At 44.7% G+C, this 72,089-nt stretch overlaps 3 protein-coding genes across 8 annotated transcripts in view; 1 reads left to right on the forward strand and 2 right to left on the reverse strand.

Moving 5' to 3' along the window:
* Window positions 1–2,241: 2,241 nt before the first annotated feature.
* Window positions 2,242–27,402, reverse strand: YAF2 (YY1 associated factor 2). Of its 3 annotated transcripts, none has more exons than XM_040343872.1 (5): window positions 26,997–27,402; window positions 26,723–26,848; window positions 23,205–23,243; window positions 7,593–7,745; window positions 2,242–7,223 (listed from the first exon to the last, which is right to left on the reverse strand). In XM_040343872.1, the coding sequence occupies exons 1-5, from the start codon at window positions 27,020–27,022 to the stop codon at window positions 6,986–6,988; spliced, it is 582 nt and encodes a 193-aa protein (XP_040199806.1). In that variant the 5' UTR covers window positions 27,023–27,402; the 3' UTR covers window positions 2,242–6,985. The 3 variants fall into 3 exon arrangements, with proteins under 3 accessions (XP_040199806.1, XP_040199805.1, XP_040199807.1); XM_040343871.1 differs by having other exon boundaries at window positions 23,205–23,246; window positions 26,997–27,401; XM_040343873.1 differs by lacking the exon at window positions 23,205–23,243 and having other exon boundaries at window positions 26,997–27,400.
* A 17,094-nt stretch (window positions 27,403–44,496) lies between these two features.
* On the reverse strand, window positions 44,497–52,578 carry ZCRB1 (zinc finger CCHC-type and RNA binding motif containing 1). Its single transcript, XM_040343874.1, has 8 exons — window positions 52,446–52,578; window positions 50,536–50,624; window positions 50,423–50,451; window positions 48,238–48,349; window positions 48,047–48,154; window positions 47,821–47,933; window positions 47,657–47,732; window positions 44,497–44,980 (listed from the first exon to the last, which is right to left on the reverse strand). Exons 2-8 carry the CDS (start codon window positions 50,617–50,619, stop codon window positions 44,849–44,851), a joined length of 654 nt encoding a protein of 217 aa, XP_040199808.1. The 5' UTR covers window positions 50,620–50,624; window positions 52,446–52,578; the 3' UTR covers window positions 44,497–44,848.
* Window positions 52,579–56,467: 3,889 nt separating this feature from the next.
* The window catches only part of PPHLN1 (periphilin 1), a 119,866-nt gene continuing 104,244 nt past the window's right edge, over window positions 56,468–72,089 (forward strand). The window contains exons 1-5 of one of the 4 annotated variants that reach the window (XM_040343875.1): window positions 56,469–56,592; window positions 62,589–62,641; window positions 65,464–65,558; window positions 66,212–66,352; window positions 67,515–67,576. In XM_040343875.1, the coding sequence (XP_040199809.1) occupies window position 62,641; window positions 65,464–65,558; window positions 66,212–66,352; window positions 67,515–67,576 (299 nt within the window). In that variant the 5' untranslated portion in view covers window positions 56,469–56,592; window positions 62,589–62,640. Of the gene's footprint in view, window positions 56,593–62,588; window positions 62,642–65,463; window positions 65,559–66,211; window positions 66,353–67,514; window positions 67,577–72,089 lie in introns of all 4 variants that reach the window. The other 3 variants (XM_040343876.1, XM_040343877.1, XM_040343878.1) reach the window with 3 other exon arrangements.

The raw sequence follows: 72,089 nt of genomic DNA on the forward strand, positions 1-72,089 counted from the left end.
TTATGCAGTTACATCAGTGGTTCTCAACCTCAGTCCTCTCAAATAACCCCCAACAGGCCATGTTTTGGGAATTTCTTATCTTAGATAAAATCACTGTCCAAAATACCAAGCTATTGACTCTAAATTTAAGGGGTTGTAAAGGTAAAAAAAATGTTTTCCTAAATGGCTTCCTTTACATTAGTGCAGTCCTCCTTCACTTACCTAAACCTTCCATTTTGCTTTTAAATGTCCCTATTTCTTCTGAGAAATCAGTAATGCAAGGCTTTCTCCCTGGTGTGGAGTGTCGTGCTCGCCCCCTCTCTTGGACTACAGGAGAGTCAGGACGCCCACTAACACACAGCTCCTTTATTGGCAACGTAGAGAGCGTCCTGACTCTCCAGTAGTCCAAGGCAGTGGAGTTACAGACAGAAGAACAGGAAGTGAGGATTTCTCAGAAGAAATAAGGACATTTAAAAACAAAAATCTAAAGAATGAGGCAAGTGAAGGAGGCCTGCACTAAGGTAAAGGAAGCTATTTAGGAAAAAATTGTACCTTTACAACCTCTTTAAAGCACCTGTGCAAGATAAAGGAAAATCGGCCAACATGGCCTGTTGGGGGTACTTAAGGACTGGGGTGGAGAACAACTGGGTTACGCAACCAAACAGCTCAAGCTTCTCTATATTAATGTGTGCTTCCTACAGGTGGCGGAAAGGAACTCAAGTCCTGGAGAAGTGGACAGCAGTGACATCATTGCTTTAGGTGACTGAACGTTTTGGTCAGCATTCCACATAAAGCCGACTATACAACTAGTAGATTTACTAGGTTCAAATGAACATTCGTACAAATATTCTTTGTACATTGGATACTTTCAAATAACATTTGGCCAGTTTTTTTTTATTTGCTTTTAACATCTGATTTTGAAATTAATGCAATTTCCTAAAAGAAAACCACATACACTGTTAGAAATTTGTTTGAGAAACATTTTTCATCCTGCTCCTTTAAATTTTCTCATCACGGTGGTCGAAAACAAATCAAAATTAGAAAAGTGAACAAACTTTGCCAAAATGAGTAACAAAATTCTACTAGTAGCCAGATTAAAGCAGAGATCCACCCAAAAGTGGAACTTCTCAGGGCAGGGAGCAGGCACCAGTTTTTGGCAGGTACCCGTCCCCGCTTCCTAGAGATCTTGGCACAACAAGATCACTCGGAAGTTCAGCCCCCCTCCTCCTCCCGCCGAGCCATTCAGAAAGAGCGGTGCGCATTCGCAGTAGGGAACCAGCTTTGACGCCGAAAAGCTTCATTGCCAGGCTCCCTTACCACAAATGGCGGCGGCAGCACCCGAGAGCCAATGGAAACATCGGCTGGGGTGCCGACATCGCTGGATTCCATGAGGGCAGAACTACTCTTTGACTTGCTAAAATGTATGCAGAGCAATGGGGAGGCAACATTTTAATGTAGGTTTATTGTTTAGCCTGGCCTACTTAAGATTTTAAGAAGGGCTGATTGAGTGGTACTGCTACTTGCTGGAATAGTCAATAGGTAGCATCTGGAAAATATTGATTTATCCTGGAGAACCTTGTTATGTTGAACAAAATCAGAAGTGAATGCACTTTTATAGCACCATTAAATTTCAGAACCGCTATAATAGCCTAAATTATTACTCTTTAATATCGCAATGTTTACTGGCCCCTAAAATGAACTGGGGAGATGTTCTTTACATATTGTGGTATCCTGTATAAACTAAAGTAAGAAAAAGCTGGACCAAAATATATATTAAACTATTAGACCTGTTACTAAAAATTTAAAGAACCAGGCTATGATGCCATAAGTTCATTTCACAGACATGTCTGTGCCCTGCTTCTAGTATGTCAGATAGTAAATGGCAGTATAAAAGCAAAACAAAATATATATATAAAAATTCAGTTCCTTTTCCCTGATGTGTAAAGTTTCATAGCGTTAAAGTTATGAAGTAAAAACAGAACATATACAAACTACACAGATTTGGGGGAAAAAAAAAAAAAAAGTCAAACTAAATGATTCAAAATTATTACTCAGCTAAAGACAGATACTAACTTGAAATGCATAACTTTGATTTGACCATAACACAAAAAAAAAAAAACGAAAAAAAAAAAAAAAAACAACAGCAAAGCAAACAAAAACAAACCAGCCAGCATTGTAATACACGGCAACTTGTTACAGCCATCCACAAAATCCAAAGTAACAGTTGCCCAAAATACACTTATAAAAAGAAAATAAAATGGCAACATTTCATACAAAGGCTTTATTTATATTTTTCCTATTTAAATCACACCAAGTACCAGCAGGTGCATTTAAAATAGTTACTTTGAGATTCCTGTAGCAGTAAAAGTTAACTAAATTCATTTGTTGAGCTGTATACGTAAAACTATGCATCACAATTTTCCAACCAAATAATACATATTTATGCAGCTTGAACTATATTTTTTTTTTTCAAAACATGCCTGTAAAATTCTATTCAAGAAGTGTTAGTACTGACTAACCTAAAAGTGAAGATGGAATTACTAATAACACTGCATAACAAAATGATCAACCACATCTCCATGGCACTTCAACATTAATTTGTAACATTTAAGACTACAAATGTGTGCTCAAACCTTTTGTGCCTGAAAATATTTAGTACACAGAGGGCTCTAGTGTATATCACCAATAATAGGGACTCATGTAAACAGTCATAATCAAGGAAAATACATCGTTCCCCTTCACCTTAACATTGAATACCGTTTTTGAAACTTATGTATGTGCAAGAAATATTCCTTAATTTGGTGCGTTATTTGATCCCCTTTTCCATTTCTTGTGTGTTTAGGACAGTCAGGTAGAAGTTCATTTGCATCATCAGCTAAATGCATAAAACAAACCACACAAATTATGGGGAAACCATTTTAGTGCTTATATTTTTTTTCACCATCTCAGCCTTTTCACAAGCTTAGTTCATTTGTAAATTATGCAAAAATCATATTTACAGTGTGATGTGACAATACTTCACGTTGATATTGAATACATTTGAAATCATGGGGTTGGGGTATCCCTCTCACCTATGCCCTTTAATTCAGGAAGAGATACTGGTTTCACCAACATCAGCTGACCTTAAAGTGGAGCTGCAGTTCTGCACAGGAAACTTGTTCTCCTGATCACACAGATGTCTAAACCTTAAAGTGGTTGTAAACCTCAGACAAGAAATATGAACAAAGCATAGAATTCTATAGTGTGTACTTGTCTCAGTTAAGAGCACCGAGTGTCATTGCTGTCTGCTGCGTCATTTCTCTGCTATCCGAGTCACTTCTGAGAGATTTTCCTGACACCAAGAGAAAAATGGTGTCAGAGCCGATTGACAGCCTCAGCTCTGTGCCTATGTGCTGCGCAAAGAGGTTCTGTTTCTTCCCTCCAATCAGCCGTCATGCCTCTCAGACCTCACTGAGCTCTCCAAAGTGTAAGGCAGGCCATACATTATACAATTTTGCTTCAGATTTACCAAAACCATATAATATGAGGACAAACCCAAATAACTTCAATTTGTATGCAATCAGGCAGGTCCTCACACTACATAGAAGAAAATAAATATAAAGAAAATTGTATGATATATGGCCAGCCCAACGTCAGCTCTGCACCCGTTTACTGGCCTGTCAGACAAGCGGATGAATTCAGCACTGTGAAAGGAAGACGAGAAGACTACAGATAAACAGGTACAACTTATGTAGGAGGATTTGTTCTATTTCTGTGTATTACCTGAAGATAGTCTCTTCACTAGGTATATGTAAGGGTTTACAATCACTTTACATCTGTAATACCAGGAGGCCAAGGGTATGTAGAGTATGTGTTTTGCATGTAACTGTATTTTCATTGTTCATAATCTCCAATTTAGCGGTTGGCATCTTCAAAAAAAACCTGCATTGACGGAAATTCATAGGCTGCTATATTACTTTCCAGCTCCTATGGCTTTGTTACTCCTCCAGTGGCTTACATGAAACAAGTGCACAGATCAAGTATCCCGACTTCACCAGCTGCATACTTTTTGACTCGCAGCATTAAAGTGAGGGAAAGCCCAGCAAACAGCAGTTTCATACGAAAGTCACAATGGCAGTCTAATTTCTTTCCAATGCACAAGTTTCTCTTAAACTGCAACTCAACTAATAAATGTCTATAAGACAGCAGACGTAATTCTCATCTCAGAACTTTCTAAACCCCAATATGACGGTTAGTGAAATCACTAGGTTTTCGATTACAACCAAACTCCAGCCATTTTTCTTTCTCCATTATAAAAAAAAAAAAAAGAGTGAGGGAGGTGGTTTAGATTTCTTACTGAGACCCACTGGGGAAATTTCCTCTCTTCCCATCCCAGAAAACGAGAGGGACTGGGACAGGAAGGCACCAAGGACAGTAATAAAAACAAACATTATCAAGAGTTACAACCCTTCCCCACTCTATTTAAAAATGGGATGTTGTTGTCTGTGTCCCTATTGGACAGATTCCCCATCAAAAAGGAAGGGAGGATGAATCTCCTCAATGAGGACACACAACACGCACACAGCAATAAAAACCTGGCACAGGCTTTAACCCTTCACAGGTCCATCTAAAACTAAATAAAATAAAAAAAAACTTGGCTGGGGTTGGGCTCTAAGCAATTGTCAGGGTCCCACCCAGAATATTAGTGGTGTATTTTTTTTTTATTATGTATTACAAGCACATAATGTAAGAAAGAATGGTTGGAAAGTACTCTAAACATTTATATATACGCACAGTAGTATTCCATCTTAAAGGGTTAGCAACACCTAAAAATGGAAGGGCTTCTATAACTTGATTCTCAGTTTCAGGTAGAAACATGCCAAGCTTTTCACAAGATAAAAACATTTGTATTGGGGCTTCTTTATGCTGGATGTGTGGTCATGCATTTTAGTAACATTTTCCATCTTAGGCAAAATGCTAGCAACAATCTATTGTTTTTAGTGGGACATGTTCACACCAACACATTCAGGGTTGTCAACTGTCAGTAAATTCACAGTTTCTAAAATTCATGATTTTTACATGTGTCTGTAAATGTCCATTATGGACATGCAGTCTGCATGTTTGTAATGGACATTCACAGACACATCTAAAAATCATGGATTCCACATATTGTCTGAATTTACCGACAGTTGGCAACCCTGAAATCACAGTTTGTTGGACAAAAAAACCCACATGCTACATTTTGCCTTTCAAGACAAAAAAAAATTCAAAAACACAGCACAGCTCAATGTCTCTAGGGTTCATCAACACTCATTAGCACATGTGTTACCGTGAACAAGTCTTTACTGACTTAGGCCATAATATATACATATAATCATCCATGTGAGGTCATATAATATAACCAACCTTCTGCAGCAGCAATAAGAACTGAAAAATGGATCGAATTTGTGAATTACACAAGTATTTACTCTTGTTTAGTCAGGAACTTTCCCACTTGCAGATCTATTTTTTTCTTGCAAGAGACCATTTACTCAGGTGATGTGTGCAACTTACATCGATAATCTCTATTCAAGTAGTGACTAAATTTCTTAAACATCTGTCTGTGAGAACCAGCATTAAAGGCAAAGTTCACCTTTCAAAAAAATGAAATAAAAACAAAAACATTTTTTGCAGGGAAAAAAAAAAAAAAAAAATGTGCATTTAATTTTTATTTTTTTACTGAAGCCTGCACAGCATTCCTGCAGTCTTCCTCTAGCTTTGTGCCCGCATCCCCGTACAAGCTTCCAGTCACAAAGCTAGAGGAAGACTGAATGCTGAGCAGCACGCTCACAGCCCATTCAAAATACGCCATGGTGGCAAATGGTAGTAGTTTTTGTTTTTACTAACAGGAACTTGTGAATGAATGATGCGTCTGTGTGGGTGGAGTTCTACACAGCCACGTCATTTACAAAAAGTGGAAGCGGGTGGGGAGTGAGAATCCCCCACCCACTGTCAAAGAGAGGGAAGCGCTGGTGGTGGGTGCATGGGAGCAGATTACACCCTTAATATGGGTGTAACCTGCTCCGAAAAGTGAACTTTAAAAGGTGGCCATACATTGTAGTATTAGGTAGTCTGAAAACAAATAGCTGGGACATTGAATGTTTGTTTTCCGGTCTACTATCTAAAGAAACAATTTAAAGTGATATAAGCAAAACTCATTACATGCTTTAACCGACAATGATGTTGTGCAAACAACTATGCTCCCAGATGTAAAGTGAAAATTGAGGTTAAAAGGAAGTCGAGGTTATTTATGAATGTAAACTTTTTATATAAAGACAAACTGGCAACATATATATATGCACCCTTTTGATAACACTTCAATCTTTACAATTTTTAGACTTTTCCAATGGCAAAACAGCTAAAACACCCTTAAAAAGACAGATTACCCAACAACGTGACAGAATTATTTGACATTCCTTTTATGTGTATGGCCACCTTTAGGAGTCTAGAGCAGACCTTGTGTTAAGGAGTCACAGACATTAACAGGTTTACATAAATTTGACCACCAACAAAACTGCTGTTGTGCAAAATGGTATATACAGAAAGCAATATATTCTAAGAATCAAAGATTATTCAAGAGTGTAAAGCATACACATCCAGTGATGGTGACCCTGAAGATCATCAGCTCTTTAGTAAGCCTGTATTGCTATTGCTTGGCTCTAGGCTACAGCATCCAGTAAACAAGTTATACATATTGAACAATTTTTGTAAATTTAAACAAGTCAAAATCTTGCCAAGATCAGATCAGGGGTACGCAAGCTTTTATTTTATAGGAACCCGTCTCATGATTTGGTGTCACTTACCTGAAAGCTGCATTTTCCAATGTGCACTTACAAATGTAGACTAAAAAAATAAGTGCATACCTAACCATTTTTTCTTCAGAAAAATATAAGATTAGCATTAGATTTTCCCTATGTAACTGTGGTGACTATTGGCAGAAGATGGTTGTCACAATATCAGTTAATGACTAGAAAAGGTGAAGAGAACTTTAATGCGATTCCCCATTTATTGATGATGTTTCTCCTCTGGGTGAAGATGACCTGGATATTCCTCTCTCTGTGTTTTCAGAGCCAGATCCACTTTGACTGTGCTGATCCACTAATGTGGCACTGGATGCAGGTGGGGATTTTGTTTTTTCCTTAAAGTCTGTAATAATCACAGTTAGGTCCCCCACAGTGACCTCCAAATGCTGTGCACTACTTCTATCCACATTTTTCAACCGGGGCCTAGAGTAGACAAGAAATGTAGCATATTCATTAATAGACAGAAGGCAGTCGGAAAGGTTGGTTTGATTCAAATATTTCTCCAAATCTTTACATAGCAAAAATATTACAAAATGGCCCTTGGTTCAGGAAAAAAACAGCTAAATAATGCCCCCAGGCTAGTCTTGGTTGTGCCAGTTCATGCACATCAAAGTATACTTACATTAACACGGCACAAGTGAAATTTGTAAGTACACTCTCTCCCTATACGAATCCAGCAATGCTTCAGAATAACGTAGGAGTTCTGGGAGTTGTTTAATAGCAATTACAGAATCCTCCTACTCAGAACAAAAATACATATTTTCCACTCATTTTAAGAAGAGTAAATCATACCTTGTTTTCTTATTACTGATCTTTTTAATGGGCGCTTCTTTTTCACTCTTTTCCTTCTCAATTTTATCTTTCTTTTCTTTCTTGGTCTGCATGGGTGGTACAAACTGCTGTGTTACTTGCTGTGACACCAGCTGGGAAACAGGTCGAGGTTTTCTGCATAAAGAAAAATACTAAACATGAATACACAGTAATTTTTTTATATAGAACCTAGGTTGTATTCCTAGTATTCTGGTGAAAACAAGTACCAGGGGTCTCCAAACAAAAAAAAAAAAAAAAAAAAAAAAAAAAAAAGGGACAGTTTACTGTCCTTCAGGGAGTAAAACTGTAGCCAGTATGGGTAGAAAATGTCCTGGCATCAGTGGGAGTAAACACTGCCCCACCATCATTGGTTTTAACAGGAAAAATAGTGCCCTATGGTGGGTATCGATGGAAGTAATAGTGCCCCACCATTGGTCTTAGCAGAAGGAGAAGTGCCCAATCGATGGTGTCAGTGGGAGGAATGGTGCCTTGTCATTGGAGTTAGTTAGAGGAATAGTGTCCCACGGGCTGAAGAGAGGCAAGCAAAGGGCTGCATCTGGCCCCCAGGCCTCAGTTTGGAGGTCACTGGCATAGATTTGATTTTCTCTCTTTATCATGGGTGGAAGGAAAGAAAAATTGATTCCCTTAACACAAATGAGTTGATGGGGGGGGGGGGGGGGGGGGGGGGGCTTGCCTCCCGCATTGCTGTGGTCTGCTAGCAGGGGGAGTCACGATGGCAGAACACAATGATTACCCATAGCGACTATAGCTTCTGGCAGTATATCGAATGTGACAGGCTGGTTGTACCAAAGTCGATTGATGGATCAATTTGGGTACGATCCGTCTGCCCATACATAGATCAAAAATCAAAAACGGCAAATTTCTTGAGCGCTAAAAGCTGCAAGTCATGTGTTGAGGTGTCATTAACCAACAAGGTTAATGGACTGGAACCCAGTGCAGCTGCCAACCACTGACACAATAGATATATAGCTAATAAAAACTTGAAAGCAGCGCTCTATGGGTTAACTTGAAAAATTGCACTATTCGCCAAACCAAGATAAATTGGACTGCAAAAAAAAAAAAAAAACAGTACCACTGGAAAACATTCGGGTGAGGAGGTGTTAAAACCATCCAAATGGCTTGCTAGTCTGGCATGGAAAAAGGGTGACAACATCTCACGGCGGTTGTTACATCTTACCGCCCGCAGCACAGTCTGGCCCCTCGATGCCACCAGCCCAGGATTTAAAATATTTTTTGCAGTCCAATTTATCTCAGTTTGGCCAATAGTTCCTTCATTTATCCAACGTTTTTTTATATGCATTTTTTGGAGGTAACCTATAGAGCGCTGCTTTAAAGTTTATATTTCCTACAGATCAAAAGTCCCTGGTGAAACAGCTGAATTTCGATCCAAGCATGGCTGGCTTTAGACCTGTAGAAATCAAAATACAATGTGGTGGTTTCCTATACTTAACTTTAAAGATCAAAATCTGCTGACAAGTGTTACGGCATCTTAATTTATTCTTTATATTCTGTCACTTCTCCAGTCAGTTCCACCATTTGCCCATACATAAAATCATACATCATTTGATAATAAAAACAACTCTACCTAATCTACCTAAAGCTGAATCCTATGTATGAATTTCTTTGCATAGTTACATTGGCTTAACTTGGACCAATGTTAAGTATACATGGAACATACCTGTGGGATCCCCATCAAAAGTTGAGAATCACTGTCTTCCAGGTCCCATGCTGAGAGGCTTGGCAAGGGTGACAATTCCAGAACTCCTTGCATTTTTCTCAGCGACTGCAAAAAGTTCTGACTGCATGAGGTGGAGATGCTGATGTCACCGTTCTGCACAACATCTAATGAATGTATGTCTTGCATAAATTGAGGGAAAAAAAAAAAAAAAAGCAGGACGTTCTGTGAATCGCCCCCGTGCTGAGCATGTGATCCCGTATTCACTATGCAGCAAGTAATCCTTTGATATTGGACCTGAGAGACAGTGGCGATCACTGTAGTAGCAAGCAGTGACTGCTAACAGTGATTTTCTGGTGCCACAGGTATGGCATATGAATACTGCTGGGCTGGCTATACATTAGTAGGATTTTGTTTGAAAGTAAGTTTGATTTTCTAATCAATGGTGGGGTCAAACTGGCATTCGTTTTCAGTCACATTGATTAGAAAGGGGGCAGGATGAAAAAAAAATCTTGATCAAACAAATTTATAACAGTGGATGTTTTTGGAAATTACATTAATTTGAACTGAATGTAAAAATTCTTACAGTCTTCAAAATGTACAAATTTTTTATATAAAATGTGCGTTTGAAAATCTACTAGTGCATAACCAGAATGTGCTAGTAATCCATACCTGGAATTCATGTTGAAGGCATATACAATATCTCACAAAAGTGAGTACACCCCACACATTTTTGGAAATATTTTATTATATCTTTATATGTGACAAAACTGAAGAAATTACACTTTGCTACAATGTAAAGTAGTGATTGTACAGCTTGTATAACAGTGTAAATTTGCTGTCCCCTCAAAATAACTCAACACACAGCCAACAAAAGTGAGTACACCCCTAAGTGAAAATGTCCAAATTGGGCCCAAAGTGTCAATATTTTGTGTGGCCACCATTATTTTCCAGCACTGTCTTAACCCTCTTGGGAATGGAGTTCACCAGAGCTTCACAGGTTGCCACTGGAGTCCTCTTTCACTCCTCCATGAGGACATCACTGACTTGGTGGATGTTAGAGACCTTGCGCTCCTCCACCTTCTGCTTGAAAATGCCCCACGGATGCTTAATAGGGTTTGGGTCTGGAGACATTCTTGGCCAGTCCATCACCTTTACCCTCTGCTCCTTTAGCAAGGCAGTGGTCTTCTTGGAAGTGTGTTTGGGGTCGTTATGTTGGAAAACTGCCATGTGGCTCAGAGGGGATCATGCTCTGCTTCAGTATGTCACAGTACATGTTGGCATTCATGGCACTATAGTTCCCCAGTGCCGGCAGCACTCATGCAGCCCCTGACCATAACACTCCCACCACCATGCTTGACTGTAGGCAAGACACATTTGTCTTTGTACTCCTCAACTGGTTGCCGCCACACACGCTTGACACCATCTGAACCAAATACGTTTATCTCGGTCTCATCAGACCACAGTACATGGTTCCAGTAATCCATGACCTAAGTCTGCTTGTCTTCAGCAAACTGTTTTCGGTCTTACTTGTGCATCATGTTTAGAAGAGGCTAATTAGGCCCAATTTGGACATTTTCACCCAGGGGTATACTCACTTTTGTTAACAGCAGTTTAGACATTAATGGCTGTGTGGTTTTTTTTTTTTTGTTTAATTTCTCTTTATTAAGTATTCCAATTCCATATAACATTTAACATTTAAGATTTCATTGACAATTACAAACACCTCCTTAACCACTTTCTTTACTAAATTGTGGTTTCTTCAATTCCTCAAAATAAAAAAATAAAAAAAGGGGGGGGGGTAAAAAGGAACAGGAAAAACAAGGGAAAAAAGGAAGTGGAGGTGGCAACTGAGGAGAGGGGAGTAAGGGGGTGTTGTGCTTGTAAAGGATATATTCATATATCTATATTTAGTGCTTTGTTGCTGTGATTTTATTGTGTTTTCTATGTGTCTTCTGCTTATTATGTGTCTTCTTCTACTTGTTTATCTGTGATTCCAAATTTACCTCCCTTAATTTAGGGGGGGGGGGGGGGGGGGGGAGTGTTTCCTTTATTTCTATACACACACACACACACACACACACTCTATATGTCCCCCTTAGAAGCAGCCATGTCCCCTATATATGCAGCCACGTCCCCTTAGAAGCAGCCATGTCCCCCCCCCCCCCCCAATACCTGGATGCTGCCGCGCCGCCTGGTTAATACGTGCGGGGAACATTACAGCTTTCATTTGAATAGCTGTAGTGATCCGCGCCGTGCTGCGTATAGACACTCCCCTATGCTCGGCGAGTACTTGAAAAAAAGTATTGGTACTCGTACTCGGTCCTAAAAAAGTGGTATCGGGACAACCCTTTGTGTGTGTGTATATATATATATATATATATATATATATATATATATATATATATATATATATATATATATATATATATATATATATATATATATATACACACACATACACACACACACGTGTCTTCTTATTATCGTGTTCTTATCCCCCCTCCCCCGAAAGAAAGAAAAAAGGGAAAACACTATTTGAATTAAATGAAGAGGATCGTCAACCACCTTCCTTTCTTCTTCTAGTGTCATATATTCTACTAATCTTTAACATGTTTACAACACAAAACATACATACATACACATAAAAAAAAAAAAAAAAAAAAAAGCTGTAGATTGTTCCCCTTCTTTCTTTCTATAGTTCCTATATCCTTTTCAGAGCTTCCTAAGGCTTTTAGATCTTCCATTATCCATCTATTTCTTGGTTATGTTTTTCCCAACTTTCCCAGATTATTTTTAATTTCTCTTGTTCATGCCTGGTATCATATATCCATTTTTCTGCTGCCTTTATTATGATCATTTCCCTTTTCCCTTCTTGGAGGATGGGAAATGTTTGCTTCCAGTGCGTTGGTATTAATCTTTTGGCCGCATTTAATAAATGCGGGACAATACTGTTTTTATATCTCTTGTGGTTCCATGGAACAGGAACCCCAATGGAGTAAACTCCATTGTCTCCTCTGACATTTTCCTGATCCATGGAGCCACTTCCTCCCAAAAGACTTTTATCCCCAGACATTCCTACCAGATATGAAGGTAGGTACCCCTCTCCCCACACCCCCTCCAGCATCGATCGTCTATTGTTGGATATATTTGTGCTAGTCGCACCGGGGTGCGATACCATCTGGCTGGGAACTTATATGCCATTTCCTGAATGGCTGAACTTGTGGATGTGGCATGTGTATTTATAATTAATTTCTTTAATTGTAATGGAGAGAATTTGCATCCTAGTTCTTTTTCCCATTCTCTGATAAAGTAAGGGGTTATTTTATTCTGTTCATTATGTATTTATTTATACATCTGTGACAGCAAGTGGTCCGGTTTTAATACCTTTCTACATGTTTTTTCAAATATCGTTAGGGAGTTAAGAGTTCTTACTTGAGGGTCTAATCGTCAAAAAAGCTTTGCATCTGGCTGTATCTGCCATTGCCATATTTCCTTGTGATGATATTAAATCTGCTTGAGGCATCAAAACCCCCAGTGGTGCATACCTCAAGCACATGTGTTACCTTCCAATTCCCATGGACCCAGTGCTCCTTTTTCCTCTCCTGAGAGGAACCATGGGTAACCCCCCAGTGGTGCTAGTGGGGATATTTTGGGGGCATATTGGCCTAGTTGATTTATCCTATCCCATACTGCCAGTGTGTTCCGATTTAATGGGGATGTCTTGAGTTATTTTGAGGGGACAGAAAATTTACACTGTTATACAAGCTGTACACTCACTACTTTACATTGTAGCAAAGTGTCATTTCTTCAGTGTTGTCACATGAAAAGATATAATAAAATATTTACAAAAATGTGAGGTGTGTACTCACTTTTGTGAGATACTGTATAGAAGTACTTCATTATTTTTTCGTGAAATGTATCTTAATTCATCCTTCTTGCAGCTTCATGTACAACGTGGGCCAAAACACAGGAGGAAATCACTAGGACCCAGTCAAGGTTTTCCAGCAGTCAGTCTACTAAAGAGAATCGAGCTATGCGTTATAGCAAGCTGTTCTGCTATTGCACTAGTTAGCCAATCTTGTTATCCAGACACTCCCACCCAATGAATCCCATTGGCTGCTATGTGATACTTTCACTTGGCAAACAGTCACTCACTGCATGCTATCTCATTAACAAAGCTCAAATGTGTCTGAACGTCCATTCAACTATATCAAGCCAGCTGACAGAATAGCACATTAGCAAACTATCACTGTATCCTGACATCCAAGCTTATTTGCAGCTTTAGATCTAATCAGCAGGCACCTTGCCTAGTAGAAAAAGCCAGAAAATAAATAAATATGCAAACCTGTACTACACATATGCTGGGCAGCCACAAGTGTGATGTTATAACCACAAATGTTTCCTAGGACTGCACACCAATGTAGTGACTCGCGATGCTACGATTAAAGTGGTAGTAATGTTACTTTGTTTTGTCAGTTAATTCTCGACATGTAGGGTATGACAGATCCTATCTCCCATTTGCAAAATAGCTCAAGCTCTGTCAGATTGGATAGAGAGTGTCTGTGTCTCGCTAAGATTATCAATTGAACTTTGACAGGGCCATTCTAACAAATGTATATGCTTTAATCTAACTCATTCCATTGTAGCCCTGGCTGTATGTTTAGGGCCTGCTGGAAGGTGAACCTCTACCCAGTCTCAAGTCTTTTGCAGACTAAAGGGCCAGTTCACACCAGACGCAGTTCCGTACAGTTTTGTGTGCATTTTTTCTGCACTAAAATTCAAGTTAGACTTACCGGTAACTTGTTTTCCAGAAGTCTTTCAGGACAGCACCTTAAGAGATAGTGGGTGTTATTTACAAAAGGAAAATCCACTTTGCACTTTAAGTGCACTTGCATGTGCAGTTGCTGTATATCTGAGGGGGACATGCAAGGAAAATAAAAAACAGCATTTTAGCTTGGACATGATAGGATGATAAAATCAGCAGAGCTTCCCCTCATTTCAGATCTACCCCTCAGATTTACAGCGACTGCACTTCCAAGTGCACTTGCAGTGCAAAGTGGATTTGCCTTTCGTAAATAACCCCCAGTGACTCTACCCACAACCATAGGAAACACCTTCTTCCTCTGGATCTTTAAAGGGAGGCACCTCCCTAGCATACCTCAGAGAACCTCCGGCCCCGACTGGAACACAAACACATACGTTAGTCACAGCATAGCATATTAAAACACTAGGGCGGGTCGTTGCTGTCCTGAAAGACTTCTGGAAAACGAATTACCGATAAGTCGAACTTGAATTTTTCCAAGGCGGCTTTCAGGACAGCACCTTGAGAGGAAAACAGAGACTTACCCCCTTAGGGTGGGACAACAGCTTGTAGGACCTTTCTGCTGAATGCCTGGTCACTGGCAGATGTGAGGTCCAATCTGTAATGCCGCATGAACGTACGGTAGCTTGACCACGTCGCCACTTTGCAAATTTGCTCAGGGGTGGCACCAGCTCTCTGCCCATGTGGTCGCAAGTGCTCTTGTTGAATGAGCACAGATTCCTACTGGTGGCAATGTTTGCGTGAGAGTAGGCTTCCACAATGGATAACTTTAACCATCTAGCCAAGGTAACTTTTGAAGCTTGGCAACCTTTTTTGTTGCCTCCAAAAAGAACAAATAATGACTCTGTGCGTCTGAAGCTCTTTATTTCTAGGTAGCATAACAAGGTCCTTCTTACATCCAACATATGAAAAAAAGTTTTTCTCCCCTGAGGGGTTTGCACAGATAGTAGGTAGCACAATATTCTGGGAATGATTAATTGTTGAAGCTACCTTATGCAAAAATGTTGGATCTGTTCTCAGAACAATTCTATCCGAAAATAAAGATAAATAAGGTTCCCTTATTGACAGGGCATGTAATTCACTGATCCTGCGCGCTGAAGTAATAGCAACCAGGAACAGAGTTTTTAAGGTAAGATCTCAGAGATATGTCTTCTAAAGGTTAAAACAGCTTTCCTGCCAGGGATTGCAGAACTACTGAGAGATTCCATTCGGGAAACCTTTGATCTGAGCCGGTCTAGACCTTGTAAGGGCTATGAAGAACCTAGCTACTAGAGGTTCTGAGGCCACAGATATTTCCATAAATACTGTTAGAGCAGATACTTGTACCTTTAAAGTACTGATTGCCAGACCCTTATCTGCTCCCTCTTGCAAAAACTCCAAAATGGACTTAAGATCGTTCGGGTCTTGACCAGATAAGTTACACCAGGAGCTTCACACTTTCCACACCTTGGTGTATATGGCCCTCGTCACATTCTTCCTGCTTTCTAGCAGTGTTGAAACTAAACGGTCTGAAAAACCTTTCTTCTTTAAGAGTTGCCTTTCAGATACCAGGCTGCAAGGGAGAGATTGGACACATCTGGGTGATTTACAGGACCCTGTATTAACAGATCCTGCCTGAGAGGCAGATGTCAACAGGGCTTGGTCACCATTCCTAGGACCGTCGAGAAATAAGCTCTCTTGGGACAGAACGGGGTGATCAAGATGACCGGTATCTTTTCCCTCTGAATTTTTCTCAGCACTAAAAGGGATTAACTGGAACAGGGGGTAAAGCAAAGCACAGGCGAAACCTAGGTAATTGAAGTGAGAAATAATACCGCTCTAAAAACTGCTGATCCCTTGGCTTTGCTTCCGTCCCACTGAACCAAAAGGGTGCTGGCTATGCACAGGTACATTGGATAGAAGAAGGTCCTGGACTGCCGCACTCCTTAAAACGATGTCTTTATTTGTACAAATAAAATCCAAAAACCAAAGCAATACAGTCAAAACGTGGTGAACAACAAGAAAAAGGTGGCTGACATGTTTCACATGATGTGATGCTTACTCATAGCTATGTGAAACATGTCAGCCACCTTTCTCTTGTTGTTCACCACGTTTTGACTGTATTGCTTTGGTTGTTTTTGGATTTTATTTGTACAAATAAAGACATCGTTTTAAGGAGTGCGGCAGTCCAGGACCTTCTATCCACAGGCGAAACCTCCAAGGATGCACCAGAGCATCTATTCCTAGAGACCCGTCCAGTCTGTTTAGGGAAAAGAATTGAGGTACTTGAGAATTTTCCCTTGAGGCAAACAAGTCCACTTCTGGTTGACCCCACTTGTTGGAAATTTCCACAAAGACCTCAGTGTTCAGAGACCACTCTGACTCCCATACTGGATGTCTGCTCAGGTAATCCGCCACCCTGTTCAGGGACCCCTTTAAATGGATAGCTGAAAGGGACCGCAAGTTCTTTTCTGCCCACAGAAGAATTTTTGCAGCAAGAATTTGCAGAGGTCTGCTTCTTGTGCCCCCTTGCCTGTTTAGGTATGCCACCACCGTGGCATTGTCCGTTAACACCTGAACATGGTGATTCTGGAGGTCCGGAGTAAACTTTGTTAGAGCCAATGCGATTGCCTTTGGCTCTCTCCAGTTTGAGGATCTTTTTGTCTCTTCTTTTATCCATTTTTTCCTAAGTGGGCTCCCCATCCCCACGCACTGGTGTCTGCAGTCAGTCTCTTTTCTACTGGAAAGGACCACTCCAGACCTCTTGAAAAGGACCTCCTGATACTTTCACCAATAAAGTGACCTCTTCACTCAAGATAGGATTTTTATCTGAGTGTCCAGGGATCTGGGATTGTAGTCTTGCCCATTGAAGAGACAGCATTGTTGAAGTCGGAACTCCCGATGCCGGCATTACCTGCCTTATTGTTATAGGCTGGTTGGACTGTAGCCACAACACGGCGTCCTGTACTCTGACCTTTTTCTCTTGGGGGAGAAACATTTTTTGGTTCACCTAATCGACTTTGTAACCCAAGAAATGGATCTCCTGAGATGGAACTGGGGAGGACTTTTGCAAGTTCAAAATCCAACCCAGAGATTCCAAATGGCTTTGCGCCTTGGATAGGTTGTCTAGTAACCCTTCTTTCGATGGGGCGAAGAATAACAGGTCGTCTAGGTAGGGTATAACTGCAACCCCCTGTAGACGAAGCGGGCTAGGGCTTCCGCCATCACTTTGGTAAAAAAATTTGAGGAGGGGATGACAGCCCGAATGGAAGGGCCCTGAATTGTAGATGTTGTACTACTCCCTTCATGTTTACGGCCAACCTCTGTGACTGAGGGGAGATTGGGATGTGCAGATATTAAGATTTTTGACCGAAAATATTGAGTATGTCTTGAATTTTCTGTATTTGACAGATTTGTTCAGAGGCTTCAAGTTTAGGATCATTCTGAATTTTCCTGTTGGTTTCTTTATCAGGAAGATGTGTGAATAGAACCCCAGTTGCTGCTCTTCTGGAGGTACTTGTACCACCACACCCTGTTGAATTGGCTCTCTCAATGAGGACTTCATGGTCAGCGATTTTTCTGGGTCTTTTGGGGTATTTGTTATCAAAAACCTCTTTAGAGGGGCCTCCAAGAACTCTATGATGTAACCCTGGGCAAGAGTGGTCAGGATATACTGATTGGATGTTACAGCTGACCCCTGCAGAAGGAACTTTTGTTGTCTTCCACCTACCCACAAGGCTGAGTCATTGGGATTTCTCGGCTTGTGTAGGAGGATGGAAAAGGATTCCCCCTTTTCTATATGCCTTCTGTGCGGCCCAGTTCCTCCTACCTCCTTGGGGTTTGTTCTCTTTTTCTTGAGCTTTTTTTTTTTCATGTAAACTCAAATCCTTCCTCTCCTCACTTAGGCACAACGTAACATGAATGGCCCCAAGTAACCCATTCACCTCTTCTATGGATAGTTTAAATCTGGAAGGGGAAACTGCTGACTCCTCTCCTGAGTCCTCTGAATCTTTGCTAGAAGGTACACGAGACTGTCCATCCCTGGCGACAGGCTCTTCAGCTGAAGATTCTAATGCTGGTATGGTCATCGACCCCTGGGAGGACTGTGAAGTGGAGGCCTGAGAAGCAGCCAGGGTAACCAATGATTTACAAAAAGTCTGAATCGTGGCAAAAAGTTATTTCTTTACGGAGGCTCTTCCCGTACTGAGGCGGATTCCTCCTGAACTAAAGAAGAAATGCAAGTGCTGCATAGCGCTTTCTTCCAATTCTCTCCCATCTTTGTCCTACACGAAGGACATTTATTTTTTGGGTCAGAGCTCTTGACCTGGAGAGAAGAAAAAAAAAAGGGGAAGAAAGCAGGGGAATCCTTAATGAGACCCAGTCTCTGTAGATGAATCCCCCTAATAGGTGCACTAGGAAGGAAAAGTGAAACTCCAGTGCCCAGACAGGCCCCTTGCCACTAGAAGGTATAGAAAAAGAAAGACCGGAAAAAAAATAGGTAAGTTAAAAGGGAGACTTACAGTGCTGCCTCCTACCTGCGCCTTGCTGGTGCCTGTCCCCGCCGCTGTAACTTCCGCATCCTCCATTGCAGATGTACAGCGTCCACAAGTGGCTCACACACCGTTTCCAGACTCACATAGTGCCTCTGCACTAGACCGGAAACGGAAATAGTCCCCAGCCTCGGTCTTGCCTCTTCCACCTGCGGTCACGCCGGAAACGACGATTGCGCTGACCCGGCGACCTGCTGTGTCATCTTGGACCACGCCAAAATGGCGGCGGTGTGTGCACGACCGCCGTTCCCCAGGCAACCGAGTGCTTTTGGCTCTCCCCGAGCACTGAGGGGGAAAAGGAGCCCGAACACTACCGCTGCCGTATTGGGTAGGACAGGAGGACCGACGTCTCAAAACGGAGGGGGAAAAAAAAGTAAGAGGGAAGCCTGTCTCCCAGAAACACCCGAGAGATACTGACTCCCCTCGCCGAAGACGTTCCGTCCAGGCTGGAGGAAACACAAAAACTGAGGTATGCTAGGGAGTTGCCTCCCTTTAACCACTTAAAGAACCGCCTCCTGCACATATACGTCGGAAAAATGGCACGGCTGGGCACATGTACGTACAGGTACGTCCTGTACATGTACCCAGCCGTAAGTCGCGGGCGCGCTCCGGTCCGAAAGCTCCGGGACCCGCAGACCTGATCGCCGCAGGAGTCCCGCGATCGGTCCCCAGAGCTGAAGAACGGGGAGAGCCGCGTGTAAACACGGCTTCCCTGTTCTTCACTGTGGCGGCTGCATCGATTGTGTCATCCCTTTTATAGGTGGACACAATCGATGACGTCACTCCTACAGCCACACCCCCATACAGTTGTAAACACACTTCAGGGAACACATAACCCCAACAGCGCACCCTAGTGGTTAACTCCCAAACTGCAACTGTCATTTTCACAACAATGCATTTTAAATGCATTTTTTGCTGTGAAAATTACAATGGTCCCAAAAATGTGTCAAAATTGTCCGAAGTGTCCGCCATAATGTCGCAGTCATGGAAAAATAAATAAAATCGCCGATCGCCGCCATTAGTAGTAAAAAAAATAAATAAATAAATAAAAATGCAATAAAACTATCCCCTATTTTGTAAACGCTATAAATTTTGCACAAACCAACCGATAAACGCTTATTGCGATTTTTTTACCAAAAATAGGTAGAAGAATACGTATCAGCCTAAAATGAGGTAAAAAAACAATATTTTTTATATATTTTTGGGGGATATTTATTATAGCAAAAAGTAAATATTGCATTTTTTTCAAAATTGTCGCTCTATTTTTGTTTATAGCGCAAAAAATAAAAACCGCAGAGGTGATCAAATACCACCAAAAGAAAGCTCTATTTGTGGGAAAAAAAAGGACGCCAATTTTGTTTGGGAGCCACGTCGCACGACCGCGCAATTGTCAGTTAAAGCAACGCAGTGCCGAATCGCAAAAAGGGGCAAGGTCCTTTAGCTGCATTTTGGTCCGGGTCTTAAGTGGTTAAAGATCTGGAGGAAGAAGGTGTTTCCTATGGTTGTGGGTGGAGTCACTATCTCAAGGTGCTGTCCTGAAAGACACCTTGGGAAAAATGCATGCACAGCGTTTCCATGTAATCCAATGGCTCTAGATCAGAAACTGACTGCATGGTGTGAACTAGAGCCAAGTAGAGCCATTGGAATACATGGAAAACACACTGCATGCATTTTGTGCAGAAAAAAAGCACACAGAACTGAACCGAACTGTGTCTGGTGTGAACTGGCCCTAACAGGTTTTCTTCTAAGATTGCCCTGTATGTGGCTCCATCCATCTTCCCATGAACTCTGATCAGCTTCCCTGTCCCTGCTAAAGAAAAGAATACCCACAACATGATGCTACCACCGCCATGTTTCATGGTGGGGATGGTGTGTTCAGGGTGATATGTGCAATGTTAGTTTTCTGCCACACAGCGTTTTGTTTTTAAACCAAAAAGGTACATTTTGGTCTCAACTGACCAGAGCACCTACTTCCACGTTTGCTATGTCCCCCACATGGCTTCTTGCAAACTGAAAATGGGACTTCTTATGGCTTTCAACAATTGCTTTCTTCTTGCCACTCTTCCATAAAAGGTCAGATATGTGAAGTGCACGACTAATGATTATCCTGTGGACAGATTCTCCAACCCGAGCTGTGGATCTCTACAGCTCCTCTGGAGTTACCATGGGCCTCTTAGCTGCGTCTCTGATTAATGCTCTCCTTGCCCGGCCTGTCAGTTTAGGTGGTCAGCCATGTCTTGGTAGGTTTGCAGTTTGGCCATACTCTTTCCATTTTCGGATGATGGATTAAACCGTGTTTCAAAGTTTAGGAAAACATTTTTTATAACCTAACCCTGCTTTAAACGTTTCCACAACTTTAACTCTGACCTGTCTGATGTGTTCCCTGGCCTTCACTATGTGGTTTGTTTTCTAAGATTCTCTAACAAACCTCAGAGGGCTTCACAGAACAGCTGTATTTATACTGAGATTAAATTACACACAGGTGGACTCCATTTAATAATTAGGTCCAATTGGTCCCACTAGATTTTATTTGTAAAGCGTTTTAAAAACCATTTATCAATTTGCTTCCACTTCGCGTTGGTCCATCACATAAAATACATTTACGGTTTTGGTTGTAACATGACAATGTGGAAAATTTTAAGGTGTATGAATACTTTTTCAAAGCACTGTATGTTACCGTTAAATCCTTCCACATCATATCACAATATATCAAAAACACCAGCAATAATTCAGACTGTCTCCCGGGACTGAGCTGAAATTATCACAAAGATGGGCTATGCATTTCCCCTATGTGCTTCTTCAGAAGGATGTTCTAAAAGGCAAAAAGACAAAGTAAAGCAAAAAAGGTAAAACATCTTTTAGACCACACACAAAGTGACAGCAAGTGTGTTCTGCAGTGACCACGTGGAACTCCTAGAAATCCACAATACTAATCAACTGGATCTTAGTGTAACCAACACTAGATCAAAATAGCACTTGAAAACAAATAACAAATTTACCACACTTTCTCTAGGTCCGAATATGCTTTCGGCATATAGCCCTGGTTCCTTTCCAGTGGCGGCCATCATTTCTGGAGGGCAAGCATGCAGGTTTTCCAAGTGGGCATGCGTGGTGCCAGCACATGCTGATTACAAATTCAACAGTCACGCCCCATCCATATTTAGCTTTCCTATATACGGAGGACAACGGTGTGGTGGGTGGGGATTTTGACAGCCAGCATAAGCATATTAGGATCCAGTATAATATATATATATATATATATATATATATATATATATATATATATATATATATATATATATATATATATATATATATATATATATATATATATATATATATATATGTGTATGTATAGGATAAAATTATTATTATTTCTTTTACCAACACTATGATCTAGTTGATTAGTATTGTTGATTTCTGGGATTCCCACATGGTCACTGCAGTACATGCTTGATGTCCCATGGTGGCCTAAATGGCTTAATAAGTTGCTTTACTTTGCCTTTTTTCACATAATTTTAGAACATTCTTCTCTGACGAGGAAACATAAGCAAAACATGTTGAGGTTAAGAATCCTTCCACCACACATCCATGTCATTGTAGGTCAGTCCTGGAAGGAATTTAAATTATTGCTGCTCCTTGGGGTTGTGTTTTTGAGATATTCTGATTAATGAGAAGGCTGTGGATGGATTTAAAAGGGACGCTCCAACAGTATCATATGCTGTATGTCTTGTAGAATATGTACTTCCAGTTTGGAAAAAAAATAAGTCAGCAGCTACAAATACTGTACCTGCTGACTTTAAATATAAGGACATTGACGGGAGTCACTTTGGGTGGGGGCTTGCCGACATAGTCATGTTGAGGACAGGGGGTCCATCACAGACACTTACCTGTCCAGGGATCCCGCAAAGTCTGCACCCCGAGCCGATTTGTTAAACGGTTTCGGTTGTGGGCAACAAAATTGTAATGGAAACTGCCAGTGAAGCCATCAGGCTTCACAGCTTTCTCAATCGTCCCGTTGTCTTCTGGGACCTGTGTGTGTCCCAGAAGGCAGGGGAGGGAGGAGGAGGGGCCAGAAAAGCTAGAAGATCGCTACTGTGATCTTACCCAGAAGTGGGAGCGGGTACCTCCCCCAAGTACCCAGTTCCTCCTCCCCCTAAAAAGTGCCAAATGTGGAAGGGGGGGGGGGGCATGCAAACAAGTGGAGCTTCCCCTTTCGGGTGGACCTCCGCTTTAAGTGTTTTTTTAATGATGTAGAGGGACAATTTTTCCTCCTTTTTAATAATCAGTTATTTGATAGGAATAAAGAATTGTTTTTTAGGAATTGTTTAGTGCAATGACATTTCTTTGAGAGATCCTCCACCTGGAAGGTCCCAACATGAATTGGGAAATAGTGATTAGTACATGAACAGACATTAGGGATGTGGTAAAATAATGTAGTACTAACTATAGTGGATTTTCACCAAAAACCTACACGCAGCCACATTCTAAACCTAATGTAAATAACCCTGTAAAAGGAAAAAAAAAAAATTCACTATACTTACCTTTTTCTGACGCCAACCCAGTCCAGTCTCCAGCGGCAACTGCTGTGTAGAGAGAGAAAGCCATTAACGGCTGGAACATGCCTGGGAAGTGATGTCACCTATAGACTTATTATGAGGCTTCTGTTGTCAGCTGCCTCTCCTGCACACTCCCACACACTGAAGCCGCCGCTGACAGCTCAGCCTGGGACCGGACTGGCTGCAGCAAAGGTAAGTATAGCAATTTCTTCTTTACAGGACTAGATAAATTAGGCATAGAATGTGGCTGAGAGTAGGTTTAAAGTTAGACAGGTTTTGGCTAAACTTCCACTTTGAGCCTGCTCACACCCTTATTCTATCCTGTAAAGAAAAGAGGTCTATATGTGCCTATTGTGAGGGTGCCTTGGTCCAGTTATATGATCTCTTCAGCGGCAGCTTCAGTGAAGCGGAGAGGATAGATCGCCGAAAATGGCTGCAGAGCGTAGTGACTCCATCCATAGGCTTACTATGGGGCATCTGTTGTAAGATATCCCTCCTCTACACTGAAACCGGTGCTAGGAGCTGATCATGTGACCAGAGAACACTTTCCTTTAGAGCATCAACCTTCGGCCCTCGAGTTGTTGCAGAACTACAATTCCCATCATGCCTCTGCCTTTGACAGTCATGCTTGTAACTGACAGTGACTTGCAATGCCTCATGGGACTTGTAGTTCTGCAACATCTGGAGGGCCACAGGTTGAGCACAAATGCTTTAGAGCATGGGTCCTCAAACTATGGCCCTCCAGTTGTTCAGGAACTACAATTCCCATCATGCCTAGTCATGTCTGTGAATGTCAGAGTTTTGCAATGCCTCATGGGATGTGTAGTTCCGCAACAGCTGGAGGGCCGTAGTTTGAGGATCCCTGCTTTAGAGGGTAGTTAGAAAAGGCTTATAATGTGGGTGGGAGCAGATTTGGGTATAGCTAGTTTTTGTCTAGCCTATTTTAACCACTTGCCGACAATGCACTGTACATTTACTGCTAAAGTGCGAGATGACTGTGCAGAATCGTGGTTATATACGCGATGCTGCATTTATGGGTAAGGGAACTGTGCTCTGATTCGTTACAGCACATGCCAATCACCAGGTCCCGGCCAATGATTGACTGCCAGCACCTGGTGATCGGCTCTGAACTTCCCTGAACACAGCCTATGTGAGTGTAAACAATACAGAGCCGTGTTCAGTGACAGGGGAACAACATGATTTCCAGTAGAAGCAGCAGACAGTACACACAAACACCTGTAAAAGCGGGGGTTCACCCTAAAAAAAAAAGAAAATCTGACATTACATCCAGCATACGAACGACATTTACAGTATGCAGGTCTTTTTTTTTTTTCGCCGTACATACCGTTATATTGTGATTTTCTCCCCGGCTTCCGGGTTCCGATTCCCGCGGGACTGGGCGTTCCTATCCCTGGGTTAGATGATTGACGTCTGGTGAAACAGTTCCCATGTCGCACAAGGCGCGTCACCAGATTTTCGTAAATAGCCGAGCTGCGAGTCGGCGCCTGCGCCCGCCGTGTAGAGCTGACTGCGCAGGCGCCGTATAGCGCTGATTTGCAGCTCGGCTATTTACGGAAATCTGGTGACGCGCCTTGTGCGACATGGGAACTGTTTCACCAGACGTCAATCATCTAACCCAGGGGTAGGAAGCCGGGGAGAAAAATCACAATATAAAAAGGTATGTACGGCAAAAAAAAAAAAAAAAAAAAAGACCTGCATACTGTAAATGTCGTTAGTATGCTGGATGTAATGTTAGAATTTTTTTTTAGGGTGAACCCCCGCTTTAAGCACATACAGTACAGACCAAAAGTTTGGACACAACATCTCATTCAAAGAGTTTTCTTTATTTTCATGACTATGAAAATTGTAGATTCACACTGAAGGCATCAAAACTATGAATTAACACATGTGGAATTATACATAATAAAAAAGTGTGAAACAACTGAAAATATGTTTCATATTCTAGGTTCTTCAAAGTAGCCACCTTTTGCAGCAGACACATCTCTAGAACTGTTAAGAGGAGACTGTGTGAATCAGGCCTTCATGGTAGAATATCTGCTAGGAAACCACTGCTAAAGAAAGGCAACAAGCAGAAGAGACTTGTTTGGGCTAAAGAACACAAGGAATGGACATTAGACCAGTGGAAATCTGTGCTTTGGTCTGATGAGTCCAAACTTGAGATCTTTGGTTCCAACCCCCGTGTCTTTGTGCAACGCAGAAAAGGTGAACGGATGGACTCTACATGCCTGGTTCCCACCGTGAAGCATGGAGGAGGAGGTGTGATGGTGTGGGGGTGCTTTGCTGGTGACACTGTTGGGGATTTATTCAAAATTGAAGGCATACTGAACCAGCATGGCTACCACAGCATCTTGCAGCGGCATGCTATTCCATCCGGTTTGCGTTTAGTTGGACCATCATTTATTTTTCAACAGGACAATGACCCCAAACACACCTCCAGGCTGTGTAAGGGCTATTTGACCAAGAAGGAGAGTGATGGGATGCTGCGTCAGGTGACTACCTCTTGAAGCTCATCAAGAGAATGCCAAGAGTGTGCCAAGCAGTAATCAAAGCAAAAGGTGGCTACTTTGAAGAACCTAGAATGTGAAATATATTTTCTGTTGTTTCACACTTTTTTGTTATGTAGAATTCCAAATGTGTTAATTCATAGTTTTGATGCCTTCAGTGTGAATCTACAATTTTCATAGTCATGAAAATAAAGAAAACTCTTTGAATGAGAAGGTGTGTCCAAATTTTTGGTCTGTACTGTATGTATGTATGTATGTATGTATGTATGTGTATATATATATATATATATATATATATATATATACATATATACACACACACACACACACACACACACACAGGCGCACCGAATGGATGCTGAGCAGGAGCCAGGAAGACGTGACAAATAGAGGACACGATGCTCAACCCACAGCTCGCCGCCGTCAGCCGCTGCCTGATCCCCCCATCAAGATGGAGTAAGTGCCGGGCAGTCGGCGGTGACAGCGACAGCATTCGTTGGGGCACAGTGGCGGCATTTGATGGGTTTTTTCAGTTGTTTGAGACCCCAAAAAAAATTGGAGCCCCAGCAGTCATCGGGTGACTAAAAAAAAAGAAAGAAAACCCCACCAGGCTGGTTGCACTGGAGTTGATCGGTGGATTGACTTTAGTACAACCAGCCTGCCCATAGACAAATCAAAAAGTAGCCGATTCCTGCTGAACCAGACACATTTTGATCCATCTGTTTAAGTCACATAAATCCTTGCACAAGCCAATTATTTCTGATTTTAGCTTCAGGGACAACATGTTCACTTGCTGTCTAATATCTCTCATCCACTTCCAGGTGCCATTGTCATGGGATCATCGATATTATTGACTTGTAATGTTCTGGATGATGGTGTGGTGATGGGTAGTCTCTATGGTCATATTGCAGTCTATGTCATACAAGTAATACACAATGTAGAGTCCAGGAAGATGGAGGCAGGAGAAGTGAGACTCACCGAGTGGAGGTCCCCTTGCGCACATCACATATCAGGCACTTGAAGGCCTCGGCGCTGTTCTTGAAGGTGCAAACGCTGCAATCCCAGTAGCCTTCGTCTGAGGAGGGCTTCGGTTGTCGCTTCGGTCTGCGGGGGGAAGACGCACACACGGGTCATATATATACACAGGTCTCATACATATACAGGTCCCATATACACAACAAGGCCTCTCCCCGTCTGCCGGCCGCCCTCCTCCCCGGGACTCCCGCCCGCCGTGTCCCCCGGCACCGCTCACCTGGTAGGGCTCTTTTTGTCTCCCATGCTGTGACGGACGAGGAGAGCCGGAGGCCCAGCGCTGAGGCCCGGACGGCGAGGCGGGAGCAAGCGGCTGCGCCGACCGCGATCCCCCGCAGCCAGCTGTCCGCCGCTGCCGCACGTGACCCAGTTCGGCCAATCACAGGGCGCCCATCGCTGAGCCAGGACAGCCAGGGAGGCTGCTAATTGAGAGCGGCGGTCGGAGCGCAGTCAGTCAGTGAAAGAATGAATGTGAGGGGAAGGCGAGATCTGACATGGCCGAGAGAAAGAGAGAGAGGCTTCAGTGTGAGACATGGGACGGATCACGGCGGTGTATCATCCCCACACATGTCACTACAACAACAGGCAGTGGGGAGCGCTGTGCTCACTGCACAATGTACATCTACACACAACCCACTTTTCACCTCAGCAAACACAAATATGTATATAGATAGCAGTGACATCACACCGGGTTATAGGTCAGTGTGCATCCATTCCCCAAAACAATCCTCAACTGTATTACACTTTCCTTAGGCCTATTTTACATTCAGGTTCCTTTCATTCTGCGTTTAGCTGCACTGCAAATTCCAGCAGCAACAATCTACCGATTCCTGCGGCTGGGATATGCTGGGCGCTCCACCGATTCCTGCGGCTGGGATACGCTGGGCGCTCCACCGATTCCTGCGGCTGGCATACGCTGGGCGCTCCACCGATTCCTGCGGCTGGGATATTCTGGGCGCTCCACCGATTCCTGCGGCTGGGATACGCTGGGCGCTCCACCGATTCCTGCGGCTGGGATACGCTGGGCACTCCACCGATTCCTGCGGCTGCGATATTCTGGGCGCTCCACCGATTCCTGCGGCTGGGATACGCTGGGCGCTCCACCGATTCCTGCGGCTGGGATACGCTGGGCGATCCACCGATTCCTGCGGCTGAGCGCTCCACCGATTCCTGCGGCTGGGATACGCTGGGCGTTCCACCGATTCCTGCGGCTGGGATACGCTGGGCGCTCCAATGATTCCTGCGGCTGGGATATTCTGGGCGCTCCACCGATTCCTGCTGCTGGGATACGCTGGGCGCTCCACCGATTCCTGCGGCTGGGCGCTCCACCGATTCCTGCGGCTGGGATACGCTGGGCGCTCCACCGATTCCTGCGGCTGGGATATTCTGGGTGCTCCACCGATTCCTGCGGCTGGGATACGCTGGGCGCTCCACCGATTCCTGCCGCTGGGATACGCTGGGTGCTCCACCGATTCCTGCGGCTGGGATACGCTGGGCGCTCCACCGATTCCTGCAGCTGGGATATTCTGGGCGCTCCACCGATTCCTGCGGCTGGGATACGCTGGGTGCTCCATCGATTCCTGTGGCTGGGATACGCTGGGCGCTCCACCGATTCCTGCGGCTGGGATACGCTGGGCGCTCCACCGATTCCTGCAGCTGGGATATTCTGGGCGCTCCACCGATTCCTGCGGCTGGGATACGCTGGGCGCTCCACCGATTCCTGCGGCTGGGATACGCTGGGCGCTCCACCGATTCCTGCTGCTGGGATATTCTGGGTGCTCCACCGATTCCTGCTGCTGGGATATTCTGGGTGCTCCACCGATTCCTGCGGCTGGGATACGCTGGGCGCTCCACCGATTCCTGCAGCTGGGTGCCCCACCCATTCCTGCGGCTGGCATACGCTGGGTGCTCCATCGATTCCTGTGGCTGGGATACGCTGGGCGCTCCACCGATTCCTGCAGCTGGGATATTCTGGGCGCTCCACCGATTCCTGCGGCTGGGATACGCTGGGCGCTCCACCGATTCCTGCGGCTGGGATACGCTGGGCGCTCCACCGATTCCTGCTGCTGGGATATTCTGGGTGCTCCACCGATTCCTGCTGCTGGGATATTCTGGGTGCTCCACCGATTCCTGCGGCTGGGATACGCTGGGCGCTCCACCGATTCCTGCGGCTGGTATACGCTGGGGGCTCCACCGATTCCTGCTGCTGGGATATTCTGGATGCTCCACCGATTCCTGCGGCTGGTATACGCTGGGTGATCCACCGATTCCTGCAGCTGGGATATTCTGGGTGCTTCACCGATTCCTGCGGCTGGGATACGCTGGGCACTCCACCGATTCCTGCGGCTGGGATACGCTGGGTGCTCCACCGATTCCTGCGGCTGGGATACGCTGGGCGCTCCACCGATTCCTGCGGCTGGGATACGCTGGGTGATCCACCGATTCCTGCGCCTGGGATACGCTGGGCGCTCCACCGATTCCTGCGGCTGGGATACGCTGGGCGCTCCACCGATTTCTGCGGCTGGGATATTCTGGGTGCTCCACCGATTCCTGCGGCTGGGATACGCTGGGCGCTCCACCGATTCCTGCGGCTGGGATACACTGGGCGCTCCACCGATTCCTGCGGCTGCGATATTCTGGGTGCTCCACCGATTCCTGCGGCTGGGATATTCTGGGTGCTCCACCGATTCCTGCGGCTGGGATACGCTGGGCGCTCCACCGATTCCTGCGGCTGGAATACGCTGGGCGCTCCACCTATTCCTGCGGCTGGGATACGCTGGGCGCTCCACCGATTCCTGCGACTGGGATTCGATGGGCGCTCCACCGATTCCTGCGGCTGGGATACGCTGGGCGCTCCACCGATTCCTGCGACTGGGATTCGATGGGCGCTCCACCGATTCCTGCGGCTGGGATACGCTGGGCGCTCCACCGATTCCTGCGGCTGGGATACGCTGGGCGCTCCACCGATTCCTGCGGCTGGGATACGCTGGGCGCTCCACCGATTCCTGCGGCTGGGATACGCTGGGCGCTCCACCGATTCCTGCGGCTGGGATACGCTGGGCGCTCCACCGGTTCCTGCGGCTGGGATACGCTGTGCTCTCCACTGATTCCTGCAGCTGGGATACGCTGGGCCCTCCACCGATTCCTGCGGCTGGGATACGCTGGGCGCTCCACCGATTCCTGCGGCTGGGATACGCTGGGCGCTCCACCGATTCCTGCGGCTGGGATACGCTGGGCGCTCCACCGATTCCTGCGGCTGGGATACGCTGGGCGCTCCACCGATTCCTGCGGCTGGGATACGCTGGGCGCTCCACCGATTCCTGCGGCTGGGATACGCTGGGCGCTCCACCGATTCCTGCGGCTGGGATACGCTGGGCGCTCCACCGATTCCTGCGGCTGGGATACGCTGGGCGCTCCACCGATTCCTGCGGCTGCGATATTCTGGGTGCTCCACCGATTCCTGCAGCTGGGATACGCTGGGTGCTCCACCGATTCCTGCAGCTGGGATACGCTGGGCGCTCCACTGATTCCTGTGGCTGGGATATGCTGGGTGTTGCACCGATTTCTGCAGCTGGAATATGCTGGGCGCTCCACCCATTCCTGCGGCTGGGATACGCTGGGCGCTCCACTGATTCCTGCAGCTGGGTTCCCTACCCATTCCTGCGGCTGGCATATGCTGGGTGCTCCACTGATTCCTGCGGCTGGGATACGCTGGGCGCTCCACCGATTCCTGCAGCTGGGATATGCTGGATCCTCCACCGATTCCTGCAGCTTGGATATGCTGGATCCTCCACCGATTCCTGCAGCTGGGATATGCTGGGCGCTCCACTTGATTCCTGCGGCTGGGATATGCTGGGTGCTCCACAGATTTCCCGGCAGGGATACACTGGACATTCAACATATTCCTGAGGCTAGGACACACTGGGAACGCTACTGATTCCTGCAGCTGGGATACACTGGGAACGCTACCGATTCCTGCAGCTGGGATACACAGGGCACTCTACCGATTCCTGCAGCTGGGATACAGTGGGTACACTACCGATTCCTGCAGCTGGGATACAGTGGGTACACTACCGATTCCTGCAGCCTGGAAACACTGGGCATTCTACTGTTTCCTGCAGCCAGGATACACTGGGTGCTCCACCAATTCCTGCAGCCAGGATACAGTTGGTAACCTACTAATTCCTACCTCTGGAATATGCTGGGCCTCAATCAAAGTCCCACGGGCAATTCATGTTTCTTGTGATATGCTGGGCACTCCACCGGTTCCTGCGGCTGGGATACGCTGGGCGCTCCACCGATTCCTGTAGCTGGGATATGCTGGGTGCTCCACCGATTCCTGCGGCTGGGATACGCTGGGCGCTCCACGGATTTCTGCGGCTGGGATACGCTGGGCGCTCCATCAATTCCTGCGGTTGGGCGCTCCACCGATTCCTGCAGCTGGGATATGCTGGGCGCTCCACTTGATTCCTGCGGCCGGGATACACTTGGTACTCCACTGATTCCTGCTGCTGGGATACCATGGACATTGGACAACCTACTGATTCCTGCCGATAGGATACACTGGGTATTCTACCAATTCCTGTAGCTGGGATACAATGGGTAACCTACTTATTCCTGTGGCCGGAATACACTGGGCATTCCATCAATTCCCTTGGGCTGACCATAGATTATGCAGCTTTCTTTCCTTCAACCATGGGTTGAAGGAAAGGAAATTGCTTGTGTTGATGCTGCTATTGTATTCTGACAGTGGGAGTTTTCCTTGCCATTAGGATGCACTCATCACTGCTTGCTGCTTTAGCCATCTGCATGGAGTTAGAAGGCCACATATCACCTCCTTGCCGTCTGTCAAAAAACACCCTCTGGAAAGTAGACCACTGCAGATCGCTTCTGTTTTTTACAACCCCCTTTAAGCTGAAAAAGCAGCCAGATGGGGATGTACACATGCCACAATGCTTTGCGGCATTGGCAAAAATGATCCCCCATTTCATTCGGGAAGCAATGCCGCCGCCTCCAAACGCAACCAATTCAAGTCAGTAGGGCCTGTGCTGTCACAAACGCTAGGCTCGCAGTTCAGTTGTGGTGCAATATTTCCACCCTTTCAAGCCCTTAGTTTACTTTTTTTCAGGCATTACTTCTCCTTATTGTCACCTGGTAATGCTGCAAATAACACACTTCCTGTTTACACTAATTCTCTATTGTATCTATGGAGGCCAGTGTTGCCAACCGTCCGTATTTTTACGGACAGTTCGTAAAAATGGGCACTTTTTTCCCCCGTTCGTAAATGTCCGTGGTTGAGGAAATGTGCCAGTAAAAATAGCCAAGATCGGTTCGGCTTGGAACTGCGCATGGAGATTGGAGGCAGGGGGTGATGGTGGCACCGCAGAGGGGGATGGAGGTAGGGGGCAATGGAGGCAGGGGGTGTTAGTGGCAGGGGGTGATTGGAGGCAGGGGGTGATGGTGGCACCGCAGAGGGTGGGGATGGAGACAGGGGTTGTTGGTGGCACCGCAGAGGGGGATGGAGGCAGGGGGTGATTGGAGGCAGGGGGCCTGGGGGAGATTGGAGGCAGGGAGAGATTGTGGCACCACAGAGGAGGGTGAAGGCAGGGGGTGTTGCTGGACGTCTGACATGTCTGCTTGTTTATTCATCTCTATTACATAGGGAATGATGTGATAAGTAGTCCACACAAATAAGGTAACATTGTTTTCTGGCTCTTTCACATGTAATTATTGGCAAACTGCGGATTCCTGCAGCTGGAATTAAAGGTGCGTTCAAACAGTTGTGGCCCAGAAACCTATACAAAGCAATAACAGGATGAATGGTGGGTGACACGGCTGTCTTCTGCTGTTTGCATGTATCCACACATTGGGTAGTTACCTGCAGTAAGGCCCCTTTCACACTGGGGCGGGAGGTGCTGTGGCGGTATAGCGCCACTATATTTAGCGGCGCTATACCGTCGGAATTACGGCGTACTCGGCCACTATTGGTGCGGTTTTAACCCCCGCTAGCGGCCGAAAAGGGGTTAATACCGCCGGCAATGTGCCTCTGTAGGGGCGCATTGCCAGCGGTATAGCTGTGGTTTCCCATTGCTTTCTAGATGCTGCTATCAGGACTTTTGGAGCGGTATTGCTAGTGCACCGCTCCAGTGTCAAAGCCCTTGGGGCTTTGACACTGGAGAAACAGCAGCCGCCGATTTTTCATTCGGCTCTCAGATACTGCTGCCGCCATTTCTTGTCTTTACAGCTGGCTCCCTACTCTAAATGCGTGAAGCGTGCTGTGCATTGTAAACGGCCTGGCGGCAAGGGAAGGAGGGGGGCTGAACGTCTGGGTGACTTCACCGTGGCAAGATTAGCCAGAAGTGGGAGCGGGTACCTGTCAAAACCAGGTACCCGCTCCCCCCTCCCCGAAAGGTGCCAAATGTGACAGCGGAGAGGGGGAGGAAGCAAACAAGTGGAGCTTCCCCTTTTGGGTTGAGTTCTGATTATATAAAGGTTCCTGCACTATCATAATGCAAATAGATCTGTTTTAGGATGGATCAGAGCATGCAGCTCAAGCTGCAATGGTCTGTGTTGTGTCTGTTAGGGACTGACTGATATCGTTTTTTCGGTGCAGATACAATAACGATTTTTTGCCTGGGAAATGTATGTTATCTTCCTGTATTGTTGCTTCAGTTAAGACAGTGATCAGACTTCTGAGGCAACTTCCATTGAAATCAATGGGTACAAGTTGCCTAGAAGTCGGATTGAAGTAGTACAGGAACCTTTTCTGAAGTCCGAGCGACTTCAGTAGTGTGTATTAAGACGGCTCCATTCACTTCCATTGATTTTTCTCAACCACACGACTTGGGGCAACTTCAAGTCGGATCCCAGGTCGCCCCTGTGTGAACCGGCTCTTATGGAGGGATCGGGGGTCTATAAGACCCCAAACTAGGGTTGCCACCTGTACGGTTTCCCCCCGGACAGTACGGGTTTTGAAACATGTGTCCGGGTCTCTGCCTGCCTGAGACCCGGACACATTATTCAGACCCGCCAGTGGCTCCCTGTGCCTGAAGCTGTGCTGCCACGGCCCGTGTGAGTCTCGAGTTCGGGCTGCTTGACCTGCTTCTGCTGCCTGAGTGCGACTACGAGCACCTCCCCATCTACCCCTGCACTGTTTCCAAACCTCCGTCATCTGCTCTGTGTGCTGCAAACGGAACACAGAGGCGGAGGCAGAGTCTCCATGTTCCCGGGTGCACTCCTCTGGCTGGCTGCAGAAGGGACAAGGAGGTGGGGTTGAAGGCGGAGCCTCCCCATTCCCTGCTGCTCTGTAGGAAAGTGTGAAGAGATCGTGCTTAGACTGGAGCTCAGCTTGTAAGGTCAGTTTTTGCCAAGTTAGTAAGCCAGTATGTCAGTACTCGGCAGTCTCACCCCCCCCCCCCCCCACTATACAAACAGTCCTCACCACTTCCCCCCACCATACACCATATATACAGTCCCCCCACCCATATATACAATTCTCCCCATGTACACAGTTACCCCACCCCATATGTACAGTCCCCCCCCCCCTACACCATCCATATATACAGTCCCCCCCCATATACACAGTTCTCCCCTCATACACCATCCATATATACAGTTCTCCCCATATACACAGTTACCCCCCCCCCATGTACAGTTTTCCCCCCATACACTATCCATATATACAGTCCACCCATATATACAGTCCCCCCCCATATATACAGTTCTCCCCTCATACACCATCCATATATACAATTCTCCCCATGTACACAGTTACCCCCCCCCCCTCATATGTACAGTTTTCCCCCCATACACCATCCATATATACAGTCCCCCCCCCCATATATACAGTTCTCCCCTCATACACCATCCATATATACAGTTCTCCCCATATACACAGTTCCCCCCCCCCCCCCCCATGTACAATTTTCCCCCCATACACCATCCATATATACAGTTCCCCCCATATATACAGTTATCCCTCCATATATACAGTCCCCCCCCATTCACCATCCATATATACAGCCCCCCATATTTTTAGTCCCCCCTATATGTACAGTTCCCCCCCCCCCATACACCATCCATATATACAGTCCCCCCATATATACAGTTATCCCCCATATATACAATTCTCCCTCCCCATATGGTTACATCTAGGGTTGTCCAGATACCGATACCAGTATCGGTATCGGGACCGATACCGAGTATTTGCGCTAGTACTCGTACTCGCGCAAATACTCCCGATACCAAAATAGAATACTTTTTTTTTTTTTTTTGTGACATCGAACACAAATTGGATGGCACCATTGGATGGCACTGATAGGTGGCACTGGCATTGATTGAATGGCACTCATAAATGGATGGCACTGATAGGTGGCACTGGCATTGATTGGGTGGCACTGATGAGATGCACTAATAAGCTGCCTCCCTGCACTGATGCACTAATGGGCACTGATCTGCACTGATAGGTGGCACTGGCTAGCTGCACTTTTGGGCACTGGCACCGATGAGCTGCACTGACAGTGATCACTCCTTCAATGATATGTAGTTTTCCAGTACCGTATGCTAAAAAACAGCCCCACACCATGATGTACCAGTTCTTCATAATTCTAAAGAAAATATCTTTGGTCTGTATTGTGGTTTGAAAACGGTCACATGACATTAAAAAAAAGTATCGGTATTCGGTATCGGCGACTACTTGAAAAAAAGTATCGGTACTTGTACTCGGTCCTAAAAAAGTGGTATCGGGACAACCCTAGTTACATCCATATATACAGTTGGGGGGGGGGGGTATTGGGGGGCACTGTCCTCTGCTCTACTGACGCCATCCACTGATCATCTGACACCGTCCCCTGCCCTACTGACACCGTCCTTTTCTCTACTGACACCGTCCTCTGCTCTACTGACACCGTCCCCTGCTCTACTGACACCGTCCCCTGCTCTACTGACACCGTCCCCTGCCCTACTGACACCGTCCTTTGCTCTACTGACACCGTCCTCTGCTCTACTGACACCGTTCTCTGCTCTACTGACACCGTCCCCTGCTCTACTGACACCGTCCCCTGCCCTACTGACACCGTCCCCTGCCCTACTGACACCGTCCACTGCCCTACTGACACCGTCCTCTGCTCTACTGACACCGCCCCCTGCCCTACTGACACTGCCCATTGCCCTACTGGCTGACAGTGTACACTTTTAAGCTAGGCTATTTTCATATTTTTACTGACATTACTTTTATTAATCGAATCATATTTTATGGGTACACGAATGCTTTTGTTTTATTTAACCAAGCCCCTTTAGGTCCCCCCACCTGTTGCAATGCAATGCAATTTGGCCACAGCCACTGTTCACCATAGCACACCTCATTATTACTCTCTTTGGGTAAACCAAAAGGTGTCCCAGGTATTTTACATTCCTGTAGCGTGTACTACAAAAAAAATTGCCATGTGCCGCAAAAGTGTTCGGGTTTGGCTTGACGAAAAGGTGGCAACCCTACCCCAAACCCCTCCTCTGCACTTGAAAGTAATCAAAACTTCAAGATCTGCGTTTTTGAATACTATATATTTTTTAAAACTGGCGCCAGTAATCTGGAAAGTGATGTCATGACATCGCTTCCGGGTTGCTAGATCTGAAACCTGAACGAAGCATCGGCTTTGTTCGGGTCTCCCGGTGGAACGAGAGAGCCTGGGCGATCGGTGGACGGAGGGGTGGGGAATGTCCCCTCCCACTGCTTGTAATAACAGCTGAGTGGCTGCTAAACCTGGTTGTTGTGGAAACAAGCCTTGGTGATAAAGCATCAGTGAAGGTACCTTTTTCCCATAATAACTCTTACAGGAGTGAATTTCCCTTCCTAGGAGGAGATTTCCTCTCACTTCCTGTTGTCTCCCTATGTTTGTAAGTAGGAGTCGTTTTTAAGTTGGATGTTTAACTAGGTGACCGCTTGTAATCAAATAAACTAGCTCATAACTAAGGGTGGGACAGCACTCTGTATTACTTTCCTGCCAAAGGCCAGATCCTGATGCGAGAGCACCTCCATAATGCTTGATGAAGAGGTCTAGTTTCAACCAAATGGCAACCTCTCAACCAAATTTGTTCCACGGATGTTCCTGCTCTTTCCGCCCACGGTGTAACCAAAGAATGGATGGAGTGAGCCTTAACCGATGATGGAATTTGATTCTCTTCTGAATTGTAGAACACTTGTAGTCTGCAAAACAACTTGCAAGGGCAAACCATAAAAACAAAAGGGAAAACAGTACTCACTGGGTTCTAATCTGCTCCTGTAACTAGCCTGAGGCCCCATACACACGATAGAATTTATCCGCAGATACGGTTCAGCGGACCGTATCCGCGGATAAATCCTCTCTAAGATTTCAGAGGATTTCAATGCGATGGCGTGTACACACCATCGCATTGAAATCCGCGCTGAAATCCTCTGCCGATGACGTGTCGCGCCGTCGCCGCTATTATGACGCGGCGACACTGTCATATAAGGAATTCCACGCATGCGTCTATTCATTACGGCGCGTGCGGGGAATCCCTTTGGACGGATGGATCCGGTAAGTCTGTACAGACGAGCGGATCCATCCGTTGGAATGGATTCCAGCAGATAGATATTCTGTGCATGTCGACAAATATTTATCTGCTGGAAATCCATTCCAGGGGAGATTTATCTGCGGATAGATATCCGACGGAGTGTACACACCATAGGATCTATCCGCAGAAACCCATTTGATGGGATTTATCTGCGGATAGATTCTATGGTGTGTATGGGGCCTTACTCTCTAGTCTGTCCCTGCTTACTACCTTGCAGGGTGTGGGAGAACCTCTTTTCTCTGTCAGAGACCAGCAACTTCTTGTGGTCAGCTGTTCGGCTATTCAAAGCGGGGGGGGGGGGGCCTAGCCCTCAATAAGGGTCATGACCTCTAAAATGCACCAGTCCACCATCAGTCTTATGTGGCCACTTTGGCCAGATCTACCCTGTGTGATGTGGAGGTGCAGTAAAAAATGTCAGCAGGGTAGTGTACATTGTGTCAGCAGGAAAATTACAGGAATTGGTAGGGCAGTGTACAGGAGGTCAGTACGGCAGTGGAGCCGAGGATAGTGGTCACTGCTGGGGAAGCAGAGGACAGGGATCACTGCTGGAGAGGCACAGTACAGGGATTACTTTAAAGCACTCAGCAGAGCTCGTTTCTCATCTCAACACAGCACAGCACAGCACACAGCTCCTCCCCAAATTAAACACAGCTGAGATCACATTCCTATACACACAGCCACGATCTGCCTGGCTTGCTATGTTGCAGTGAAATTCCCTGGCAGAAACGGCAGTGTAGCTGCAGTAGCCAACTACACCCTGTGCACATCGTAGCTGTGTGTAAGGGAATTTGATCTCAGCTGTATATAATGTGAGGAGGAGGAGCTGGGATGGGAAAGAAGCTCAGCAGTTGGGCACAGTATCCAGGGTGGGCAGAAGGCACAACTGATATTAGGGGGGCAGCCCTCCCCAGCACCCCCCTAGATCTGGCCATGGTGCTCAGGACCGAGATCCAGAAGTAACCTGCATCCTCAAGCCCCTTCCAGACTCCCAGTGGATGTAGTGTCATTCCTGGAAGTGAGACCATGGCACCCCTGGTCCCAGACTATAGACTGGTACCAGAACTGATACCCACACTAGACTTAACAGTGCCACCCAAGGAGCCATGTGGCACTCCACAAACTGGTGCCAGAGCAATACAGGACCAGAGGAAAACAAAAAAACATTTCAGACCTGCCCTCAACAAAAATCCAGAGGCAGCAAGATCCACACAGAGGAAAAATGTTTGGGGCTTCAGGAGTCACCCCCTAAACTCTTTTGGGGGAGTAACATCCTGAGGGAAAAAAGGCCCATGCCCAGAATATAAGTGAAACAGCTTTGGCCTACATCCAAACAGGCAACTGCAAGTCTGGGACCAGAGGAAGACCACTGAATAGAGATATAACATTTCTGAAGTCATTAGAAAAAAAAAAATATGGAAATTTTCGGTAAAATTAAAAAAATACAGTGTAGAGTCATTTTACAAAATTTAAAAAGTCATTTTGTTACACTGGGAATGTGAAATGCATTGCATATAAAAGTAATATGCTTTAAATAAAAGAAGTGCAGCTTATTCGGTAGTTAACCACTTAGGCTTCTTTCACACTATGGATTGTATGTCCGTTTTATAATATCCGTTTTACACCTATTAACGGACGTTTATTAACGGATTTAATAACGGATACATACGGATAAATATTTTACCATTCTTCCTTTATTGAAAACGGATAATGTTTATCCGTATATATCCGTATACATCCGTTATATCATTCCTTTCTAACGTCCGTTAATAAAAAACATTTCTCCCTTTCTTGAAGTCCAGCTCCAGAAGTCGTATGGATATTCAGGGGAACCCCGCCGTCAATTTAAAACAAAAATGACGTGCGGTTCCCGGTAAATATCCATAACCAGACCCTTCAGGTCTGGTATGGATATTCAGGGGAACCCCGCCGTCAATTTAAAACAAAAATGACGTGCGGTTCCCCCTAAATATCCATAACCAGACCCATTATCCGAGCACGTTGACCTGGCCGGCCGCAGAAAAGAGGGGGGGACAGAGTGCGGCCCCCCCTCTCTCCTGAACCGCACCAGGCCACATGCCCTCAACATGGGGAGGATGTCCCCATGTTGATGGGGACAAGGGTCTCATCCCCACAACCCTTGCCCGGTGGTTGTGGGGGTATGCGGGCGGGAGGTTTATCAGAATCTGGAAGACCCCTTTAACAAAGGGGACCCCCAGATCCTGACCCCCCCCCTGTGTGAAATGGTAATGGGGTACACTGTACCTCTACCATTTCACGAAGGAAGTAAAAAGTATTGTAAAAAAACACACTGACACAAAAGAATAAAGTCCTTTATTAAAAAAAAAAAAAAATACTCCAGCGCTGACATAACTTAACATAACGGACATTTACGGAGACATTTACTAACGTCCATGTGCCATAGACTTCAATGTTAAAATATAACGGACGTTAATATATCCGTTACTTGCAACGGACAAACAATTTACAAAAAATAGTGCAAGACCCGTCACATATTCCGTTATAACTAACGTCCGTATGTTATAACGGACTATTACGGATCTTTACGGAACATAAAAAAATCCCATAGACTTTAATGATATTTTATAAAGGACGTATAACTTCCGTTTTTTAACATTATCTGACGGATTTTAAAACGGATTTATTTTGTAGTGTGAAAAGGGCCTTAAGACCCGGACCAATATGCAGGTAAAGGACCGGGCCCCATTTTGTGATTCGGCACTGCGTCGCTTTAACTGACAATTGCGCGGTCGTGCGACGTGGCTCCCAAACAAAATTGGCATCCTTTTTTCCCCACAAATAGAGCTTTCTTTTGGTGGTATTTGATCACCTCTGCGGTTTTTATTTTTTGCGCTATAAACAAAAATAGAGCGACAATTTTTGCTATAATAAATATCCCCCAAAAATATATTAAAAAAACTTTTTTTTCATCAGTTTAGGCCGATACGTATTCTTCTACCTATTTTTGGTAAAAAAATCGCAATAATCGTTTATCGATTGGTTTGCGCAAAATGTATAGTGTTTACAAAATAGGGGATAGTTTTATTTTTCATTTTTATTAATAGTTTTTTTTACTAATGGCGGCGATCAGCGATTTTTTTCGTAACTGCGACATTATGGCGGACACATCGGACAATTTTGACACATTTTTGGGACTATTGTCATTTTCACAGCAAAAAGTGCTATAAAAATGCATTGTTTACTGTGAAAATGTCAATTGCAGTTTAGGAGTTAACCACTAGGGGGCACTGTGACCACATATGTGTTTCTAACTGTAGGGGGGCGGGGCTGGACGTGTGACATCATTGATCGTCCTTCCCTATATCAGGGAGCAGACGATCAATGACATTGCCACAATGAAGAACAGGGAAGGTGTGTTTACACACACCTCTCCCCTTTCTTCAGCTCCGGTGACCGATCGCGGGACACCAGTGGCGATCGGGTCCCGGAGCTTTGGACCGGGGTCGCGAGCGCGCCACCGCGGCTGGGCTTAAGGAATCACGTATGGGTACGTGATTGTGCCCAGCCGTGCCATTCTGCCGACGTATATCGGCGTTAGGCGGTCCTTAAGTGGTTAAACTAAACTTGTTTTAAAAATTGTATTTCTCTTTTCATCCATGGACGGACACAGCCCCCCCCCCCTGGTCAGTGCAGCAAGGAGGGTGGACTTATTGAGTGTCTTCATTTAGTCCCTGAGGGCTGTCAGTGGGTTGTTATGGAGTCAGTACCTGGCCTTTCTTCCACAAACATGCAGCAACCAGTGCCCCTGCGGTTCCCATGAATACTTTGTCAGCAGTCCTGGAGTCCTTTGTTGCCAGGGTGGAAGCAGCGTGTGGGCGTAGGGGGGAGGTAAAAAGCGCCCCCACCATCTTCTGGGGAATGCTCTGACTCGGATTCGGGCCTGGCTGTGGCTCAGGACCCCAGTTCTGGTATGTCAGAGGATGCTGACCAGGACCTCCCTGGTGAGGAGGACCCCTTGTCCGGGTCAGCGCAAGACACAGCACTTGTGAGTGCACTTATTGATGCTGTGAGGGACTCTCTCAAGCTGGAGGATACAGCTGTGACTTCCACAGAGGGTTCTGTCTCTTTCGGGTCACACAAATCGAAACGGTCTTTTAAAGTTTTTCCTTATGTTACTTTCTTTGATAAGTTCATAGATAAGGAATGGGAACGGCCGCAGAAGTCCTTTGTGGTCCCTCAGCACATGGCAGTCCGTTATCCTTTTGAGGAGAGCCTTTTGAAAAAAATGTCCCTCTCCTCCTGTCGTGGACCCCCCGGTCTCTCGGCTAAATAAAGTAACCACTCTCCCGGTAGAAGGGACCCCTGCTGTTAGGAGGTCCGAAGCGGTGACCCGTTCCATGTTCATGGACCTCAATGCCTTTGTGAGGGTGCAAAATTGAAATCAATTCGTTCAGTGGTTGCTGTGCTTCATCCGGGGGACTTTCTGGCATCCCTGGACATCAAGGATGCATACTTGCATGTCCCCATCTGCGTCAGGCATCAGAGCTTTCTGCGCTTTGAGATCGGCAAAGACCACTATCAGTTTGTGGCTCTTCCCTTTGGCCTAGCGTCAGCACCAAGAGTTTTCACCAAGGTGCTCGCCCTGATTCTGGCTTTGCTGAGACAGCGAGGCATTGCTGTCATGGGCTACCTAGACGATCTCCTTCTGAGAGCTGCTTTCTGGTTCAGAATTAGAGGTGGACCTGTCTATAGCCAGTCAGATCCTCTGGAAATTTGGTTGGGTGCTGAACATGCAGAAGTCGGTCTTAGTACTGACTCAACGTCTGGAGTACCTAGGATTGATTCTGGACTCCTCGAAGGTCTTCCTTCCTTTGGAAAAGTTGCAGACATTTCAGTCGGCAGTGAAATTGTTAGCATCCCGCAAATGGTCGTCTCTCCGTTTTTGCATGCAAGTTCTGGGCCTCATGGTAGCCTCCTTCGAGGCAGTACCGTATGCCCAATGTTCTTGCAAGAGCTTGATGAATGTTCTCTTGATTTTCAGGTGTCATTTTCTCTATAGATGAAGGGATGGTGTATTTTTGGTAGGCCATGGTTGGTTACACTTCCTTACTTGAAGATGCTGCCGGTGAAGAAACACTTTGTGATGATCCAGAAGCAGCAGAAAGTGTGGTTCTGGAATGAAAACGCTGAAGGGAAAAGCTACTCGCACTTTCATTCTGGTCCTCAGCATTTCATTTCATGAAAGGATTTTTAATGTCTTTAGGGCATGCATTTTCTCATCCTTGCAGCATTTGGAAAATAATATTTCTTCTCGCAATATTTGCAAATTGCCGCTTTGCACTATGGAAAGGTTTTCAAACTCTAGATGCTGGTCTCATCATTTTACGGAGAGTAAAGAAAAAAAAAAAAAATCTATTTTAGTGACCAGACTATAGAGAAACATTATGCTGCGATGGTGGAGAACATTATTAGGAATCAGTTAAAGGTTATAAAGATAAACTAATTTGTCAGACATAGTTACCCTCTTATCTGTCAATTAAGGTCTGAGAGGACAAAAATGTACCATACCCCAACAATTACCCAACTGTATGGAGGTACAAGATTGAGCACACAAGCAAACTAAACTGGAGCTTTTCCCCTGCAGTGCCCCCTAGTGTCAGTAATGCATATTTCTTTTGTTTGAGAACTGTACCGGTATTAAGAAGTAAAAGTGTTAATTGAACTGTATGCTAGGATTTGCTTGTCTTCAGCTGAGTAAACTTGCAATAGTTTCAGACTTTACATACATTTTCAGAAATCTTTCATTAAGCTCTTCATGTTATAGAATTCGAATACCATGTCATAGATATGTTTTTTTTACAATGATAAATATTGTTTTTTTCAAATTTTTCTGAAAAAAAAAAAACAAATAAATAAATAATAACTGTTTCCCCCCCCCCAATTTTTTAGTTTTCTTTCCAGGCCTTCCCATCTCTACATGAAAAGAAAAGGGCGCACCAGCCTAGTGTGTTACCGTTATAACACATTTAATATAATAAAGTGTATAAAAAAAAATCACAGTATAGGCTAAATCGACATAGGCTGTAGTAGATTGCCCTCAAACCACACTCCAACAGGTCATGGAGGAAGTGAAAAAGGGTCACTGCCAGCTGACACATTTCGAAGCCCAAAGCCTCTTCATCAGAGCCCAGCAGCCTGCCGATTCTTTCTACTACCATTGCGAGTAGGTTTTTTTATACACTTATTATATTAAATTTGTTATAACGGTAACACACTAGGCTGGTGCGCCCTTTTCTTGTTTGCTACTAGGAAATCCCCATCCATGAAGGGCAGCAAGGCCGATGGCATCGTTGTGTGTATTTTTTATGGATTATTGATTGCTTGACAATCCACTCGTGCGAAGGAGAGTTTGTTTTCTGTGTTGCAAAGTACTTCCCATCTCTATCACTGACACTAAAAATAATTTTAATATACTCCTGGACGGTAAGAAATGCACACTAAACTGAGGGATGAGAGGGGCTTTTTAATCCATTGGCTTGAGAGAAGAACCAATAATCTCATGTGGCAGTCCTGGAAGATAATTGGGAGAAATTATGCAATTACTCCAGAATGCAGACTTTGGGGTGCTTTTTCCATAGGGTGCAGTGATGGGTGTTCTCCTAGGAAATTTCATCATCTGGAGTGATGATGATGATGACATTTCCTAGGAGAAAACCGCACCCTATGGAAAAAGCACCCCAAAGTCTGCATTCTGGAGTAATTACATACATAGTAATTTCAAGTATGTCAGCATATCAATTTTTAGTCATGGCTGTTCTTTTTCCTTTCTTTTTATGCTGATCATCCTGCCAGTAACACACTTTGTGAATATGGGGGGGAGGGGGGGGGCATCAGTTTTCTTTAGGACCAAGTGTATTGAGACTATAGAATGCATCCATATCTCAAAAACATATGTGGGGTATCCTATAGTACTCAGTGGACACCTCTGTGGGGGTTACCTGGGATAAGACTGAGAAGCAGAGGTGACAGACAGCACTGAATTTCAGGATCAACAGTTTTTTTTGGAACTTCCTGAATAGATATAACAAAATGCTAACAATATTATATGTATTTATCAGAACAAAAAAAAAAAAAAAAAAAAGGAGCAAAAGTTCTTTGTTGGGATATACTGTACAGACACTTTAATATAATCCATATTACTGTTTCTAAATTTGGATTATACAATACTGGGTAAAAAAAAAAAAAAGTAAAAAACGGACCAAGGTGTGATGTTGCACCCAAGAGCCAGATATTGGTTTTAGTTTTAAAGATGACAATGGAAATGTCCAATATCATCCAAAAAAATAAAAAGCAGACAGCAGTGTCATCCGTTAATAAATAACAAAACAGGTAAAATGTAGACAAATCTGCTTTTCTGTTAATAAAGTCATATTCCACAAGGCCTATTTAATGCCAATGGTAGCTTCATATATAAAACTATTTACACAATAAATGTACACCAATTCAGTCACTCAGTTCTTCCTCATCACTGAAGTATGCACTCTTTTTTATTCTTGGTTTTCTTGAATCTTCAGATGTAGTGGCATCCCCTTTGGTCTGTCTGTATTTCTTTGTTTCTTCTTCTATTTTTGCTTGCTAAAATGAAGAGGAAAAAAAAAAAAAAAGAACACACTTGTGTGTTGTGGAAATTGCATATAAGCAATGGCATGACATTACAGTATTAGAATGTGCAATATAGTCAAACATGGAATTGCCCATTTAAATAAACTGGGGATACAACATACCTGTACATATCCTGTAACTTTTATTCTAGCAATAACTATTGTCAGGAGTAGTCATTACTAATAACTGTGTTCTGGAATTGCAAGTTCCTGAAACTACAAATATACAGACCGCACGCGGTTGTTGTATTATTGGTGGCCCATACTTACTTACGTCCATTATATTTCCAACCAGGAGTAGCATATTTTTGCTTTGGGCTCCTATCCCCAGTTGTTCTCGTTCTACTCCCGTGTCTGCCCAGGGAGTATCATAATGCCGCACTGGTTGTTTTACACACACTCACGTACGTAGCCACATATGTACCTTCATAATCTGTTAGTAATACCATTATATTAATTTGTGTATTGTTGAATTTTGTCTAGCACAATAATGTTCCATCTTGAGGAAGCGTACTATCTGCGAAAAAACTCAATCTTATGGAAAGCTGTCCCATCATTTACTAATTCTCGAAGCAACATATGCTGGGCTGCCAATTACGTGGCTTTAAAACTGCAATGCATGTTTAATTTGAGAACGATACAAGCTCTCCATTTGGAATGGAACCAACTTAAATATATTCATAATATCTAATAACTTGTGATATTATAGGGCCATCCCTGGTCCAAAAGGTTTCCAAATGATATCAATAAAATATTTAAAAAAATTGTGGAACCAGTAAAGTTCACTCACTAAGTTTTTTTTTTGTCTTGTAAACAAAACAGTAAATGTAATACACGAGAGTAGCTCATTATCATTTTATTTCCATGGGATGCAGCATTGAAACGATACCTTTCTGAATATTTTAATCTATTCATAGAGCAAACTTGGATGACCAAGGGGATACAAAAAAAAAAAAAAAAAAAAAAAAAAAAAAGTCAAAATGTAAAAACTTTCTCATGCACATTTCATGCCACTGGCTTGGACAATTCTTCCCAAACTCTAAAGGCTTGTACACATGTGCCGAATACCAGCAGATATCGGGCGGTTTAACAGAAACCGTCCAACAATTAGCCAATGTGTACAGTAGCCCATCTAACGACTTTCTATTAAACAGGCATAGCGGAAAACCAGCCTCCAGTCAGTGCTGGAAGCCAGTGGCTGCGAGCGCTGAACATTATGTTCTGGTTGGGGGGTAGGTAAGAACACAACAGCACAGCGGGGGGGGTGGGAGATCGCTGCATCACTTAGTAGGGCAACCTCTCCGTTTTTTCTTTCAGCCGCTGAAAGAAAAAACCTAGCATTAAACCCAGGTCCAAATAATACTTAGGCTTTCATCAGACATACTGTATGCAGTTGTCACCCCTCTCCCCCATATATTCAGTTCACCTCCTCCCACCCTAACAGCTTTGCATAATCCGAAATGATGCTGACCAAAAGATTCTTGACACAGAGCACAGGCAAAGATGGCAGTGTACAATGTCACTCAAGGAACGTTGCAATGAATGATTACCACTATACCCACTTGCTGTAAAGCGTAGTAGTTTTATAGCAATATGGACTAAACGCTCCACCTAACAGTGGTGTAACTGGATGGGGATACCTGTCCTCTGCAGGAAAAGGGTCCCCCCCCCCCTTTTTGTTAAAAAAAAAAATATATATATATATATATATATATATATATATATATATATATATATATATATATATATATATATATATATGATAACCCTTTTATTTATCTGAACCGCCTCCCCATGCACATCATTCCCCTTGGGCGGATGACAGGCACGCTGCCCACTGTGCCTCCCGGGATATGCAAGTCGCATATCCCAAGGGGCATAGGCTTTCAATGAAGAAAGGCGTAGGAGGGGGCGGGCTCTGTCCACGCATCAGCGGGAAGCGTGGCGACTAAACCCGGAACAGCGGGAAGCCCAACGATGACATTACAGGGAAACATGGCACAGTGGGAAGTCTCTTAGCCGGACAGCGCTGGATGAGTGGGTATCAAAAGTTAGCAGAACTCACCACTAGGTAGGTAAAGCTTTAATATAAAAAAAAAAAAAATAAATAAAATAAGGGGTGGGGTGGTGGATTATAAAGTCCTGCTGCTTTAAGGGCAAACTTTTCTGGATGTCCAGAATCAGTGTGTTTATATTGACAATGCATTTTACCAGATATCCCCCCTTTTTATTTTCCCCAAAAGAAAAAACGCAAAGGGGGGATATCTGGTAAAATGCATTGTCAATATAAACACACAATGATTCTGGACATCCAGAATAGTTTCTATTAACCAGAAAAGTTTGCCCTTAAAGCAGCAGGACTTTATAATCCACCACCCCACCCCTTATTTTTTTCCCCTAAAAGAAAAAACGCAATCACATCATGTATTGCACCTTGAAATCCTAATCCTCAACCTGCACTTCTTTTGTTGCATTACTGGTACCTTATGCATCATATGATCCTCCATTGAGATTGTAAGCTCTAAATGAGCAGGGCCTTCAGATTCCTCCTGTACTGAATTGTATTGTAACTGTACTGTCTGCCCCCACATTGTAAAGCGCAGTGCAAACTGTTGGCACAATATAAATCCTGTATAATAACGACATGTACCTGGAAAGCTATTGCTTGACTAAGGCTGTCAAGAGCTGGATCTTCACCTTCTTCCTCACTCTGATCCTCTTCAGGTCTGAAATATAATGCGTTTTCTTAAGTAAAATGCATGCAATGCAATATTGATAGTACATTTAGTCAAATGACATGATGAGAATACATACAGTTCTTCCACTTCAACTTCTTTTTTCCGTTTCCCCTTTTTTTCTTTCTTCGGCGGAGGCTCACGATCACCTAGCATGTTTTTGGGACATGCATAGCTCAAGTGACCTGTATCCTTTAGCACAAATAAAAAAAGTCAGTGTATGAACATCATTACTGTAAGGATCATTAGAGCAGTGAATACATGTTTTTTAAGTTAAATCACTTTATGTTCAGGATTTTACTCACCCCACATTCATAACATCTGGACTTGTCAGTGTAATTTCGCCTCCGGATGAACTCTGTCGCTCTGCCATTGTCTACAGCAATGCTTGCCTTCAGTACTCTGCCAAACAGCTGCATGACAAGTACATATTTACAGTCTAGATCTCTGCAAGACAATTAGCACTTGTATGTGGCAATATTATCCAGAAATGTACCTGTTTATTGTTTAATGCCCTAGAACAGTTTTGTGCACCTTCCTTATCTAAAAATAAGACAAATGCAACTCCTTTACTTCTCCGGGTTTCTTTGTCTTTCACAATGGTGACTCTAATAGATGGAGAAAAACACAGAAATATTTGTGTTAGACATAGAGACAATGCACGGTTCAACTCCTGCGGACCCAATCTCTAAAACATGTCACTCTCCCTCAGTTTTTCTGGACCCTGTTTCAAGACCATGCATGCTTGGGTCACCCCAATACATCCAAGCAAGTGTGTTAACAGAAGATAAGAGGGTAAGCTGACAGTAGGGCACCAGCTTATCTTGAAAGGAGCAATGGTAATTAAATCTCCCCTGAGAATTGTTGGCCTGTGAACGTCTTCTGATGCTATAGGCATGGGGTTAAAGTAAAATGTTCTGCATTGAGGTTTAACCAGATCACACAAAATCCAATACAAGCAAAAAAAATTAAGAACCTCCTCACAAACCCACCCATTCCCCTTCAATATGCTGAGAATATTTTCAAACCTAAAAAAGGAGGCACCTCTGCACTGCGAACCAAGCGATTAAACACAGTCAAAGGCGCAGTTCTGACAGCTCCCTGAGCAGAGAGGTGTTGATGTCAGGTACAGCTCTCTGCTCTGCCACCTCCACGCTCACTGGAGTGCTGGGCTGAGAGGCGGGTGTTGATCCAGAGACCTGGGAAGATCCCAACTTCCATTGTCACGATGACGCAGGCCCTGGACCGACTTCTGTGACGTCAGCAGAAAGCGGACTTCAGCCTGCTCTCTGCTGAAAATGGGTCACAGGAGTGCACTCCTGTGAGCCATAGGAGGAGTACAGCTAAACAAGCTTTGGCTATACTTCTCTTTTTAGGCCCCTTTTACACCGACTCGCTTCTAAACTGCCAGTAAAACGCTTCGTACGCCTTCGGATAGTAGGTGTAATTTTCCGGCGGCCGCTGGGTGGAGTTTGCGTAGTTTTCCAGCGTCGGGTATGCAAATTAGCGGTTTACGGCGATCCACGAAGGTACGCGCGTTCGTCGCATTCTCTTACGTCGTCGCTAGTCGGTTTTTCCCATCGCAATCTTAAGCCTGCTATTTCATGGCTTATGTTAAAGTATGGTCATCGTTCCCGCGTTGAATTTCAATTTTTTCTTAGCGTAAGACGTCCGTGAATACGAAAGTACATTACGCACGTCGCCGTTCAAAAAACACGTCGGAGCGCCGTAATTTCGCGCAAATCACGGCGGGAAATTTCTTAACGGAGCATGCGCAGAACGTTCGGCGCGGGAACGCGCCTAATTTAAATGGTACACGCCCCATTTGAATTAGGCGGGCTTGCGCCGGACGGCTTTACGCTACGCCGCCGCAAGTTTACAGGCAAGTGCTTTGTGAATCAAGCACTTACGCCGAAAACTTGCGGCGGCGTAACGTAAAGGGGATACCTTACTCCGCCGTAATTATTCCTGAATCTGGCCCTGAGTGCTTTTGAAAAGCTTTCCATTCATTTCAATGGAGAGGGGCGTTCTTTCACCGCCCTGTCAGTGCACTGCCCCGGTGTGAAAGCATTCATTTATTTTATCGGAAATAGGTTTTCGTGAGCTTTTCAGGCACTTTTTTTAGCGTGAAAGCGCCTGAAAAGCACCTCAGTGTGAAAGGGACTTTAAAGAATACAAAAAAAAAAACTGATGATGTTGCATTTTGAAGCAGCAGCCCATTCTTCAGATTTAAGTTGACAAAATATATCAATTTCAGCCAAATTTCGAGCCATGTATGGGCAGGGAAATTGCACAGAAGTTCACCGATTGACTCCTGTACAAGTGCCCTGTTGGATTTTTCCCACTTGATCAGCGCAGCCAGCTATAGTCAGCAGCAATGATCAGTGTATTCTGATGGTGGGGGGAGTACAATAGCTCAGCAGGGAGGATCCTCCCATCCACATGGAGTGTTTGGATGGGGGAATCGGGTAATTTTTTCCATTCACCCCACTGGCTGAACGAGAAAAAAAAAAAGGGGGAGGACTTATCGATAGGCTGCCTTAGTCTCAAGAAGGAGATAAAGCTCCAAGACCTACAACCTTTAACCTCAAGTGGAGCTTCAACATCAATCTTAAAAGAAAAATAAATTGACACTGACAATTCCCTATTTACACAGTTTTAACAGTAAAAAAAATACTTACTTTACTACATTTCCATACTTAGAAAATATCTGAAAAAAATAAATGGAAAACTAGGTGATACATTTGCTTTTAAGCCTAGTGAGATACCAAACCAGCACAGGTTATAAACTTACCCTGTGTAGGTCATTGTTGGTGAGAGAGAATGGCAGATTAGATACATACACAGTACTCTTACTGGGAGCAAGACCACCACTCATTGTAACTACAAAAAGACAAAGAAATGCAGCTTAAGAAATTTTAGAATTGCTTTAGTATATAATAAAATAAAAAAAAGACACTGCATCTCAAAATACTTGAAGTCCTACTTCACAGGCATTTATCCTTTCAAATGCAAGTCAAATGAACATTATTAAGGTGGCTGTAAACCCTTCAAATGTACCCAGTGAAGTGACTGACCTCAGGGGATACACAGAGATGAACTGAAGCAACCGCCCCTGCTTAAGTTGCACCTGTTATATATATATATATATATACACACACACACACACACACACACACACACACACACACACACACACACACACACGCATACATACATACATAGAACCTTAGCCTTAAAGTGAAGTGCCACCCAAAAGTGGAAGCGTCGCTTATCTGCTTCCTCCCCCTCTCCGGTGGTACCTTTGGGGGGGGTGGATACCTGTCAAACACAAGCATTCGATCCCACTTCCATGTAAGGTCGCTGTGGTGCCCTAAGTTATTTATGGCCCCTCCTCCTTCCCTCCACTGCCTTCTGGGAGACAACCAAACACAGACCTCAGAAGACTGCAGGACAACTCGCGTATGCACAGTAGGAAACAGGCTGTGGAGCCGCAAGGCTTAATTTCCTGTTTCTCTTAGTAAGGATGCCTACGCTTGCACCCCGAAGCCGGTGGACAGCTTCAGACGCCAAGATCGCTGGGCTCCCTGGTAAGGATGAGCTCCGGCGTGTTACACGTGCAGAGCCCGCCAGGAAGTCGGCACCCGCGCTGCGCTAATCACAGCCAGGCAGACATTGTGCGATGCTCGGCTGCAAAGATCGGGAAATGTCTGCCTGGCTGTGATTAGCGCAGCGCGGTGCCAACTTCCTGGCGGGCTCGGCACGTGTTCTATGCGAACACACCGGAGCTCATCCTTACTCCCTGGATAGGGAAGTGTCCTTATATTAAAAGTCAGCAGCTATAGTATTTGTAGCTGCTGACTTTATTTTATTTTTTTTAATACAGACTGGAACTCCGCTTTAGCTTAAGTTCAGACTAGTGCGATCTCAGGCATTGCATGCGATTTGCACCCGCACTGTGCCAATCACATGTGATGTCTGAGCAATATGACTGAACTCGCATTGCAATTACACAGAAAAAGGTGCAGGGACTCTTGTGCCCCCCGCCCCCCCCCCCCCCCCCCGGAATGGTATCGAATGGGCGTTCTCAAAAATGCGATCTGATTCCTGTACGAATCCATAGTTTGCACTGCGATCTGTGAACCGTTCTGGGGGGGGGGGGGTGTCATGAACATTGTATTGACACTCGCAGCGGTTCGCAGAGGGCAGTGTGAACTGCTTGCAGGAGAGATGCAAGGCAGGAACCAGTGCGATTCCAAGCGTGAACCTGGGCTTAGGGTGTTAAATTAACCATGGTCTCATTTCCGGAACCATCGCTCCAGTGACTGCAGCAGAGGGAATCAGATCCCAATTCAGAATTGTAGTCCATGGGTCACATCTACCAGCCCCATAGGCAAAGGTGCGTACCGCCATACAGATCTGGGGCTGAGAAGTAAACAATACTGTAGCCTGTACACAGCGCAATAATGCAATCATTTTATAAATGCATGCAATTTCCTTTATTAATTGGGGGGGGGGGGGTATTACATGTGTGCAAAAGGTGAACTATAATGTCACTGTGACAAAACAGTGAACAATCAGGTAAACATCAATAGTAATTGCATGCTCTCTGCTTGTGATCACACATGGCAGACTAAACCAGTATGCAGCCAGAACATATTTCTATCCCTCCTCCCACTGATCCTCAAACCTGTGAGCACTTACCGGTGTTTCTTCCACAAGCCCTCCACCATGCAAGCCTCACTCCTGCACCATCATTATTTTACTCTTTTGCCTTCCTGCAACACACAGTCCAGTCCTCCAGCGAGCCGTGCTTCAAAGGGTTACACATAGCTTTGTTTTCCGTCTGCAGTACAGGAGCCATTTTCCTTTAGTTCCATATATGTAGACGGTCTCCAAGAAAATGGCTGACGTATTGATCGCATGGTCCACAAGGGGGTGCTTTGTGCATCTCTGGTTGGTCACTTCAGTGTCAGACAAGAACCTGGCTGAATGCAATGTGAGGGAAAGATGGAGGAGAGGTGTAATGAAGAACACTACAGTAATAACTGATTTAACCTGCCCTTCAGTGATTGTTACACAGCACAACAGTTTCAAACACATGATATTTGTTATCCTAGTTTTCTGAGAGGGCTTCTTCACACATACAGCAGGTGGGCAGTAAAACCAGGTGGTTGAGCTGTTTACTGCCCGCGGCCCACCGGAACACATAAAGCTGCTCAGCCCCATGCAGCTGCAAAACGTATATGACATGTTGTCACCTCATCCCTTTAAAACTGAACACATATTAATTACACATGTTCTGTGGCTGATTAAGGGGGTAATCAAACTCACTTGGTGCCTTATCTGCATTAAATTAGCCTAAAACCGCTTTCACACTGGGGAGGTTTGCAGGCGCTATTGCGCTAAAAATAGCGCCTGCAAACCGACCTGATACAGCGGCTGCTGTTTCTCCAGTGTGAAAGCCCGAGGGCTTTCACACTAGAGCGGTGCGCTAGCAGGATGTAAAAAAAAAAGTCCAGCTAGCTGCATGTTTGGAGCAGTGAAGGAGTGATTTGTATACCGCTCCTTCACTGCTCCCGCCCATTGAAATCAATGGGGCAGCGCGGCTATACCGATGGAGGCGCATTGCGGGCGGTATTAACCCTTTTCCGGCCGCTAACGGAGGTAAAACCGCACCGATATCGGCCGAATACCGCCACAAGTCTGACGGTAAAGCGGCTATAAAAAATAGCGGCGCTTTACTGCCACCGCACCTTCCGCCCTAGTGTGAAAGGGGCCTAAGAAATAAGGGTGAGGTTATGCGTAAGCTATGACTAAGCTCTAAGGTTTGGTGTGAAACGCGTCAGCTGGTACCCCATTTGCTGTGGCATGTATTTTGTGTTTTTTTTTGTTTTACAAATAAAATCGACACGTTTTGGAGTGCAGTCTCACCAGCGCCCATCAATGCAGCCTACCAGTGCTCATCAAAGCAGCCTCACCAGCACCCATCAATGCAGCCTCACCAGCGCCCATGGAATGCAGACTCACCAGGGCCAATCAAATGCAGCCTCACCAGCACCCATCAATGCAGCCTATCAGTGCCCATCAGTGCAGCCTACCAGTGCCCATCAATAAATGTTTGCTTGCTTCCATTCATTCAGGAGTCGGGACACAGACACAGTCCTCTGCCAAATGCAGCCTCACCAGCGCCCATCAATGAAGCCTACCAGTGCCCATCAATGCAGCCTACCAGTGCCCATCAATGAATGTTTGCTTGCTTCCATTCATTCGGGAGTCGGGACACAGAAACAGTCCTCGGCCACTGCTGGACCTCTGCCACTATGTGTAAATGGAGCTGCTGATGCTGAGACTTACAGTAGTTGCTTGCTGCAGAGAGAAGAGAGTAGGAACACTAGTGGCTGGGCGCCCTAGGCAGCAGGGTGCCCTAGGTGACTGCCTAGTTTGCCTAGCGGTAGCACCGACCCTCGCAGTACCACTGCTGAACACAACTAATACAGATAATGGGACCACCATGCAACCGTCCGGCAATCGTGTGCAATGCACGCGATTGCAGGGCAGTAGCGCATACCTCCCAACTGTCCTTGATTTCGGCTTATTTGTCCATCATTTTGATCTGATCTATATAAATGTATATAAAATGCACTATTTATCTTAAAAAAGGTATTTTCCAGTGCTAAATCTTTCATCCAATTACTAAATTGCTGTATTTATAAACTTCAAAAGCCAATATAAAGGAATAGTAGTGGCAAAAATAAAGCACTTGTGGGTTTAACTATTTTTTTTGTATAATTCTCTTTTAAGGGGGCGTGGCAGGGGGTGTGTCCTATGCCTACATACATTTGCTAATAGGTGTCCCTCGCTCCTATTTCAAAAAGTTAAGAGGTATGGTAGCGCTGCATTTAAAGGGTTAACCCAGGCAGTAACAACGCAATATATCACCTCCTCACTGTGTGTGGTACACCTCTGAAAAGCGAAGTGAGCGTCAGTCTCTGCTGCACGTATGAATGAGCCTTAAGGCTAGATTCACACTAATGCGATGCAAGAAATGCACCAGAATCACTGCGTTTCCCCGCACTGCACGTCCAGGCGATTTGCTGCGGGTGTCAATGTTATTTTAACGACACCCCGAAACAGATGGCAAAACGCAGTGCGATTGCCAGAATTACATCACATCGGTGTTCACATTGTTTGGGAGAAAAAGTAGGTCCGCAACCATTTTGGCGCGGCTGTGATGCAATTTGAGCCATACAAAATGTACGACTCAAATCGCACCGCGCAGACATTGCATGTGATGTGCACAGGAATGCGATTCCAGTGCGATTCACATGCAGTGTTTTTCCATGCACAAGCGTGAACCTATTCTAAAGCAGACCAGCGACCAGCTTCAAAAGGCGCAGTTTGCCGCGATTCTGTTGCCAAGTAACTTACATTCGCGGGCAGATTCCAAATCGCCAAGTTTGGAGCTGGGTACATACTATGAGAAGATCCGATCCGGTTTTCCTCAATGTTTTACAGCAAGTCGGAAACCGAGGAAGGAAATAGCGTACAAAGCTTCTCGCACAACAAAGGCTTTTCTTTTTTATTGTTTCTGATCATGCTCAGTCTTTCACGTCTGATTTTTTTCTCGTACAAAAACAGCACAGTGTGAAAGTAGCCTAAGTCAAAGCACTTCCCCCACAGTTAGAAAGCACACATAGGGAACACATTTACCCTTTGACTGTACCTGATGTTAACCCCTTCCCTGCCAGTGTCATTTATACAGTGACAGTGTATTTTTTTTCAATGATCACTGATCATTGTATTGGTGTCACTGGTCCCCAAAAAAGTGTCGCTTAGTGGCTGATTTGTCCACCGCAATGTCACAGTCCCACTAAAAATTGCTGCATTTACTAGTAAAAAATATAAAAAAAAATCATCCTTTACCTGCAGACATTCCTCTTTTCACTTCCTCATTGTTCGTTTTTGCTCAGAAGTTGCTCTATTTCTTCTCTGTTCTGTTCACTTCCTGCTTGTCTGATTGTTACTCACCACCGTGAAGGGAGGCTTTACTGCGGTGGTCAGTAACATGCTCGCCCCCTCCTGGGAACTACATCTGTGTGGCAGGATGCTCTCTACGTGTTAGAGACCTCAAGGAGGTGTGAATTACTGGGCGTGCCGCAATTCATACTGGGAAATGTAGTTCTTACATGAACGAACGCCGCAAACCAGGAAGTGAATGAGAGAACAGAAACTAGAACGCCGGAGGTGATATAGATGAAGGAATTTAATAGGTATTTACTTGTTTTTTAACAGAATTATTACACTATTCTGTCTGTCTACCTTGCAGACATTAATTTTAGGCAAAAAATCTTTTTCCTTTACAAAACCTTTTGTAGACGCTAAAACTTTTGCGCAACCCAATCAATATACGCTTATCAGGATTTATTTTACCTAAAATATGTAGCAGAATAAATATTGACATCAATTTTATTTGGTTACAGCGTTGCATGGCTCCGCAATTGTCAGTTAAAGTAACACAGCCACAAAATGGCCTGGGCATGAAGGGGGTAAAACTTGTCTATTGTGCAACAGAAGATTCTTCTTTGTTCCCCATTGCCATCCATCTGGCGTTATATCAGTACAATGAGAGAGCAGTAATGAGCTATGAATGAGGTTGTTATAGCAACCAGAGAGGTGATTCGAGCTTTGAGGAAGATTGTCCCGGCCGAGTTTCCGTAGAACTTCTTGACGTTTCCGTGTCACGTGACCGGCGTAAGGCAACACCGGAAGTTGTGTGCGATCCGGGGGAGACTGGGAAGAATTGAAAAGAGATAAGGAGGAGGAAGAAGAAGCCTCACCTGCTGCTGGGGTGAGTGGCCCATTGGGGAGTCCTGGCTCTGTTAGTGGGCACAGGGGTTCTAGGGAGGACGGGGGACCCCGGGGTTGTGGGAGCGGGGCCCTGAACTCTACTCTCAAGGCTTGCTCCGGGGCCACATGTTTTACACACCTTTATTCTGGTACCAGCAGCTCCTGTGTCCTACAGGGAGGGAAGGGGAGCCTGTCTGATTACATTCCACAAGTCTCATGCTGTGTCTTTTCTGCCTCTTCACTGCATGGAAGGCAAGAGACCTCTGATGTATGTCCTTACATAGCTTGCTGGTCTCTGGAGCAGGGCTTTAGTAATTGTTTACATCAGACATGAAATATAAACAAAGCCGATTCCTCTATAGTGCCTGCTGCCCTAGTCCTCAGCATCAATCACTTCTGACACGTTTTCCTGACACCAAGAGAAAAAATAAAGGTGATGGGAAGGATCCCCAGTACACAACCTGTGATTGACAGCCTCAGATCAGTTCCTGTGGGGAGGAGGGGGGGTGGGGTATTCCCTTCCCCCTTCCCCTCCAATCGGCTCTCCTGACCGAGTGTAACGTCAACTCTCCACCCCCCTGGTTTTTCTACACTCAGACAAGCTTTATACATTCTGTACTTTGAGCAAAGAGGAGAAGATTTTTTTCATCTCTGTTTATCACCAGTCACTTCACTGGGTACATGTAAGGGTTTACGGATATTTTGAAATGGTTCTAAAGGCTCATGTGTTTTTTTTTTTCCTTCATTTATTCTATGCATGGCACTAAATAACCTTTTCTGAGCAGAATCACCTCTCCCCTCATACTTACCTGCGGCCCCATTGTGATCAAGCAATGTGCTTTGGCAACCATTCCTTCTCATTGGCTGAGATGGCAGCAGGAGCCATTGTCAATCACAGCCAGTAAATCAATCAGGTGAGAAAAGGGGACGAGCCATAGATCTGTGTGTGAATGGACATGAATCACGGAGGGACCAGGAGCGCTTGTGGGGGACCTGAGAAGAGGAGGATACTCTCTGCAAAACCATTGCACAGAGCAGGTAAGTAATTTTTTTTTTTTTTTTTTTTAATTCAGCCTTTAATATCACATTAAAGCGGAGCTTCACCCAAAAGGGCAAGCCCCCCCCCCCCCCCATGCCACACTTAGCATGTCATTTTTTTTGGGGGGGGGGGTTACCTAGTTTTGATAGGTACCTGCTCCCACTTCCGCTCGGGCCGCCTAGGTGACTCAAGTGTAAGTTTTCCACTCCCCCCTCCCTGCACTCTTCTGGGACATGTCACAGGAGATTTCTTGCTCATTGAGGAGGCACAGCGTGACTTGCACTCAGCTGTGAAGCCACAAGCTGTCATGCCCAGGTGCCCACACTTGTGATGCCAGGGAGAGGCAAGGTAGAGAAACAATGGTTCAGGCAGCCGCAACGTTTTATCCTGGGACAGGTGAGTGTGTTTTTATTAAAAGTCAGCAGTTACTTTTTGTGGCTGCTGACTTTTAATAAACGCAAAAACGTCTGGAGCTCCGCTTTAGGTTTGTAATAAGGTAAAGAGGGATTAGAACCCCTGTCGGGCTTTTATTTCCATCTGTGTCCCTGTAGGGAGATTCACCCTCTCTATATGTGTCTGGTATTCAGGCTATATGGGAAGACAGACTGCATAGTAAAAGTCTGTCACTGCAGGCTTACACAGGAAATGATTGTTTCCTATGTGTCCCATTCACTCTGCAACACAACCTAGCACTAAAATGCAGACATGCCACGTTTTATCGTAGTGCACCAGTCTTTATTGCACTGCAATATTGGACAGCACAGCACCCGACATTGCAATGAACAAAGTGTGGTGTAGGTTTTGTACACCTCAAATAAAGCTTGTGCAATGTGCCATGCGCGCCTTGCACTGCCTTCAAGCACAGCCGGCAATACAGAGCATCCGGAGGGGCGATCGCTCCAACTGCGCTGCAATCTGCTGGGTTGTATAGTGTGAATTTGCCCTGAAAGTGGAAGAAAATCCTAATAGAGGAGAACCCCAATTCTGGTGACTTCCAGGGATTTCCCTCAATTTGGAGAGGTGTCCTTGGCTTTAAAACTGCCACTGAGTAATCAGAACTCACCCCTGCCCCCATGCTGACACTGACCAATCAGATCTGTCAGAAGAGAGGAGGTTTCAAAACACCTGGGTCACTGTACTGACTTCATGGGCACTGACAGCTCTGCAGCTGGGAAGGTAAGTACAGCAGGGTGGTTAGTGTTGACTTTTTTTTTCTGAAAAGGTGAACTAACACTTGAAGAGTGATTGAACTAAGCTGATGGGAGCAAAAACTTTCCTGGGGTTATATCCCCCTTTTCTGTATTTAATATGTTAAAGAAAGTGTATCTCTAGGCCACACTTTATTATTATTTATTTTTTTTGGACAGAGCAGGAAAGGGTTATCTCTGTCAAGTTTTTATTTAAAAATGGAGGCAAAACCCCTGAGGAAAACAATAAAAACATTTAGGAGTACCAAAACCCTGACTCCAAAGTCAAAAGTGAAAAGTACTATTGTTAAAGAGGTTGTAAACCCTTACGTCTATCCAGTGAAGTGACTGGCCTGACGCCGCGTACACACCATCACTTTATGTGATGGGAAAAAAAACGACATTTTTAAAAACGTCACTTTAAATGACCGTGTGTGGGGGAAAACATCGTTTTATGTCTTGTGAAAAACGAAAAAAAAAATCGAAACATGCTTCAATTTTATGTGTCGTTTTTCAAAACGTTGTTTTTTACTTCACAGAAATTGACCGTGTGTAGCAAAAAACAACGTTTTTACACCCGCGCATGCCCAGAAGCTAGTTATGAAGCGAGCTTCAATGGAAAAAAGTGGTGAACGTAACCTCGCTTTGTGAAAAAACGATGGTGTGTAGGCAACTTCGTCTTTGAAAATTGAAGTTTCAAAAACGTCGTTTTTTACTTCACAGAAAATGTCGTTTTTTTTTCATCACATAAAGTGATAGTGTGTATGCGGCATTAGGTGATACACAGAGATGGAACAATGTATCCTACATATGTTTTACCTGTTTTTCTGCAGTCTGCTCTACATCTATTCAAAGTCAAGAAGTTGATAAAGCTGTTCTCTTTTTCTATCGGAAAAAAATGGGCAGAGAGCTGAAGTTACACTTTGCAGAGCTATCAAGAGAGCTCTTAGAGTTGATTGGAGGGAAGGGGCCCCCTTCATCCAGCACAGAACTTTTCTGAGGCTGTGAGTCATCCGGAGCTCCCTCCTCTGTCCCCCCCCCCTTTTTTTTTTCTCTTGGTGTCAGGATAACTTGTCAAATGTTATTAATGCTGACAGCAGAGGAATGAAGCAGCAGACAGAAATTACACTTAATGCTCTGGATTAAGATAAGTACACGCTATAGAGGAATGCACTTTGTTCATATTTCATGTCTGACGTTTACAACCCCATAAAGTAAGTTGAAAAATTATCTAATTGCCACTCAACCCGCCCCCCTCGACATATAAAACATTAAAAAGACATTGGCCATACCCTCTGACAGTTATTGCAAACCTTGGCACCCCAGATGTTTTGGAACTATATTTCCCATGATACTGAACTACACTGCAGAGTGCATGAGCATCATGGGAAATGTAGTTCCAAAACATCTGGGGCGCCAAGGTTCGCCATCACTGCTCTATGACAACAATAACTGTATCACCACTAATTTGTCTAAAGGGGTGAGCACATCATCAGGTGAAGTTAGTCTTGTATAATGTTTTTAAGAGGAGAATAATAACCACTAAGTTCCTTAACACAACCCCAAGGCATATTCATAAGTGCAATATATCACTTGAGGAGCATTTTTATAATCTTGTAGGATCCATCCATTGTAAGACTCAAAGCGGGTGTATTTGCAGAGAACTCAAAGATATATACAGGCTGTTTTCCACAAGGCGTATATCTATACTAGGCTAAATCCCCTTCTGGTGGTAAAAAGCTACTTGGATCACCGAAGGCAGAATGTGCTGTGGTACAGAATCAAGTCAAGCAACAAAATGGCAGCATAGCAAGATCAATCCACAGAATATAATATATTGTCCCTCTTGGCATTAAGATCATGCCTTGTAATCATGTGGGCGTCAAAAGAGAAATAGTCACTTGTAGTGAAGTCCTCTAATGCAGTCCATGGTAACAAATACTGGTATCAAGAATCAAAGCATAAACACCTGTGACAACTGAAGTATTGTAGTCAGATTGTAGTTCAATCATGGTAGGCACATACACCCTTCCTGATGCCAGCATGGCACCAGATGGACAGATTCAAGATTCTGAAACGTATTCTTCTACCCCGAGACTAGCATTTTATCCATGTAGTGTAAGGGCGGCACCACTCTAAGGGTATATTTTTATTTATATAAAGGGGAACTAAACTCAAAAATAAAATGGTTGATAGGAGGTAGAGTTCTTGTTTTTTGAAAGGGTCGCTTTTGCCAAATGAAACCTCTTTCCCTTCTCCCCTGGCACTTATATTTTATGTTTACACCTGCTTGTGGATAATCTCTAAGATGATGGAAATGGAGCGGAGAGGTCATACGTAGTAGAGTGACCGAATCGGTGGCATGCAATGACCAAAGGAGAAAGAAATGGCATACAGAATGGCGAGGCATTTCCCTTAACTGTCAGCTTTGGAGGAGTGCAAACACAACATTATGTTGTGGGTACTTCACATTATTAGCAAGAACTACCTAGAACAGTGATGGCGAACCTTGGCACCCCAGATGTTTTGAAACTACTTTTCCCATGATGCTCATGCAGTCTGCAGTGTAGCTGAGCATCATGGGAAATGTAGTTCCAAAACATCTGGGGTGCCAAGATTCGCCATCACTGACCTAGAAGATGGTGGTCTAGTTCTGCTTTAACCCCTTTGGAAGTGATAGTAAACTTTCAGTAGTTTTGTTATTGATAATTGCTGTTGCTCAGTTTAAGAGGCCTCCCATTTAACAATAAATTCAGGCAGTGGTTTCCAAGCTCATTCCTTAAAGCGGTTCTCACCCCAGGGGAAAAGTAATAATTTAAAGTCAGAAGCTAAAAATCCTGTAGCTGCTGACTTTTAATAACAGGATACTTGCCTGTCCAGGGATCCAGCGACATCCTCACCTGGGCTAGTTAGTTCTTCACTGTCCTTTGGGATCCTGGTGCTGGTATCTTACCGTGGGCACTGCAACCAGCTGTGCTGTTTGTGGCTTCACACCCGGCTGCCCCACTGCTCATGCGCAAGCTGTGCTGCACTTTGTAAATGGTCCTGCAGTTTTCTGGGAGTTTGTGGGGACCTGACAAATTGCCTGCCAAATGTGGCAGAGGGGGCAGGAGGCGTTAAAGTGAAATTTACCCTTTTGAGTGCAGCTCTGCTTTAAACTGATTGTAAAGGTATTCTACGCATTAAGATAAAGCCTGTGTGCAGCAGCCCCCCTAATACTTACCTGAGCCCCCCCTCTATCCAGCGATTGTTGCACGAGAGACTCGGCTGCCCAGGCTCTCCCCCTCATTGGCTGAGGCAACAGCAGAGTGCCATTGGCTTTTGCTGCTCTCAATCAAAATGAGGGAGCTAATGAGGGGGAGAGAAAGGGGGCAGGGCCTAGCCTGGGCTCTGTGTCTGAATGGACACACAAAGCTGTGGCTTGCCTCGGGTGTCCCCATTGCAAGCTGCTTGCTGTGGGGGCACTTGTCTGGAGGGAGGGGCCAGGAGAGCCGAAGAGGGACCCGAGGAGTGGCGGATCTGGGCTGCTCTGTGCAAAAACCCTGCACAGGTCAGGTAAGTATAAAAAAAAAATTTTTTAACCAAAAAAAACTCCCCAAGACTTTAGTATCACTTTAAGAACACATGACTGATCATGTTTGGGGAATTTCCCTTCTTCTATAAAATTAGCTTTTGTAAATTCCAAGCCATTGACATGAATTTAAAGCTTATGTTTGCAGCTTGTATTTGCTTTCCTGTTCTTTGATTATAATGACTTTATTTCTCTCACAGAAACCTGTTTTTGAATGTGGGTCGTTTTTGAAGTATAATAAAAACTGATAGAAGTAAGTATAACTTTTACACTTATTTTTGTTTTCAGCTGCCTATTATTTGCAATGTCTTTTATTAAAGCCCATCTCTTTTTCTTGTGTGTGTGTGTGTGTGTGTGTGTGTGTGTGTGTGTGTATATATATATATATATATATATAGTGTGTGTGTGTGTGTAAATTTAGGCTGGGAAAGAGGTTCTGTGAGTTTTTTTTTTTTTTTTATTATTGCTGTGTGTTTTTTCCCATTCGAAAGCTATTCTGAGACAAGGAAAGGCAACAGTGGCAACCTTACAGAGATTGGCATCAAAAGATTTGTGTTGCTGTTTTGGTATCACGGACAGTACTCTTTTTCTCCTCGAGTGCTAGCCAACATGTGAGCAAGGGACTTTTATACATTCAATGTTTGTAGCTAAAATATACTCTCCTGACATGGTACTTTTCTTAGATGAGAAGGAAGCTAGCATAGCCTTTGCTTTGGAATCGCATTAAAGGGGTTGTAAAGGTACATTTTTTTCCCCCTAAATAGCTTCCTTTACCTTAGTGCAGTCCTCCTCCACTTACCTCATCCTTCAATTTTGCTTTTAAATGTCTTTATTTCTTCTGAGAAATCCTCACTTCCTGTTCTTCTGTCTGTAACTCCACACACTAATGCAAGGCTTTCTCCCTGGTGTTGAGTGTTGTGCTCTCCCCCTCCCTTAAGGGGGGAGGGGGTGAGCAGGAGAGTCAGGACGCTCTCTACATTGCAGATAGAGAAAGGAGCTGTGTGTTAAGGGGCGTCCTGACTCTCCTGCTCCCCCCCCTCAAGGGAGGGGACGAGCACGATACTCCACACCAGTGAGAAAGCCTTGCATTACGGTGTGTAGTTACAGGCAGAAGAACAGGAAGTGAGAATTTCTCAGAAGAAATAAGGACATTTAAAATCAAAATAGAAGAATGAGGTAAGTGAAGGAGGACTGCACTAAGGTAAAGGAAGCTATTTTTTTTTTTTTTTTTTTTTACCTTTACAACCCCTTTAATTGCTGTCTCTGTTCGGTTTGTATAGAACAGTGAAATGTATTTAAGAAAATTATACATGGTAGAAATGTCCTTGAACTGGTTTTGGTAGGATAATGTTCTCTCTTGCTGCTGATTAATTAGTCTTTGTCATATATGTTGTTCTCCAATACATTTAAATGAATGTGCCATTAACAACAACCACAACACTAACCACAACTTACAAAGCCATCCACAACTCTGCCCAAAGCCACATCACCAATCTTGTCTCCAAACATATCCCAAACCGTCCTCTCCGCTCTTCTCAAGCTCTCTCATCTCCTCCTCCCATGCTCGTCTCCAGGATTTCTCCAGAGCCTCTCCCATCCTCTGGAGCTCTTTACCTCAACCTGTCCGGCTATCCCCTACTCTTGCTACCTTCAGACGATCCCTGAAAACTCATCTCTTCAGGGAAGCTTATCACGTCTCCAACTAATCTTTTACCACTTCCATCAGCTCATTTCCCACAGTTACAACCTTTTGTACCACCTGCCCCACCTTATTGGATTGTAAGCCCTTCTGAGCAGGGCCCACTTAATCCTCCTTGTTTTTTATTGTATTATAACTGTATTGTCTCCCTTGTATATGGTAAAGCGCTGCGTAAACTGTTGTCGCTGTTTAAATCCTGTATAATAATAATAATAATAATAACAAGGCAGTCACCTTGCTGAGTAGCCTCAGATTAAAGAGTAAACACAGTTTTGTTATCCAGTGGCCCAAATGCACCCATCACACCTACAAATCCTAACACAGACCTTAGATCAGATGATCCCCATTCCTTGATGGTGGTTTCAGACTATGCTTCATTCTCCCTGAAGCTGCCCTATTACTCATGGGTGGATCTTAATTCTAGACTTTAATGGAGAGACTGTCTACCTGTACGATCTGCTCCCTAATGATAAAAGCAGTGCATGCCCACTAATGCCTTGTACACACAATTGGTTTTCCCAACGGTAAATAGTCAGCCGGGAAAACCGAGAACCTGCTTGGTAGCTTTTTCCCCCCTACACACGGCCAATTTTCCTAACAGGAAAACTGCCATGAGAGCTTTGGTCGGGAAACCCGGCCGTTTGTATGCTCCATAGGAAAACTGCCGGCTTAAAAACTGCCGGGAATCCCGTCTGGAAAAAGAAAACATGTTCTAATTTTTTTTCGGCGGTTTTCCAGTTAGGAAAACTGCCATGGAGCATACACACGGCCAGTTTTTCCGGCCAAAAGCTTTTGTGGCAGTTTTCCCGACACAAAACTGGTCGTGTGTACGAGGCATAAGGCAGTTTTCTTGCTGGTTATAGGGATGAAGAGAGCGGGGAGGGTTGGTTTAAAAATGTATAGCAGTTTCACTGCTACAGGGTGGTGTGTTGTAAGGAGAGAGAGAGAGAGAGAGAGAGAATATATATATGTTATTTAGATGTTTACAAATGTGGAGGCACTCATGTACACTTTAGGGGTGTTCTGTAGGAATGGTGCATGAACATCAGTGCTATTATTACCTTTGCAATGTTTTAGGCCAAGCCTGGTCAGGTTCACTTTAATGTAGGATAAGTAAAACGGTATACAGGAGCCAACAGATTCTCAATAGGCCATTGCTGGTCTATGGGCTTGTGATTTCTTTCTCCAGGAAAAGCTGTTTTGTGATTAAACTATATTGCATATTGACTTTTAATATCACATTTGGATGGGCTGACAGTTTATTGGTTATTATTGTGGTTATTCTTTTTTGTTTATTGGGGGGAGAATGTCGTGCACTCTAGATTTATGCAATTTAAATCTGTTTTTCATTTAAAAATTATACATCTTTAATTTAGTGGAGTACAGAAAAGATGAACTCTGGGCTGAAGGTCGATATGAGTATGAGAGGGTTCCTAGACACCGCCTTCCTCCACGTGACATTCCTCCAGATGTGAGTATTTTTTGGACTAGTCTCCACATATTTTACATACTGTTCCATAAAATGTATACTTTGCTACCTCAGACTTCTGCAGTACCACTGCATGATATGCTTTTAACCTCAAAATGCATGGCTGATCTGTTGATCTGGCTTTAGTGTCCCCTGAAAGTTTTGTTAGTTGAATGGAGGAGAGAGGGGCTTAGTTCAAATAGGGATTGATGCATTTTCATATTCCACCTTTTTGTAAATGTCTTGTTACACATATACTTAAGGTGTAACATGAAACATGGTGGTAATGTCAGAAAGATGGAATTGACCATTATACACTGGTAGGCAAAGCTTAAATGGGTTGTAAAGGTAATTCTTATTTTTTTGAATAGCAAAATAGTCTATACTTACCTACTCTGTGCAATGGAATTGCACAGAACGGGCAGGAACTTCCTCTTCTCTGGCCAGTGTGCCCATGGGATGCTGCTTCCCATGGGGGCACTCGTGCGCGCTTGCGCCTGAGTCCCTCTGCTCTGTCCCTCTGCTGTGTCCATTGACAGACAGCAGCACTCGGACGTTTTCGTCTCCCTCTTCTGGCCATTCACAACGTTTTTTCATTATTTGTAAGTCTATTGTCGTTTTAGAGTATATTTATTTTTTGTTTTGCTTATGTTAAGGGTGAATATCACAGAGTGGTAAATCTAGTCAGAAGGCCAGAGGAAGAAGGATATCATCGATATGAAGAATATGGTGAACCAGATTACAGAGATTATGAAGAAAGCCATGCTTATGAAAGAAAAGGTGGACCATATAGAGGGGTATGTTATTGATTGGAGTAGAGCACGTTTTAGCATTTTACTTTACTGCCTCCACTAATTTATGACTAATTGTGGGTTTTGTAACTAGGGATAATAAGTTTGACTACTTCTTGTGAGGGTCCAACTAAGTAGGCTGATATCTGTGTCTTTGTTTCTAATATTGGAATTTAAATCCACTTTTTTTAAGTGTCCATTGAGAGGCACAGGAGTTGGAGTGTTGGGTTATATTGCTGCCCGCTACGAGATTTGGACTCTGACAAACAAAAACATGTCAGCCTGGTATTTCCCTTCAACTCCCAGCATGCCTTAGTTTTTAGCTTTTGTCCTAGGAGGGTGGTCACTTTTTTTCTCCATGGAGAAAAGTCTAACCTATTTGCTAGTTATAGTATTCTTCAATCGAGATTCCACTACATAGTGCTTGAGCTGGTCTCAAACTGGAACTTTAATTGCTAAAGCCTTGTACACAGTCGTGTGTGCGTGTGTTTCTTTTTTTTTTCTTTTCGTTCAACCCAGCAGAGGTGCAATGGCTCTCCCCGGGTCTCTTCCTCCTCATTGGCTGAGATAGCAGTGAGAGCCATTGGCTCCTGCTACTATCAATAACAGCCAGTGAGCCTATGAGAAGTGCGCGAGGGACAGGCCAAGCCACAATCCGTGTGTTAATGGAAACACAGAGCAGTGGCTCCAGAGCCCGCATAGCACCCTGTTTGCTATGGGGGCACTCGGCAGGAGGGAAGGGCCAGGAACATCGGCTGGAGACCCGGGGAGAGGCATATCGGCCGGGGCTGCTTTGTGCAAAACAACTGCACAAACATGTTGTTTAAAAAATATCAAGATTTAATATCACTTTAAAGTTAGGGCAACAGCTTGTAGCATCTAACAAGTGTTTTGTTATTTTTAAACTGTAGTTACTTTTTAAACCCATATCTGGTTTAGTCATTTGGTAGGTGTTCTTCTGTAACTTCACAAATCCTTTCATACACAGGGCAAACAATAAGCTTAGCATGGTTTACTCTACAGTGAATAGAATTGTCTACATCTGTGTTTTTCATTTATATATTCAGTTTTTTCGTTAATTGATGTATAATTGACGTGGATGCTACAGTATTGAAAATCTACAGATGAAAATGTGTTTTATGCCTTGTTCCCGAACTGTTTACTGCAGGAAGAACCAGGGTATAGGTGGGCAAGAGGTGAAGCACACATGAGTCGGCATGCAGAATACAGGTAACTGTGCTACTTGCTTTTTTCTGTGAAGACATATACAAAATGCAACATACACATCAAATGGGTTTACACTTCCAAACATATGCTGAGATTAATAAAAAGTTAATTGTAGATTTGACATGATGAATATAAGTTTGGGAAACACAAAATTATACAAATTTCCTTACCCAATATATCACACTTTATAAATCTAGTATGGAGAAACCAAAAAGTAAAAGCTTTTTTTAACTTATAAGAATTCTCATTGTTTTTACTTTTGGCATTGCTAAGGACTAAGTTCTAATACAAGTGGGGTCCCCCGGGGTTCTGTGTTCTGGGACCAATGCTGTTTATCCCATCCTCCAGGTCATTTATGAACAAATTAAATGGCTCAATCTCTGTATTTGCAGACAACACTAAGCTAAGCAGGGCAATAACTTCTCTGCAGGATGTGGAAACCTTGCAAGAACATCTGAACAAAGTAATGGGGTTTGCAACTACATGGCAAATGAGGTTTAATGTAGAAAAATGTAAAATAATGCATTTGGTTGGCAAAAATAGGAATGCAATCTACTCGCTAGTGGGTGAACCTCTGGGGGAATCTAGGATGGAAAAGGACCTGGGGGTCCTAGTAGGTGACAGGATCAGCAATGGCATGCAATGCCAAGCTGCTGCTAACAAAGCAAACTGATTATTGGCATGCATTAAAAAGGGGATTAAATCCAGAGATAAAACGATAATTCTTCCACCCTACAAGACTTTGGTCTGGCTGCATCTGTAGTATGCTGTCCAGTTCTGGGCACCAGTCCTCAGGAAGGATGTACTGGAAATGGAGCAAGTACAAAGAAGGGCAACAAAGCTAATAAAGGGTCTGGAGGATATTGGTTATGAAGAAAGGTTGAATTGCGTACCTGAAAAGAAAACAATGGTAACGATAAAGAAAACATTAATTCAATAAAACAAAAACAATCTGTGCCAAAAAAATATATGCCGAAGCATGGTGGCAATCCGCCCCTAATGTTGGGGGCAAATCTCCCCTCCACCCCTACCCCCATGCTTTGGCATATATGCTCCTTTTTTATTTATTTATTTTTAACTGTAGTGGTGAAATCGCCTCCTACAGCGCTGGAGTCGATGATTTATGTATTGTGAGAGCAAACACTGTTGCTGTCCAGATGTCTAACAATAAAACGCAGTAAACAGTAAAGTATAAAATAATTGCATACCTGAACAACTAACATGGTGATAAAACATAGTAGCAATAAAACATTTCAGGTAAAAAATACAGTAAAGCAGAGCAGAATAGAGAGAGAGAACAGTAGAGAGAGAATAGAACGACAACTATTTTGGGCTTTTTGATTTTATATACTTTCTGGGGTTATTTTTTTAAACTCCTAGTCTGTGCAGTGCTGTACCCTACGCTAATACTCCACTAGTGTGTGGTAGCGTTCGAAACATTCACCAATGCAAAGACCAGGATGGTCAGGACAGGAAAGACAATAATAGCGGGTGTCACACCTAAATCCATGCTTGCTACAGATACGACGTCTTCTTTGGGGTGATCGATTGGTAGGGGTACCAGGGAGCACATACCGAAAAGGCCTCCCATGCAGCTGGCTCACTGCATTTACTTTGGGAAGTTGCATTTACTTTTTGTACCAGCGTCTGGCCTTACGGGCAATTAAGTATGGCACCAACAACTGGTCGTTGAGGTCCACCCCTCACATATTAAGGTTATATTCGTGGACACAGAGGGGTTTCTCCACAACACCAGTCGGGAATTTGGACCGTCGTGTCTACGTGAAGGGAGGACAGAAAGAAAACATTCTTATCCCTCCACTTTACTGCAAGCAAATTATTACACTTCAAGCAGGCTCTCACCCCCGCCTAAGATGGAAATCTACAAGCTGCTGGGGTAAGCTCCGGCGATTAGATCGCACGGTGCCACATGCGCCAATTCCATGATTAAACAAGTGACTAAAAAGTGGCACGCTAGGGGCGTGGCCTGACGCAGCATGGAGTAGGACAGGTGTAATATGTGCTCCGTCCATTACTCCTTTTTCAACAAAATCCTGCACTCCAGCATAATCCTCCACTAGCCCAGCGGGATCACCTGAGGGTGCTGAACACTAGCAGCCGCGGCTCCACGCCGTTCCGATCGCACGGCGGCCTCCGCGGAGCAGCGATCCCTCCCACGGCCGCCGCATTCAGGAAAGGCTGTGGCTTCGGCCTAACTCTGGAGGTCCGCGCCCATCTTGCTCCACCCGGCCTGCGGGTAAGTGCAGAGCGCCAGCCCTGTGAGATCCCCCTGAAGGCCCTGCACACCGGTGGCCACTACCATCTGCCTATATACTACCCACACATGGCTGCCGTGTTTGGCGGGGGGGCGCGGCTTCGGCCTAGTATCAGAGGACGGTGGCCATCTTGCTTCACCCAGCTTACTGACCATTTCTGCTCCCAGGCCTTGCTGGCTCACAACTCTATACCCTCAGAGACAGCCTAACTAGTCAGACACAGTGGGGGTGAGGACCACCGCAGATCTTTTGCCATGACCCAACGGAAAACACCAAAGGCCACCCTGGCTAAACATGATCAATACCGCCGCCAGGTGAAAGAGGGCGCTGGGGAGGATGGCGGCGCTGAATGCGGGAAACGCCGAGAAATTACACTGCAAAAGTGCTGGAGGCGATCACACTCTGCCGGACGTCTTTGACAGCCCAAATTGAGGAGGTCAAGGTGGACATCTCGCTTATACAACAGGACTTTCAAAAACTCTGTGAGAGGGTCATAACAGCCAAAACCTGCATAGGAGTGGTGGAGGACGCCATCGCGCCGCTTCAGGTCAGCTCGGATAGTATGCAGCTCCAAATCAACCAGATCCTGAGCAAGCAAGATGTTATAGAGAATTTGCTCAGTTTCATCGGTCTCCCCTAGGGACCTAGAAGGGCAGCGGAGTCTGTCATCATTATTCACATATACCGCACCACCGAGGGAGTCCGCAAATGCATCGAATCCTGGTACGTTACCTTTCAGTTGTCCTTTCTTGGCTGCCCGCGGCCAATACTCCTCACCCCTGGGCTATCCTGAGACGCCTCCTTGCCTTCCCCTGTTTCTATCCTACCTCACTGCAACTTACAAGGAGAGACTCCTACACTTGGTTCTTCCTATTAAAGGTGGATCCCTAGACGTACCCTGGAGACTATAATTGCGGAGCACAATTGGTCCTACATCCCATATGCATAAAACAGCGAATTTTCGCCCCCCCCCCAGCAACCGGAACAAGCATTCCTTTTTTTTTATGACTGCAGCACGTTGGCTCCCATTGTCCCCTTATTGTATTTTTTTGTTAACCGTACAAGAAGAGCCTGTTGCTCTTTATTTGTTGGTCCTTTGCCACCTGCACCATTCATGTGGACTGATCGCTGTAGTTTTTTCAAGTAACAGCAGGACATTGTTTTTACCTGCTCCCAGTTGTCACTTATGTTTGGTTTTGGGCACATACCCGCATCAGTTGGGGAAGATGCAGGGTGGGAAGGGGGGGGGGGGGAGGGGAGGTTAGTTTTCATTTGATGGAATGCAATACAATGGATTGCGAGCCGATACTGCACAGATGGCAAGCCTTAGGTTCATGTAATATGCACAATGTCTTTATGCTAGAACTGAAATGTGGACCACATATTCACTTAGGGGAGGGGAGGGGCGGGTCTCTACTGTCCCACGATATATCTTGTTGTCTGACTTATGGCCTCGATAAAACTGCTCACTTGGAATGTACGTGGGCTTGGGAACAGGGTGAAGAGATCTGCGGTCTTCTCATTTCTCAAAAAACAACGTGCTGACATTGTGGTGCTGGTGGAGACGCACGTGGAGGGTCGGCTCCAGATGGCACTCCGCCGGCCATGGATCGGGTGGGGCCTATCATTCATCCCACTCCTCCCATGCGCGCGGAGTCTCAGTCTTGGTGGCCAAGTCTGTACATTTTGAGCTCTGTGATGTCCAGTCTGACCCGCAGGGGCGATATGTTTTTCTTTCTGTTAAACTATATGGTGAACCTTTTCTTTTGATGGCATTCTATGTACCTCCCCAATTTTTCTCTGCTATAGTTACAGAGGGCTTGCTGTATATGACTCGTCTTCCTTCGATTCAGTCGGTGTGGCTGGGGGATTTTAATATCGCGCTGAACCCAGCACTAGACAAACTCACCTTCACCACTACCTAATACAGCTCCAACTCACACTAGATTCTCCCGACTTATCACCTCCTTTAATCTCACCGATACCTGGCGCTTTAAATTCCCGCTCGGTCGCTCTTACTCCTGTTTCTCAGCCACTCATAACACTATGTCCCGCATAGACTTCATACTAATCTCCAACACCCTCACTCCAAGGTTGCTGAGTGCTGAGTTTTTTCCCCTAGGCTACGTTCAGACCATAGCCCATATTGGATTAGCCTCTCTGTCCCGCTAGACAACCCACCTCGTACATGGCGCCTGAATCCATTCTGGCTCACCCTGCTTTCGGAGGGTGACAAGCTT

This window comes from Rana temporaria, chromosome 3 (assembly GCF_905171775.1).
Source record: "Rana temporaria chromosome 3, aRanTem1.1, whole genome shotgun sequence".
Lineage (NCBI taxonomy): Eukaryota > Metazoa > Chordata > Amphibia > Anura > Ranidae > Rana > Rana temporaria.

Coding starts and splice junctions, on each gene's coding strand:
- YAF2 (XM_040343871.1), bottom strand. CDS start 27,022: ATGGGAGACAAAAAGAGCCCTACCAG. Junction 26,849..26,996: donor GACAAAAAGAGCCCTACCAG/GTGAGCGGTGCC, acceptor TTCCCCCCGCAG/ACCGAAGCGACAACCGAAGC. Junction 7,224..7,592: donor ATCAGTAATAAGAAAACAAG/GTATGATTTACT, acceptor TGTCTACTCTAG/GCCCCGGTTGAAAAATGTGG.
- ZCRB1 (XM_040343874.1), bottom strand. CDS start 50,619: ATGAGTGGTGGTCTTGCTCCCAGTAAGAGTACTGTGTATGTATCTAAT. Junction 48,155..48,237: donor GGGCATTAAACAATAAACAG/GTACATTTCTGG, acceptor CTTGTCATGCAG/CTGTTTGGCAGAGTACTGAA. Junction 44,981..47,656: donor GTCAAGCAATAGCTTTCCAG/GTACATGTCGTT, acceptor TCTTCATTTTAG/CAAGCAAAAATAGAAGAAGA.